This window comes from Canis lupus, chromosome 15 (genome assembly GCF_048164855.1).
Source record: "Canis lupus baileyi chromosome 15, mCanLup2.hap1, whole genome shotgun sequence".
In the NCBI taxonomy this organism is placed as follows: Eukaryota; Metazoa; Chordata; class Mammalia; order Carnivora; family Canidae; genus Canis; species Canis lupus.
Window position 1 is genome coordinate 11,054,007 of NC_132852.1, and position 72,089 is coordinate 11,126,095.

A 72,089-nucleotide genomic window follows, 5' to 3' on the forward strand; every position below is an offset into this window, starting at 1 on the left:
ACATGAATTGTTACATAAAACTACTTTTGAGCTGACAGTTTTTATGGGAATATTTTTCCATTTCAATGTGTAGAACATTGTAATCAGTAGACATTTCATGCTTTAATTTTTTTCTAGGAGTGTTTGTGTTCTCCTAATTTGATATTTATGTTATTAGCTTCTACAACATGATAAAAGCAGTACTTTTTGAGGAGGCTTTATAGTTTAATTCTTTAAAACATTCCAAGATAGGAAATATTTCCAATATACATAATGAGAGATAAAGGCTTCTCCTAAATTATAAGCACATAGAGCTTTACATTTGGTTTTACAACTTTGGCCAAGGTTTAAATGAAACAAACACACATATCATATCAGTCTAAATCTCCAAGGGCTATCTCCTTTCTAATGAGATAAAATATTGTATAAACAAACAAAAATGGCTGAAAACCAGGTCCTCTATCATGTCTTGTACAACCGAGAATAGGAGAATAGATCCCCATCTCTACATGACCGAGATCATCAATTGGCCAGTCAATAAATCCAGCTTTTCAATCATTAGTAACCACCAAAGAAAAATGATATATTGGCCATGAGGAAGCCAAACCACCCAAACTTGGTCAATATCAGAAACAGAACCACTAACAACAGAGAAAGAAGAAATGACAAAAGAGAAAAGATCATGAAGGTAAAATTTATTGTACTTAGGATTCATTGCAGGGACAAAAAAACTCACTTGAGTTCAAGAATTCCATATCTTACTCAATACATTTTAAGTGGCTTTGGCGACTGAATCATTTTGAGCATCTTAGTGGGACCTCCATCAACTGCCAAAGATGATTTTCAAAAAGTTAGTAGCATGATTCTCTTACAAATATAAACTAAGCATCTGTCAAAGATTTATTTAATTCAATAATGAGAGAACCAGCTATGTTGGAAAGCCAGTTGCTTAACGATTTTTATAAATTTGATAAATCTCATTCATAGAGATAGTGTATCTGAAGATATTTTAACTCTAATAATGAGCAACAACTTAGGCTTTATTTAAAATCATTCATCAGGGATCCCTTGGTGGCTCAGCGGTTTAGTGCCTGCCTTCAGCCCAGGGTGTGATTCTGGAGTCCTGGGATTGAGTCCCACATCAGGCTCCCTGCATGGAGCCTGCTTCTGTCTCTGCCCCCACCCCTCTCTCTCTCTGTTTTTCATGAATAAATAAATAAAATCTTTAAAAAATCATCAAATAAATTACTGAATTCTACATTTTAAATTGTGGTCACAGAACTATAGCTACATTGTTAATATAGCCCATAATTATGGATTCAAATATAAACAGTTGCTATTCCCATCCAGAATGAATGGAATCGTTAGAAATTTAGGAACAATAGACTTTTCATTTTATTAATAGAATTTTCCTATTATGAATATGCATAATTATCTTTTTAAAATTCTAACTCCAACTTTCTAATTTGATGGGATATTAAAGAACTCAAATCTATCTTTCCACAAATTTAAACAGATTTTAGATGTTTACCAAACTGTGCGTGCTCACATATTAATTCGATGTGATATCTGATATCATTTGAGGTTATAACTTGAAACTATTGTTTTTATTTTGTCTGTGATTTACTTTTAAATTTTTAAGCATAGATGATGTTGTATTGCATTGGTTAATTTAAGCCAAAAGTGCAATTAGATGCTTTAATTGAGAATTCAATTAAAGGCATGCTCTAAGGGGACTACCACTAGCAGGTCATTTCTCTTTGCCTCTGATACACCAGATGGTTTGTCTTAAACTGGAACTGTTGGTTCTGTTGTACCATGTTTTGTGTGATACCCGTGTTTGTGTAATACAAATGAGTTCATAAAATTCTTAAGTAGGGAATGACATCATTTTCATGTAAAAAATGTTTATTAATTTAGGTATAAAATTTCTCAACTTGTTGCTTTTTGCACCACCGAACCACAGTGGCTGTGCATAAAGTACACCAGGTCCATGAAATTCAACAAACTATAGAGAAATACGGTATTGAATACGATGCCTGGTCACCCTAAATTCTTGCTCTTTGCTCTGCTGGGTCAAAGGACCATTGCTAGAAATTCTCATCGGGTCTGTTTCTCTAATCTTATGTAACTTATCAGTCTCAAGCCTTTTTTTTTTTTTTTTTTTTAAGATTTTATTTGAAAGGAGGAAGTGAGAGAGCACAAGTTTGGGAGGCAGAAGCAGGCTCCCCACTGAGCAATGGGCCTATGGGTGGGCTCAATCCCATAACCCTGGGATCACAACCTGAGCTGATGGCAGACACTTAACCTACTGAGTCACCAGGTGCCCCATCGTAAAGCCTTCTTTACATATTTTTCTATGAACTAACTTCAATGCATTTTTAATGGCAGATCTAAAATTTAGCATAGTATTACATATTTAAGATTTAATACGCTTGTTTTTATCTGTAGGTTTGCTTGCTTGATTCTAAATATTCACGTGTACTGGAAAATTTGCTGTGAAACCTCTTTTCAATATAACCTAGTAGCAAGTTTAAGGTAATAATGTTCTTGCCTAATTCTGCCAATTAATTATTTCCATTATACTCCCAAATAAGTTAATATTTGTGCCTAATAACATTGATTCAGCCTCCTTTTTATTTATTTATTTATTTATTTTTTTAATATATATTTTTTAATTTATTTATGACAGTCACACAGAGAGAGAGAGAGAGAGAGGCAGAGACACAGGCAGAGGGAGAAGCAGGCTCCATGCACCGGGGGCCCGACGTGGGATTCGATCCCGGGTCTCCAGGATCGCGCCCTGGGCCAAAGGCAGGCGCCAAACTGCTGCGCCACCCAGGGATCCCCAGCCTCCTTTTTAAAATTTATAATTTTTCATAAGTAATTTTTTTAGGAACAGACTTACTCTCTTGGATTTCTGTTATTTAAGAACCTATTCTGTGTAGTCATTGGTACTATTTGTCAAATATTCCTGGCCTGTGCCTTCTGGACGCCTGGTAGTAGTGGGGGCCATATGTCTGGGTCTTATCTGTAAACTGTGAACAGCAATGATGCTTATCACTTGCAAAATAGAGACTTAATTGATGATGCAAGACTCAACTACAGAGTTTTTTTTTTTTTTTTTTTTTTTTTTTTTTTTTTTTTTTTTTTTTTTTAACTTTGGGCAAGGTGATTGACATCCTTCAACTAGTTGCTTCTCTGCCAGTTTGAGTTTGTGAGTTATGAGCAGCCTGGATCTTTGAGTTACTACCATTAGTGATGGACATAAAGCAAATGCAGGCAATTAAGCTTTGCTCAAGCATCTAGGATTTGGGGATTTTTTGTTAACTGCTGCATAAATTAGCCTATCTTAACAGATGTGAAGTAAAACTATATCTAATGACAGAGGTACTCTTTATACTCACAGGCTAAAATTCATTGGTTACCTTGTATATTTGGGTACTTTGAGTTCTTATTTTTATTTTTTAAAAGATTTTATTTATTTATTCATGAAAGACACAGAGAGAGGCAGAGACATAGGCAAAGGCAGAAGCAGGCTCCCTACAGGGAGCCTTATGTGGGATTCGATCCTACAACCTGGGGATCATGACCTGAGGTAAAAACAGATGCTCAACCTCTGAGCCACCTAGGTGCCCCAGAGTTCTTATGTTTAAAGTAGAGCCAAACTTCATGTAGAATTATGTGAATGTAAAATCAGTCTCCAAAGTCATTTATAAATCTTAGAAAAAAAACATATTACAAATATGGTACCATTAATTAATAAACCATTGTTAGAAAATTGTTGTAAATACTGTTTAGATTTTATTTAGAACTTTTATGATTAACAGATGAAGATGTTGAGATTATATACCTTTTATTAATAATCCATCTATAGGGACACCTGGGTGGCTCAGTAGTTGCGTCTGCCTTTGGCTCAGGTCATGATCCAAGGGTTCTGGGATTAAGACCCCCAATGGGCTTCCCTCATGGAGCCTGCTTCTCCCTCTGCCTATGTCTCTGCCTCCCTCTCTGTGTCTCTCATGAATAAATAAATAAAATCTTAAAAAATATATTTAAAAAATCCATCCATAAATGGCACCAGTTTTTACAAGTACAGCACGATTCAATTCCAATACATTTCCTTAAAAACTGTATATTTATAGTAGAGTTTTAATTGTGTTTTTAGCACATTCATATTCTTGGTAACTATTGTATAATAAATGTTAAACGTTTTTCCTTCTGCATTTTTAGAATACATTTTTAGTTTTACAAATTAACTAAATTCATCTCCACAAAAAAATTCCACAATATAATGCATTTTAAAATTAAGAGAAAAATGTTAAGATTTTTATTTTCATTATGAAGTGTTTTCAATCACCTTCTAAAGTGTTAAAATATTCCCAACATTAGGGCAGCCCAGGTTGCTCAGTGGTTTAGCACCGCCTTAGGCCTAGGGCCTGATCCTGGGGACCCAGGATGGAGTCCCAAGTCCGGCTCCCTGCATGGAGCCTGCTTCTCCCTCTGCCTGTGTCTCTGCCTCTCTCTCTCTCTCTCTCTCTCTCTCTCTTTGTGTGTGTGTGTGTCTGTCATGAATAAATAAATAAAATCTTTAAAAAAATATTCCCAGCATTAAAATAAATGCTCAGAAAAATGACAATTATTATTTTTTTTTATTTTTTACTTTTTCTTGAGGGGGGATTTTATGTTGAAGTAATCTCCACTCCCAGTGTGAGGCTCCATTCACAACCCCAAGATTAAGAGTTACCCATGCTCTACTGACTGAACCAGCCAGGCTCTCCAAAAATTACTTTTTAAAATATTTTATTTATGTATGTATTTATTTGACAGAGAGCACAAGCAGGGGGAGCAGCAGCGGGAGAGGAAAAAACAGATTCCTTGCTGATCAGGGAGCCTGACGCAGGGCTCCATTCCAGGACCTTGAGATCCTGACCTGAGCCACCTAGGCGCCCCTCAATAATTCCCTTTTTTATAAACAAATCAGAGGTAGTTTGTCTATCTCTATTTTGATGGCTTTTATCAAAAAGGAATATTAAATCTCTCTGCTAACTTGCTTGCATTCTCTTTCCTTCTTTTTTTCCTCCCTCTCCTTTCCTTATCTTTTCCCCTTCCCCTCTCTGCCTGCCTGCCTTCCTTCCTCCCACCCTCCATCACTCCCTCCCTGCCTTCCTCCCTTCATCATTCCTTCCTTCTCTTTCTCTCTCCCCCTTTGTCTCTCTCTCTCCCTTTTTTCACTCTTTCTTTCTCTACCTAAGGAACTTTGCTTGGAGTAATTAAGCTTTTTGTGTATTTCTTGGATCATGGCTTTTTAAAATATCATTTTAACACTTGCATTTTTCTTTAGACAATTCACAGTGGCATAGCCTAGTGTTAAATAGCACAGACTGGTCAGACAGCTTGAAACTTAGCTGCAGAACGTGTTATTTGCTTCTAGGGCAGGTTTCTTAACATTCTCACTGAGAATGTTTTACATTTAATTTGTTTAGTTACAAAGAAAAATTCAGAAGCTATATTTTTCTTGAATGTTTTGACATTTTTGTGTCTCTGTGGAATTTTTTTCATTTAAATTCATTGAAAAAGTCGTTTTTTAAAAAAAGTAGTTCCTTATATTGTCTTCTAATTTATGTAGGATCTGTAGTGATGCCCTCTCTTCAGTGTTACCAGTAATTGTGTCATTGACTTTTTAAATTATTATCGCTCTGAGTAGGAGTATTGATTTATAGACAAGCAATCAGTTTTTGGATTTATTATTTTCTCTATTTTTTTGTTCATTTTGTAGTCATTAATTTTGTGCTCTTTATTTACTTATGCTAATTTGACTTTAATTTGTTCTTCTATATTCTACTCAGTAAGGTAGAAGCTTAAATCGTTAATTTAAACTTTTATCCTTTTCTAATATCTAAACTCTTAAAACAATAAATTTCACTGTAAGCACTATTTTATCTTCATACAACAAATCATAATATATTATGATTTTAATTTCAGGAGGTTATTTTTAATTTTATTTAACATGCAGTTTCCTTAACTGTACTGTTTGATTTCCAAATCATTACTTTCATTAAAGTCAGAAAAAAACTTTTCATCATATCAAATCCTTGAAATTTGTTGAGTTTTATGGTCTATTTTGTTGAATGCTCCTTACTTGATGAGAAAGGAGTGTTGAAATTTTACAATTGTACATTTTTCTGTTTTCCTTTTAAATTGCCAGATTTTGGTTCTATTAATATCATTTTTGAGTATGTACAATTAAGGATTGATGTCTTACTGAAAAATTGACCAGTTATAATATGAAATGTTCTCCTTTATCTCTTCTAATAGTTCTTGTTCTGAAGTCTAGTTTGACATTAATTTAGCCATACCAGCTTTCTTATGATTAGTTACATATCATATATTTTTGTTGTTGTTACTGATTTTACTTTTTAAACATGGAAAATTGTATGCATCCTTGTAAATTTCCTTAAAACTGTTTTCTTTGTTTCCTTCTTAACTAGTTTGTTTTGATAAATTGAAAATGGATTTACTTCAGATAGCACACAGTTAGAATTCATGTTTTTATTTCCTTTCTAATTTTTTATTGTCTAGGTCATTTATATTTGAGGTAATTTACCATATGTTTGTGTTTAACTCTAGCACTTTTTAAAATTCCATATGTATTATGTTTTTCCATCTTCCTAAAATTTATTTTTTAGGATGGCATTTTCCCCCACTCTTGGCATGATTACTGTAACATTTATTTTTTATTCTGTGATTTTTTTTTCCAGGATTTACACTACATATATTTATAGTATTATAATCTACTTTCATAAAATATAATGTCAGCCCACATAAAAAAGCTTCAATATAGGTAGATCCTCCTACTACCATTTATTCTATTGTTGAAATATATTTTATTTCTATGCATTAGAAATCAAAAATTAAATGCCCAATTACCATACAAACAAAATACTAGAAAAGTATAATTATTTATTTATCTCTTTCACTATTCTTCTCTTATTATTTCCATCTGATATCATTTCCCTTCAGCTCAAAGAAGTTTCTTTAAAAATTTCTTGTAGCTGAAGTCTGCTGGCAGCTACATCACTCATATTTGTTCATCTTGTTCTTTATTTTTACTTTTTTTATTTGCTGGTTTTATAACTGTAGGCTGACAGCTTTTTTCTTCCAATAATTTAAAGGTTGCATAATTTTTGATGAAAAAGTTATGGGAATTTTCATTTTTGTTTCTTAGTATATAATGATTGGGTGTGCCTGTGTGTTTTCCTGACTGCTTTATTAATTGTTTTCAACAATATGATTATGATGTGACATGGTATGTTTTTGTTTTTGTATTACTTGTGGTTTGTACTGCTTCTTGAATTTCTAGGTTTATAGTTTTCATCAAATATGAAATATTTTCAGATAAAATTTCTTCAAATATATTTTCTGTCCCCTGCCCTTTTCTAAGACTTCAATTTCATATGTGTTATTGTCCTACAAGTCACTCAGACATTCTTACTATCCTTTTTTTCAGTTTTTGCTATCTCTGTGTTTTATTTTGAATATTTTATATTACTTTACTTTCAGGTTCACCTGTTATTTCATCTTTAGGGTCTATTCTATTAATCTTATTTAGGAAAATTTGATACATAAATTGTGTTTTATATCTTTTAGAATCATTGCTAATTCCATAATTCTTATCTCTTGCAATTTTTTATTGCCAGATTTTTCTATGATATAGGTCACATTAACTTATTTATTCATGTATGTGTTTTTGGGAGACAGGAATGCCATTATTCTAGGATTAGGCCTATTTTCTTCAAACCTGTTGCTAAGGTACAGCTTTGCTCTTGTATTAAGCAGATGCTCTCCATTCCAACTGTTCAAGACTCTAAAAGTTTCAGGGAGATCTGGAAGTTGTTCTTCCTACTACAGTTTTTCTTGTTTGGTCTTATGGAGTTTAATCCTAAATTTGTTCAGACTGGTATTTACCTGAAGACTTAGAGACTTTGAGATTCTGGAATTTATTTCTCTGTGCAGTTCCTGCTGCTCAGGTACTCTGACCTACAAATCTAGGTGCCTTCACTTTCTTGAACGCTAATTTTAGTTTCTTCAACTCAGAGAAAGTGCTGAATTCTGTTTGGGTTTCCTCTCCCCACACTGCTATCTGCAAATTGTTCCCAGACAGAAAGCAAAGCATTTCATAGGATTCATCTTGCATCCTTTCTTTCAGTGACTACAGCCCTGCATTTCTGGGGTCCAATGACTGAAAAGTACTGTTTCCTATATGTTGTCCACATTTCTAGTTATATGTGTGAGAAGGTAATTCTCATAAAGTTACTCCTTCATGGACTAAAGGCCAAGAATCCAAAACATCATTTTAATTCAATAATATTTGTGTGGCTTATAGAACTTCAGTCTTTTTGAAGGAAGATATAATCTTAAGTGTAAATGAAACCATATAACATACTAAGGGCAACTTTCTTATTTATTCATAGTAAAAATTTTTATCTATTCAACATGTGTTGCTGAACTAAGATTCTTTATTCTATATGCAAATAATTCTTCTATGATCTGACTTTTTGTAAGTTTAGTCTTACTCAAGAAAACCATTATTTCACTTTTACCTTTTGTAAGCTTTAAAGTATAGGAACTTAAGGGATTCTTTTTACTGAAATAAGTCTCTGTAGGCACAAGTGTTAGTTCAGTTAATATTGATTTAACAGCCTGTACCAGAATGCCATATTGCTTTTGGCAAGTTGTCTAGATGTCCATTATCTCTAATGTGGGTTCACCTAAGGATCAAGAATTCCAATGACAGTAACAAGAGGGCTAAATCTTTTATTAAGGTGATATAATCCAGAGGTTCCTGGCATCTTTGGAGGTGAAAAACCACAGGCTGTGTGAAACAATTTAAAGAATAGGTTTACTTGACACCAAGAGTAGAGAATAAGAAACACTGGCTTCTTCAGCTCCCACAAAGGTAGTAAAACTCAGAGGGAATCTCAGGGGCTAATATTTAAGGAAATAATATGGAAGAATAATTGTAAGGACCCTTCACCACTTTGAAACCTTCTCCACTTTTGACTTGAGTTTCTCGGTTCATGATCCCAATGTATAGTAGTTAATTTGTGGCAAGATTCATCTTTCTATATTTACCATACCTTCATTCTGGCTACCTTCATGTAGCCAGAATGAAAATTTAATTTTAATTTTCCATTAAAAATCTGAGGAAAGAAGTATTCAGAATCCATGAAGAGAAAGCTACAAGTTGAGGTCATTTCAGTTATTCTAAGTATGATGTTATTGACCAGGAGCATTGGTTGTTCATTTTAAAATGAGTTAGGTAGATGTTCCAATAATCCTAACATAAGGAAAATTTCATTTTTTAAGAATTTTTTCTTCAAATAAGAAACAGGGAGAGATGGTGACAGAGACACTTGACAGGTTGACAAGCAACCAAGCCCATTTTATGTTTCCTACCTGAGATAACACTGCATTTAAAATCTGATTGCTTTTTCAGGTCCTGAGTCAGACAGAGCTGTCTCTGGCAACAGAAAGGATGGAAAAGGAGATATCTAAAATAAGACAACTGTGTGATGCCGGTACTCATAATTCAGTTATGAGCTTCTGTTGTAGTAAGTGTCTATATTGCTATGAACAACCAGGACTATGCCAGAATGTTGGAGCAGTAAGGACCAAAGACCCACATTTCAGATTAAGACTGTCATTGAAAAAAAAAAAAAAAAAAAAAAAAAAAAAGACTGTCATTGACTGAAATCTGCTTATAGGAAAACACCGTTAGCTGAAAGGTGAGTGGTTTGACTTATCTTTCTTCTTAGTAGTTTGAAATTACAAATGTTCTTTTATAAGACTATAAGGAACCCTTGTATTTAAAGAATCATAACTCATTGTTACTTGATCTGCCATCCATGTTCTCCTTCTAAGAACTCTCTCTTAGCCAGCGGTCTCTTTTTATATCATAACATTGTATTCAGGGGTTTCTTGTAGCACAAAAGAACCCAGAGCATTTTTGGCAGGAGAGGTAAAAGGAAAACAGATGAAGAAAGCAAGCTAAGTCATCTCGGTTGGTATATATATACATATATATATACACACACACACACACATATATATATGTGTGTGTGCGTGCACGCACGCAGTCCATTTTTGAAACTAGCTGATATAGGTATCACCTGATTTCTGATCATATTTTCTCCCAGAATTACTTTCCATTTCCTTTGTTTCAACAGCATAGAGGGATTCTCAAAGCATGTTCTCAGGACAATTTTGCCAAAAATCCCAAACCACAGAAGGGTAGAGGAATCTGAGACTCCACAATCTGCCACTTTGACCTATTGATTATTTTGAGCTGTAGGTACTTGGAAAACAGCAAATTCAGGGATATTTCTCTGAACTCCCCTTATGTGCTTAAAGGAAGATCCTCCAAATGGAACTCCTTGTCATAAATCACCTCCCAGGACTGTCATGAACCAGGGAGTACGGACTTGTCACAGGAGAGGAGTCTAAAAGTCAACACCATACCCAGAAAAACTTCATCTCAAGCTATCACATTTCCCATTTCTTCTCCTTTCAGCCATCACCATTCCTAAAAATCATTTCATCTCCCCTAAACCATTTGCACATCCCTTCCCCTTTCTTTCTTAGAGTGATATCTAAATCTGTATTTTAAACCACCTCAGGGAATTACTCATTTTCTCGTGGGCATCTTCTTGTATACATGACAGATACCTGTTAATCAAATGTCTGTTTCTTTTATTCTTCTTAATCTGCCTTTAACTTTAGGATTCTGAGCTAAGAACTCCAGAAGGTAGAGGTGATTTTTTTTTTTTTGGCCTCCTCTACACCACAAATAATTCTTTTAATATAGTGTGATAGTACATAATTATGGCATGTCGCTTGAATCCCTTGTACCATGTTTATTTGTTATAATATATCTTATTCATAGGAACCAATATTTGTTGAGAAATAACTCAATAAGTACTGAAGTATTGTTCTAAGTCACTTAATACTCATAACATTATAAAGTACTATCAACATCCACATTTCATAGATGAGGAAAGAAATTAAATAATGTCCCCAAGTTTACACAGACTGTAAGTAGTAAGGCAAAAATTCAAACCCAGCCAATCAAATCCATGCTTTTACACACTATACTATAATGTCTTTTTATAGCCTCATAGGGTCACACACAGTATTGTACAAATAATATGAACTCAGTAAGTACGTGTAGAATAATGATTTTTGAGGTCAAATAGGCTGTTAATAAATGGCATTTTTAAATTTTATAATTAAAATGCATATTATTAAGCACTATTTTTGGACTGTTAAAGTTATTTTGTTTAGTTAGAAAATAAAAATATAAGAAATAATTTTATTTTAATATTATATTGATCTAATAAGGTATAAGTAGTTGAGTAGAACCACTCACTTGGAATTTTCTAAATTACCACGTGTAATTTTAAACAACTCTAGCAATTTACTAGGGATTCTCAAACTCCTCCTAGAATTCTATTATTGAACTGCTCTTATATTTTGGTAAAGTCGCTTAACCTTCTTTCAGTGCTCACTTCTGAAAAAGAAAGATAAATAATTCTTACATAAGTTCAGGAGGCAATTCACAGAGAAGTAAATAAAAGATTCTACACATTCATAAAATTCTAGAGCTATGCTTGACCTTAGGAGCTCATTTATCCTCCTGGGAATCAAGTTTCTTGTAGGTAGATGTTTTTTCAGCATTGTGTGTGTGTGTGTGTGTGTGTGTGTGTGTGTGTGTGCAGCTTCCAACAGTACAAAAAATTTGCTGTGAGGATTTAGAAAAAAGGAAAATCTGGATCCTAAACCATTTGCATATCCTATTTTTAAACACCATTTCAGATTCAATATTTATCTAAGATATACACTGACTTATTCTTATGTCCTATAATTCAACATTTAATCTTTACTTTTGACTTAACATCTTAGAAATTTTTTGTTACCTTCCCTTATGGAACTACCATTCTCTCCATCATGAGAATTCCCCTGTCAAGCTCTTCATTAAGATTAAGACTCCTTTCTTGATCTTTGGTACTCTTCCAGTATCTTTTAACTTTACTTTCTCTGTCCTCTATTTGCTTTGCTTCATTCAGGTGAGACTCTTAATGAGGTCTTTAGTCTCTCTCCTATTTTTTTTTTTAATGCTTAACCTCTCTTTCTAACACTTAGAATGATATCCTTTGCAATCAAAACTTAAATTCTGATGTCATGCCTATTAATGTACTCCAAGACCTATGCCACTTTTTATATATCTTGGACTTAATAATAGTAGGCTGTAGAATCTTCACCTCCTTTAGCCTATATCCTCTAAAGACAAATAATTTATTCTGAATACCATGCCATTTTTCTTTATACTTTTGAAATTTTAGTGCATATATACTGGGAATGAGAATATACAATAAAAAGAGAATACAGAGAGTTTAGAAAACTTAAAAATGTAATGAATATGATAGACTAGGAAATATAGAAGTGGAGATAAAATATTGAACATTGATAACTAGATGATTGATTGTACCATTAATACAGATTTTGAATTCTGGATGGAAACATTTAGTTGGAAAAAACTGTGGTTTTGTTGAATCTGAGTTGCTGGCAGTGCAATAAGGCATAATGGTTTTACAAGTATTTAGAAATTTATGACTCTAGAATCTTGCGAATGACTTGAGGATTGGAGGTACAGACATATATTTCACAAAGAGATGTGACTTGAAGTCATAGAAATAGATGAAATTTTAAAGAAAAAGAATGAAAAGTGAGTGAGCCATAGGTGAATTATTGAGAAATGCTGACATTTGGGGAAAAATTAGAAAATAAATTGTCACAGATAGAAAGAAAACTAGGAGAATGCAGAATTATAAAAGCAAAGTCTTTAATTAGAAGTACATACTCAATATAGTCAAGATGCCTATACATAGAATTAAAGATATTTCAGGGAGTGATATTTGCCAATCAGTCTATTTTCTTTAAATAGTATTTTTTTTAACTCCTAAGCAGAGAAGTGATATTGCTACAAACAAGGAGTATATTTATTAAACCGGGTATGTTTTATGAGAGATACCTTGGAAATAGAGTGTTTTTTTAATAAGTCATGATACATTTTAAAACTTGTGTCCAGTTCCTAGCTTGTGAAGAGTTCACAAGGTCCACAGTGCCTGACTTTCTCACAGAGGCTATTCCAAGGACTACATATTCCAGACATGCTGAGCCAGTTCATTCTCAGGTTAATACAGTGTGGTCTTCATCTGTCAAGGGTGAAATGTTGCTGGGAATCTAACTACCTTACAAGTGGAGTCACAACAACGGCCACATTTCATTAATATTAGAGTTAGATCAAGATATTGTGGGTCTTGGGATGCCTGGGTGGCTCAGCAGTTAAGCGTCTGCCTTTGGCTCAGGGCGTGATCCTGGAGACCCTGGATCGAGTCCTGCATTGGCTCCCTGCATGGAGCCTGCTTCTCCCTCTGCCTGTGTCTCTGCCTCTCTCTCTCCCTCTCTGTGTGTCTGTCATGAATAAATAAATAAAATCTTTTTTTAAAAGGTATTGTGGATCTCTAACTGGCTAGTCTTTATTTTTTGAACTTGAATTTGACCTTGCGATTATTAATTCATTATCTCTCTGCTCCAAAGTAACCTCCTCTTTTTTTCTGTTCTGTGAAAATGAATATGGACCTTTAAAATATGTTTGTGTTTTTTTTTTTTTTTCAGGCAGTACTGAAGCTTTCTCAATAGAGAATTCTAGAGAAACATAGTGGGCAGAAAGGGTTTTGCTTCCTAATCGTGGTATGCTTGATAGACTTCTGCACTGCATGTGGCTTACCCAGTTCACAGCTCCTATAATGTGAGAAGTTTGTCCAGTATTAGGCTCTTACAGTGTAGATGGCTTCTCTAGCACCGGGTGCCTGCAGTAGATGACGGTTAGCAGCACCCATATGCCAACAGCTTTCCCCAATCTTTTTTGGACAGTTTTGTATTGGAGGACCTCCAGCTTTTTCAGGCCTTACAGGATGAATAGCTTTCCCAGGCCCTAGGGGGTAGATTTCTAGCATGTTCCACGAGCCTCCACTCCAGGAAGCTTTCTGCCAAAATGTGAGTCATAGTGGTATACTCTCCAACAAAGTCTGAACCTCAGAAGGATGGGGATATATAGGGAGCTTTTTCTTGGGTGTTCATATCAATACTAGGGCTAATGACTACTCCTTATATCTAATATTTCTATGGTCTCTAGAGTTCTCTTGTTAACCCATCTCTCATTATTTTAAAATCTTGTTATATTTAATAACTCTTTATATTGATATTATTGTTCAAATTACTGCATGGTTTCCTTTTCCTGATTGAACCCATCCTGGTACATTGACCAAATGACATCCTACAATCAAATTTATGAAACTTTATGCAACTTAATAGAAAATGTATGTTTTTGTGCTACTTATCATAATTAAATATCACCACCTCTCCAAATCTATATCCTACATGGATTATAGATATAAATTTAAAAATTAAGGTTATACAGTTTTTAGAACAAAATATCAGTGAACATATTTATTGATTTAGAAAAGACAAAAATATCTTGCATAGAACCATTGCAAAACCCATTATAAAATTTTAAAAAATGAAAAATTGTACTAAGTTCAAATAAGAATTTATATTCATCAAGAGGCACCATTAAGTAATTATAAATTAAATGACTTTAATTTACAAAAACAACTCCTATAAATGATTACAAAATGCTGACAACACAATGGAAAAATAAGCAAAAGACTTGATATAAAACAAGATGTATATCCAAATGGCAAATAATTATATGAAAATGTGTTCAATTTCATCAGTCATTAGGAAAACACCAATTAAATCTAAAATATGATATGTGCTAACACTACAAATACTAGAAGGGCAAAGATGAAAAAAAAAATAAGAAAAAATGTACAAAATACTAAGTTTCCAGCAAGGGTGTGAAACACGTGGAATGCTCACAAATTGTTAGTAAGAATACAAAATGGTATAACAAGTTTTCTAAATTGTTTGCCAATATCTACTAAAATGAATATATGGATAGTGTATCACCCAAGCATGTATGTTTACCAAAAATATGTTCAAAAATGTTCATAACAGGGGATCCCTGGGTGGCTCAGTGGTTTGGCTCCTGCCTTTGGCCCAGGGCGCAATCCTGGAGTCCCAGGATTGAGTCCCGCGTTGGGCTCCCGGCATGGAGCCTGCTTCTTCCTCCTCCTGTGTCTCTGCCTCTCTCTCTCTCTCTCTTTCTCTAAAATGAATAAATAAATAAACCTTTATAAAAAAAAGTTCATAACAGGACTATATATAATAATCCAGGACTTGAAGTAACTGCTATCCAACAACAATGAATTGGAAAAAATATAGTATAATTAAGTAATTGAATACAGAAATGAGAACTGCCAAACTCTTCCACACAGAAGAAGCTAGACAAGAATCAAATAATTGGAAATCAACCTCAGTGGATAAAGTCAAGTTTGTGGAAAAAAGTATGTGGATGGACAGAGGGTGGATTTGGAGATGGCTGTTAATCTTCTGGTTCTCAGTGCTAAAATAACAAGCGTGCTGACATTTTAAAATTAATTAAGGCTCTACTGTTCTTTTGGTTTCTATTTCATTGATCTCTATTCCCATCTTCATCATTCCTCTTCTCCTGAGTTTTGGCTTATTTGCTATTTCTTCCCTAATTCCGTTAGGCATAAGGTTAGGTTGTGTATTTGAGACCTTTCTTGTTTCTTGAGAAAGGCTTGTATTGCTATATACTTCCCTCATAGGACTGCCTTAGCTGCATTCCAACGGTTTTGAACCATTGTATGTTCATTTTCATTTGTTTCCATGAATTTTTAAAATTCCTCTTTAATTTCCTGGTTGACCATTCAATCTTTAGTAGGATATTATTTACCCTCCATGTATTTGAGTTCTTTCCAAATTTCTTCTTGTGATTGAGTTCCAGTTTCTCAGCATTGTGGTCCAATCTTTTGATACCAGTTGAGACCTGATTTGTGACCCAGTATGTGATCTATTCTGGAGAATGTTCCATGTCTGGTCTATGTTACATTTGGGCTCTCTTTTCATGTAAAGGTTTCCTTTTAATATTTCTTATAGGGTTAGTTTGGTGATCACAAATTCTTATAGTTTGTTTCTGGAAGTTTTTTTATCTTTCCTTCTACTTTGAATGACATCCTAGCTAGATAAAATATTCTTGGCTGCATATTTTACTCACTTAGCATGCTGAATATATCATGCCAGTCCTTTCTGGCCTGCTAGGTCTCTGTGAATATGTCTGCTACCAGTCTAATGTTTCTACACTTGTAGGTTATGAACCTCTTCTCTGCAGCTGCTTTCAGAACAGATCAACAAAACTAAGAGCTGGTTCTTTGAAAGAATTGATAATATTAATAACCTCTGGCCAGACTTATTAAAGAGAAGAAAGAAAGGACCAAATAGATTAATTCATGAATGAAAAAGGAGAGATCACAACCAACACTGAAGAAATACAATTACAAGAACATATTATGAGCAACTATATGCCAACAAAATAAGCAATCTGGAAGAAATGAATGCCTTCCTGGAGACGTATAAATACCAAGACTGAAACAAGAAGAAGTAGGAAACCTGAACAGGCCCATAACCAGCGAGGAAATTGAAGCAGTAATCAAAAATCTCCCAACAAATAAGAGTCCAGGGCCAGAGGGCTTCCCAGGAGAATTCTACCAAACATTTAAAGAAGAATTAATACCTATTCTTCTGAAGTGGTTTCAAAAAATAGACATGGCAGAAAAACTTCTGAACTCTCTATGAAGCCAGCATTACCTTGGTTCTCAAACCAGATAAAGACCACACCAAAAGAATTACAGACAACTATCCTTGATGAACATGGATGCAAAAATTCTCACTAAGATACTAGGCAATAGGATCCAACTGTACATTAAAAGGATTATTCACCACAGCTGAGTGGGATTTATTCCTGGGCTGTAAGTGTGGTTCAATACCTGCAAATTTAATCGATGTGATACACTAAATTGATAAAAGAAATGAGAGGAACCATATGATCCTGTCAATAGATGTAGAAAAAGCATTTGACAAAGTGCAGCATGGTTTCCTGATTAAAATTCTTTACATTATAGGGATGGAGGGAACAAACCTCAGTATTATAAAAGCCATATGTAAAAAGCCCACAGAAAATATCATTCTCAGATGATGTTTGAGTTTTTTCCAAATCTCTCAGATTTTCCCCTAAGGTCAAGAATACAGCAGGGATGTCCACTATCACCACTGCTGTTCAACAAAGTACTAGTCCTAGCATCAGCAATCAGACAACAAAAGGAAATAAAAGGCATCCAAATCAGCAAAGAGGAAGCCAAACTTTCAGTCTTTGCAGATGATATGATACTCTATATGGAAAACTAAAAAGACTCCACCCCAAATTGCTAGAACTTATTCAGGAAAGTGGCAGGATATAAAATCAATGCACAGAAATCAGCTGCATTTCTATACACTAACAATGAGACAGGAGAAAGAGAAATTAAGGAGTCGATCACATTTACAATTGCACCCCGAAACATAAGATACCTAGGAATAAACCTAACCAAGAAAGCAAAGGATCTCTACTCAGAAAACTATACAACACTCATGAAAGTAACTGAGGAAGACACAAAGAATTGGGAAAAAATGTTCCATGCTTATGGATTGGAACAACAAATATTGTTAAAATATCCATGCTACCCAGAGCAATCTATACATTCAATGCAGTCCCTATCAAAATACCATTGACTTATTTCACAGAGTTGGAGCAAATAATCCTAAAATTTGTATGGAATCAGAAAAGACCTCTAATAGCCAAAGGAATATTAGAAAAAGAAAACCAAAACTGTTGGCATCACAATTCAAGACTTCAAGCTCTATTACAAAGCTGTAATCATCTAGCCAGTATGGTACTGGCACAAAAATGACACATAGATCAATGGAACAGAATAGAGAGCCCAGAAATGGACCCTCAATTCTGTGGTCAACTAATCTTCAACAAAGTAGGAAAGAATATCCAATAGAAAACACAGTCTCTTCAACAAATGGTGTGGGGAAAACTGAACAGCCACATGCAGAATTAAGCTGGATCATTTCCTCACACCATATACACAAAAATAGACTTAAAATGGATGAAAGACCTAAATGTGAAATAGGAATCCATCAAAATCATAGCGAACACAGGCAACAATCTCTGTGATCTCGGCTGCAGCAACTTCTTACTAAACATGTCTCCAAAGGCAAAGGAAACAAATGCAAAAATAAACTATTAGGACTTCATCAAGATAAAAAGCTTTTGCACAGAAAAGGAAACAGTCACAAAACCAAAAGAGAACCAAAAGAATGGAAGAAGATAGTTGCAAATGACATATCAGATAAAGGGCTATACCCAATATCTGTGAAGAACTTATCAAACTTAACACCCAAAGAACAAATAATTCAATCAAGAAATGGACAGAAGACATGAACAGAAATTTCTCCAAAGAAGACATACAAAAGGCCAACAGACACATGAGAAAAGTGCTCAACATCACTTGACATCAGGGAAATAACAAATCAGATCACAATGAGCTACCACCTAACACCTGTCAGAATGGCTAAAATTAACAAGTCAGAAAATGAAAGATATTGGCAAAGTTGCAGAGAAAGGGAAACTCTAATACACCCTTGCTGGGAATGCAAGCTGGTACAGCCAATCTAGAAAAAAGTATGGAGGTCCCTCAAAAAGTTGAGGATAGAGCTAGCCTATGGCCTAAGAATTGCACTACTGGGTATTTGCCCCAAAGATACAAATGTAGTGATCTGAAGGGGCACCTGCACCCCAATGTTTTTAGCAGCAATTTCCACAATAGCCAAACTATGGAAAGAGCCCAGATGTGCGTTGGTAGATTAATAGGTAAAGACAATGTGGTATATAAATAAAATGGAATACTACTCAGACATCAAAAAACATGAAATCTTGCCATTTGCAATGACATGGATGGAACTAGAGGATATTGTGCTAAGCAGAATAAGTGAATCAGAGAAAGACAATTATATGATCTCATTTATGTGTGGAATTTAAGAAATAAAACAGAGGATCATAGGGGAAGAGAGGAAAAATAAAACACAGAGAGACAAACCATAAGAGACTCTTAATAATAGGGGATAAACTGAGGGTCGCTTGAAGGTGGGGTATGGGGGGTTGGGGTCACTGGGTGATGGACATTAAGTAGGTCATGTGATGTGATGAACACCGTGTGTTGTATAAGACTTATGAATACCTGACTTCTAAATAATGCATTATATGTTAGTTGTATTTGTTTTTAAAGTTTTAAAAATTGAAACCAATAATACATCATATATTAGTTGAATTTAAATTTTTTAAAAGTTTTAAAAATTTAAAAAATGAATTAGAACAAAACGAAATCCATTAAGGTTCACAGAAGATTTGTACCATTTTCTGGATGTTTGTTACATTATCAGAAGAGGTTAAAAAATAATAACAATAACATGGTTCTTTAATAGAATAAGAAATTCATACATGTAATATATGATATGCCCATTCAGTTCTCTAAAGCATTGAAACTCCCTGGGGTCATATTACTCACTGAATTATTATTAATTCACAATTATCTTTATTGATGTTACTTTCTAAAAGGTCTTTTTAATTTACATTAGTTACTTCTATTCCTCTCTTTATTGGACCTATAAATTAGCCATTCAGTTACATGCTTACAGTCTGAAGCTTTCCATTTCTCACAGATTTATGTGACAAATAACAAACAGTTATACTACTTAGAGAAAATTGTATGAGTCCCATCAAAAGCACCCAGAAACTTATATATAACATTTTGTTAAATGAGACGACAACCATTCTTGCCTTAGACTTTCAATATTCAAGGTTTAAGGGTAAAGAAGTAGGCATATGAATTAAAGCACAAGTAACAACAGAAGCTGACATATTTGGCCTGTAAGAATCCTTTCAATTTGCACTACTCCATCTGTCAGAATCTTGGGGCCACTAGCAAGTTTAAGTTCTAGGATCTTGACTCCATAATGAAGTGCATTTTATGATGGGCATGATGTGGTGCTCAGTTGGTGGATTAATGTATTGTGATGGTTGCTATGCTTGCAATCAAAAGAATGACTCACTGTTCATCTATTTATTATTTATGGATTACATGGTGGGCCAGCAGAGAAAGAGAAGAAGAAAACTTGCAAACTAAAATCAATACAAATAATAGCCTCTCCCAAGAGAAATCCCAGGGGCTTAGATAGCTCTCCCCTTTCTTTGAGCTTTTTCTTTTTCACTTTTTTCTCTTCCTCTCTTTGCCCTAAAAACAATTCTCTATGAAAGAGTGTTTCGCTGTTTTGCTCTATTATATTCTTTGTAAATAATCATTAACGTTTCTGCCCTGTTTTTTCCTAAATGATCCATTCTAAATTACAGTAGTAGCAAGTAGGATATCCTTTAGTTAATTTTATACTCCCTTATGATTTGTAGAAAATATATGTTGAATGGTAGACACCTTTCAAGACCAGGAAGACAATCAACTTGAATAATCAACTATGCCAAGATTTATATTTTATTCTTCCTAATAACCTTTTGAGATATTATTCTCTCTCCTTACTAATTTGTCATTACTACATAAATAAGTACGCTAACTCTTGACACTAGGTCTATACCATATACATAGACTCTTTTATTCAGTGTCTTCAGGATTTTATTTTCCTGAATAGAACTATATTAAAATGGCTTCACATTGATATAAATAGTACCACAACATTAAATATATTATTAATAGAGTGTTAGGAAGTGAAAGAGGCAAATACAAAATGTAGTATCTGGAATATGCAAATGAAGTTTTTTAAAAAGCAATCTTTCCAATATTTTATTTCTGTTCACTAAAGTTGAGTAATAATTTAGGTAGGTGAGCAGAAAGAGTTTAGGAATCTATTTACTTGTTGAAAAAAATAAGTGCTGCTCAAAATCTTAAGAAAAAAGAAACCTCTAAGTTATATGCTTAAGTTTACTAGTATATATCTCTGTAATAATATTAACAAAAAATTACAAAAATAATTTCCTTCAGTATATAAAACAATCAATATTTTCCAAAACTGCATTTTATTTTTTTTAAAGATTGTATTTATTTATTCATGAAAGACACACAGAGAGAGGCAGAGACACAGGTAGAGGGAGAAGCAGGCTCCCTGTGGGGACACTGATGCGGGACTCAATCCCAGGACCCCAGGATCACAACCTGAACCAAAGGCATCTGCTGAGCCACCCAGGCTTCCCTTCTTATATCCCTTTATATCAAGCACTAAGTATTCTTCACTTCGTCACACTGATAACTAGATTATCTTCTTGACAGTTTATCTTCTTTTTTCTTTTTTTGACAGTTTATCTTCTTACCTTCTTGTTTTTCAGTTCACAAATGGGAACTTGATTTAATATAATCACAAAGGATAATGGTTGATGGAGTCCAGTAATGAAGGGTCTTGTGGGTCACAGAACAACACTGATTTTGATTCTGAGCAAGCTAAGAAGCCATTAGAAAAATTTCACTGATGAAAAAGATAAGATTCCATTTAAAAATTTTCACTCTAGCCACTCATTTGATAATGGAATGAAGAGGCCAAGAGAGGAGCTAGGGAAACAGCAAGGAATGATGAAGGTGGTAGCAGTAGAGATAGTGAAGGTGGCTGGGTTCTTGGCACCTTTTTGAAGGATTTAATTTCCCCAACAGGATTTCCTAATGGTTTGGACATATCGAGTGGGGGAAAAGAGTTAAGGAAGTCTAAGGTGGTAGACTTGAACATTGCAAAGATAGAACTGCTCTTGACTCTGAAAGAAAAGATAAAACAGTTTGGAGGAAAGTGTATTAACTTTGAGATGCCCATTAGATGCCTATGAGACATCCAAAGAGCCATGTGTTCAAAAAACGTGATAAAAGAATCCAGAGTACAAGGAGGGTATACATTTCCCAAAAGGTAAAATTTCCCAAAGATATATTAAACATTATACTTTGCTACTGAATGTGAGGTTGAAAGGATAATTTTTTGAAAGCTGTACTCCGCATCTTGTTTTCTGACATCAAAGCTAAGTATATGTGTAATCAGAAAGAATGAAATGAGATTTAAAGTCAGTATTGTCTGAATATTGCCATGGTTTATACATCTTCCAAAAAGTTAACAAGTCCTTAAAAATATATGATGTCACTGAGATTCCTTCCTCTTTGGAAGGGGCTATGAAAAACTACCAAGTTTTGAAATCTGTTAATCATATTTTTTTATTCCATAGCACCCTAAGGTTGTGTGAGAAATGAATGTTTTCTATTCAAAATAATTAAAATCTAGCTTTTGACCGACTTATAGTGCAAAGTATTTACGCTTTTCCTGATTAGCTTATAGTAAATTATATATCCACATTATCTACATAGAAAAAAATTGATAATATACTCAATTGTTGTCATTCATGGTACTTGTATGCTATATAGTCTCTGCAAAGACTGAATTAGCTAATACTGAACAAATGTCCCTAGAGAAAATACACAGTGGTTCCTGCAAACTCTGATCACAACGTTTTGTCAGCTGATCAACATGTAACATTGTCTTCTATATTAGTTTTGGTTCCACAGCACCTTACTCAATGTTATCATTGATTCATTAACATTGGACTCAAAGGCACTGTAACTCCTATCTGGAGGGAACTTATCGAACACATGTACTTTCATGTACTTTCTCCTTGAGGCACATCATAGCCTTCTTGCTCTTGGGAACCCTAGAGAGCACTTCAGCACTGCATCTGGATGACATTGTAAGTAATAAAATCACTAATAGCTCCAAAATGTGAATTATGTCACATGAAATAGGCTGAAAAAGCTATGTTTGTAGTATGAGAGCTGACACGGGAAGGCAGGGCATCATACTGTTTGACCTTCTCTAGGAACATACACATAAAATGACTCAGAGTTTTACTCACTCTGCACATATCTGTGAATGACCATGAATGAGCTGCAAGTATTGATTTGAGGGGTTACAAATAGACACTATGGGTAGGAAAATTTGCAAATAAAGAATCTGTGAATGAGGATCCATTGGTTCTATGTGCATATATTTTTATAGTCACATCTAAAAATCTATTTCTCCCCCACAGACAATAAAATGCCAAATACTCAGTAGGAGAGTGGGAAAAAGATAAAATAAGTGAAAAAGTAAAAAACAAACATAAGAGGGCTGCATCATAATGTCAGTGCTATACGACTGAAGAAAAATTAGAATGGGGGAAAAATGCATACTGGATACTAGCAGAAAATTATGTTAGCTTATAACCGATTAGACCTAACGTGGCTTTACAAGCTGATATTCTTCATGGTTCTATATAATTTTCCTGGTATCACATGTCTTTTACCTCTGTTAATTGCATCATTTATATTTCACTCTGAAACATGTTCCAACTAATACATATGCTATGGTAAAACGTGCCTTATTAGTTGATTTTCTACTGATGCCAGTTACCAACATTATCACCATGCCCTTCAGTCTCATATTGAACTTTAAGATTCCATCCTATCTTAAATTACTGATCATTGCCTTTCTGTATGCCAGCAAGAATAAAATCAACTTGGAATTTTTAGAATTCTACAGAATATATTTGGGCATCTGAACAAGAAGGCATAATTCTAGATATTTGTCCTATGTTTATAAGGAAACCTGAATGAGGGATTATGAAGATCTGTAAACATTTCAAATTAAGCAATATTTGATTATTAACACACTAACATAATCATTGCACAATGGCAATTTTATTTCTAAAGTTTTTCATAATTTAAAAAATTTCCAAGTAAGTCTTTCAAACTACTTTACTTACCTTTGTTCAAAATTTGCCAATGAATTATGTCTTGATTTGGGATCATATCAGTACGTTTATAATATGCTATTTTATAAGTAGATTTTAAGAGTTATTATAGTGTAGGCAGTCCCATTCCAAGGACCCAGAGGGAGGGGTTCACACAGGACCAACCAAGAGGTTCATTGGTTATGCACAGGATAGGAATCAAATGTCAGCCAGCAGGAAGTGAAAGCAGAATTTATTGAAGTTATTTGGAGAGAGTGCAAGTACAGGTAGAGTGTCTGGGAGATTCAGAAAGTAGGGGAAAGAGAGTCTCTTCTTTGCATCTTGGGTTTTTATTGAGGATTGTGGTCTGGTGTATGTGTCCTCTTAGATGTCTATCCAGGAACTGGTTAGAACAAGGAAAAGTTTCCAGGTGTCCTCTATAAATTACTTATTTCTTAGAACTAGGGGGTCTTGGTGTCAAGATGTCTGGCGCCAGTAGTCTAATATGTACTTGATGGCTTCATCCAGTCATTCTTGCCTGGTCCTTCCTTAGATGTTATCTATTGGGCTGGGAGGCTTTAAAGAAATCATTGACTCCTTGTCCCTCATAAGGAAGATATACAGTATGAGGCACATATGGGGTGGGGGGTGCGGGTCCTAGCAAGAACAGGAAAAGGAGCAAAAACAAGTTTTTTATAGAATCTCTTCAGCTCCCCTATCTCAATTATATTAACAGAAATAACATTGCAGAGCTTTTTATTTGCCCCATCTGATATTTCTAAAGCTCTCTTTGTTATCTAAAATTTACTTCCTTTCTTTGCTCTATAATTATTTTCTTTGAATTTTACTGTGCTCTAGATTTTAGATCAACTTTACAGTTGCATATAGCTATACCCCAAACCTACCAACTGGATACACAACTGCCATAGAGAGAAAAAAAAATAACTCACATAAGTAAACACTGAATCACAGAGTTTGTAGAATAATTTAGTCTCATTGCTTTTAGTGACTTTTGGACATTCAAAGTATCTACTAGATATCACACTTAACCGAGTAGTTAATTATCATGAAAACACAGAACTAACAATGCTCACTTCCATGCAGGTTAGAATTATGCTACTCACATACCAGTTGGTCATGGTGCTTAAAATCTTTTAATTAAATGTCCCTATGCAAATTTATTATTAATAAACATTTCAAATTAATACATATTTCATATCAAACAATATTTGATTATTACAGATTTGGTTCAAGATTTCTTCAGCCAGTACTTACACCAACTATCAAAAATTCATGTTCACGTATATATGAACAAATTTTGCACTACTTATTTTGAAAAACATCATTTTTTTTTTTTGGTCCTCCAATGATCATTTTGCTTTTAAATAATTTAATAATTTCTTCTGGTCATTTTGTCTTGATACTCAGTGGCACATTGAATAGTTTGTGCCCCATCAAAAAAAGTGGCAGAAAAAGTGTAAAGAAATATTGTAACTGAACTTACATGAGTTTGCTCCTTGGTGAGTCACATAGAAACCATACCAGGTAGGGTTGTCACACAAAGGAAACTTTATTTGCAGCAAATAAGGAGTTCATGGGGAATAACCTTCAAAGCTGCGACTCTCCAGATGAAAATGAATAAATCCTTTTATTTAGTGTTCGGGATGAATACTTAGAAGGGGGAGCCTTGTTCATTGTATATAAAAACAGGAATAAGGTTGCCCATAGATCTTAAGGAAACCTAGGTATCCATATATCGTATGTTATTTAAATGAGGCTTGTGCTTCTCGCTGGGCAGGGGTTTTAATATTGCAGTGAGGTGAAGGTAACTGCCGGTCCCTGCATGGGTCACTCCATGGTCCATCTGTACACATGTGCGTCAGGGTGAGGTTCAAATAGGTCTGGGTGGTCTGGGTGCCGGAAGCTCCTCGTCCAGGCAGTCATTATTGCTTCTGAGGTAGTTCCAGATGCCACGGGGGATGCTATGCCTGTAACTCTTTTACCAGAGTTAAGAGATAAACTGGAAGGAAGAGCTTAAGGGATGAAGGTGTGTGGATACAAGCAGGTAAATAAAGGTCAGGTCTTAGGGTGTAGCTGGTGACAATATTATAGCAAAAGATTATTTTAAGTGTCATTGCAAGACATGTATTCAAAGAGGCTGTGGCCTGAAAGCTCACAGAGAGAAAGAACTGAGAGGGGGTTGTGGACATTGCAACTATTCTCTATTATTTTCTTCAATCTATTGACCACTAAGTTCTTTGGACTTTGTTCCTATATATTATTTGATCCATACTTTACATTTTTGTCATAATTTGTTAAATAGTACAATTAAAACATTAATCAGTGATTTTACCTTTCTTTACATTTTAGACACATATCATTTGGGGAAGAAAAACTAATTATAGAAACTTCCTCTTGATTATATTAACCAGAAGTGTTTTAGTAAAACAATATCTTGATTAAGCCACATAAATCATAACTCTTAATGTTTTTATCAATGGAGATCATGTGTATTTTTACTGAGTCCAAATCAATAGCAGAAATAAATTAATGATGAAGTAGCAAAGACCATATGGTAAATTCAATTAAATTAATTAAGAATTTAATTAGAAACAAACATGTGCCTAGAAGTCTATTAAATATTGAAGGGCATACAAAAGCAGCACAGGGCACAGAACATGTTCTCCAGACACATACAACAGCATTTTAAAAATACATGAGATATACACCTGAAATAATTAAGACTAAGACAACTTAGAACTTTGGAAGTGGAGTGGCTTGGGTATAAAACTAAGAATCCCAGCTTCTAAATCTTTAACTTTGGGCACATTGTTTGAATTCTTTCATCCTCAGAGCCTCAATTGTACAATGGCAATGTAAACAAACACATCTGTGGGTTACTTCAGGAATAAAATGATATATGAATATAAAATAGTTTATAAAATACTTGACATATTGTAAATATTTTTTAAATGGTAAGTGAAAATAAGGCAGTTTGCATCAATTAGCATGGTAATGGCGATATGGTATCTAACCATATAGATACTACAGTAATCAAGATGTTAGGAAAGCCTACAAATGTGTACAGGATGATGCTATAGAGGGTGCTATAAAAATTAATCATGATTTTTCAGAGTGGTTGAAAGGATAAATGATATTTATGTTTTGTCTTTACACTCTCCTATATCTTCAGAATAGTTTTTTTTATAGTAGTCATTGATTACTTTTAATCAAGAAATTGAATAATGAGTGAGATATATTGCGTTTGTCAGTGTTCTCCCGCAAAAGAGAACCTGGGGTGGGGGAGAGAGACATACACACACACACCCCAATTCATTTTTATGAGGAAGTGGCTCACACAATTATAGAGGATGAAAAGGCTCATGATCTTCCATCCACAACCTGAAGATTTAGCAAAGCCAGTGGTATAATTCAGTCAGATGCCCAAATGCCTGAGAAGCAGGGGAGCTAAAGTTGTCAGTCACCCCAGGACAGGAGAAGAATGCTGACCCAGATCCACAGTCTCACTGAAAGATAAATTTTACTTTATTCCAACGTTTTTGTTTTATCAGGCACTCAACAGTTGAATGCTGTACACTCACACGGGGGAGAGTACTCTGCTTTACTCAGTCTATCAATTCAAATGCTAATCTCATCTAGAAACACCCTAATAGACATCCTCAAAAATAACGTTCAGCCAAGTCTCTTGGCATCCTGTAATCTAGTCATGTTGACATGCAAAGTTATTCCTTACATATATTTCAAAGACATTATATTTTAGGAACAATTAAGTATGGAAAATTTATTATCAGAGCATGCCATCTCTTCCCCTCTTCTGTAGTTATAAGAAATGCAGGGCATGGAGGGCATGAACTTGAACTCATTGGACATAATGACTACTCCTTCTTTGAAACATTTTGTCTTAGGGCTTTGTCTTTGTCTTTGTCTAGGGCTGCCATTATAAATATCATTGACTGGGTAGCTTAAATAACAGAATTTTTTTAACAGAAATGTTTAAATCATAGTTTTGGAAGTTAGAAGTCCAAGACCAATGTGCCAATCTGGTACATCTGGGTTGGTTTCTGGTAAGATTCTCTTCCTGACTTATACATGGCTGCCTTCTCATTGCATGATCACATGTCCTCTCTTCTGAGCAAGCATGGAAAAACAGACATGTTGTCTCTTTCTTATAAGGATACGAGCCAAAGCAAACTTGGACCCAACGGTTATTGTGTCCCTTAACCTTAACTACCTCCCAAAAGGTCCTATCTGCAAATATAGTCTCATTTGGGGTTAGAGCCTCAACATATGAATTTGGGGGAGACATAATTCAGTCCAGGACATCTTTATTTAAGCTTCTGTAAGACACAATATTCTTTGACTTCTCTTGTCCTTTCACCACAAGACTGGCTTCATGGGTGTGCAAAATGTGTCTAGCTGCACAGCGTTTCCAACTTAAAAGAGTCCCATGAGTGATTATATTCTTTAATGTTGTCATTGTAAAGTTACTAGTAGCTTTTTTTAATTAGGAAACTTTGTTTTTATAGCAACTTTTGGTTCACAGCAAAATTAGGTGGAGGTACAGATTTCCCAAAGACTCCATCCCGGCCCGTACACTGCTTCCTCTACTGTCACTTACCATCAGTAGATGATAAATCTATGACAACTGGCTCACCTAACTGGCACATCATTATCATTCAAGGCCATAGTTTATGTAAGAGTTTGCTCTTGCTTTTGTATATTCTATAGATTTTGACAAATTGTATGATGACATGTACCTACCATTTCACTATGATACAAGATAGCTTCATGACCTCTGTGCTCTCTGCCTACCCATCAATCCCTTTCTTAGCCCCTGGCAATCACTGATCTTTTCACTACCTCCATAGTTTTCGTTTTCCAGAATATCATACAGTACGTAGTCTTCTCAGATTGGCTTCTTTCACTTAGTGATTTGCATTATATTTCCTCTGTGTCTTTCCATGGCTCAATAGCTCCTTTTTAAGTGAATAAAACTCCATTGTCTGGATGTTCCCAAGTTTATTCATCCATTTATTTACTGAAAGATAATCTTGGTTGCTTTTAAGTTTTTGGTGTTTTTTTTTTCCTTTTTTAAAGATTTTAGTTATTTATTCATGAGAGAGAGAGAGAGAGTGAGAGAGAGAGAGAGAGAGAGAGAGAAGCAGACGGAGAAGCAGGCTCCTTGCAAGGAGCCTGATGTGGGACTTGATCCAGGACTCCTGGATTATGCCCTGGGCCAAAGGCAAGCGCTAAACCACTGAGCCACCCAGGGATCCCTTTTGGTGGTTTTTGTTTGTTTGTTTCTCACATTTTTAATATCCCACTCTACTCTCTTCTTGCTTGCATGGTTTCTAGGAGAAATCGTATATAATTCTCATCTTTGATGCTCTTTAAGTACCCCCCAACTTTGTTCAAGATTTTTCTTGATCTTTGATTTTCTGAAATTTAAGTATGATTTGCCTAAGTGTAGCTCTTCTTACATTTATCCTTAGTGTTCTCCCAACTTCCTACATTTGTGGTTAGGTGTCTGACATTAATTTGAGGACATTATCAGTCATTGCTTTGATTATTGCTCCTGTTCCTTTCCCTTTCTTCTGGTATTCTTATTTACATGTTATACCTTCTGTAGTTGTCTCACAGTTCTTGGATATTCTATATTTTTTCCAAATATTTCTCTCTTTTCAGTTTTTGAAGTTTCTATTGTCATATTGTCAAGCTCAGCCAAGCCCAGTCTTCTAATGTGTCATTCAAAGACATACTAAAAAAAAAAAAAAAAAAGACATTCTTCAGTTCTATTACACTGGTATTGATCTCTAGCATTTCCTTTTTATTCATTCTCAGAATGTCCATCTTCCTGCTTATGTTATCCAAATGTTGTCCATTGAAGCCCTAGCATATTAATTATAGTTTTACAGAAATTTCTTATCTGATAATCCTTACTTTCTTGCCATATCTGTCTCTGGTTCTGATAGCTGTTCATTTTCTTCAAACTCTGGGTTTTTCCTCTTAGTATGCTTTGTCATTTTGGTTGAAAGGTGTACATGATCTACTGAGTGAAAGAAACTTCTATATGTTGGTGTTCAGTAACATGTTAAAGGGTGGGGGAACAAGGGCATGTTCCATAATCCTACAATCAAGTCCCAGTCTCTAGGTGAGGCTGTGTATCTGAACTGTGAATTTCACCAGTGCTTCCAGTTTTGTGCCCCCTCAGGTGGGATAGAATGGCTGACGTTCACTGGAGTTGTGTTCTCTCTTCCCCTATACAAAAGACTTGAGAGGGCTGGAGTTGGAGATTTCCCTTCTCCCAAGTATGTTAGGATCTAATAAAAGTTTCTCCTTAGAGCATGTTTTGCTAAGAGGAACAACAAGCTTTGGTCTATTTCAGAATGACTCACTTTCCCCTTACCCTGCCAGAAACCTGAGGGGATTTTTCTACAATATTCACTGTGAGGCCTGATACAACTAGAGGTAAAACTGGGACTCCTGGGGTTTTTCTCTCTCAAACTTGTCTACACCAAGACTCCAGCAATTTCTCAATTACAGTTTAGGTTTTCCAGTCCCAATACCAGTTTCTGGGCTGGTTTCTGTTCTCATAGTTGTGACTCTGAATCTTCTTGTCTGTCTCTCTAATTCTGCTGGCAGAAATTTGCCCTGGCATCTCACTTCTATGTTACATCTATGAGGAGTTTGATATTTTTAGTTTGCTGGGTTTTTTTTCACTTGTCATTATGATGGAGTAAAGACTTCTAAGCTTTTTAAATGCTGGATTGGAAGCCAGTAATTCAAGTCTCAGCAGCTTTTTGAACAAGTGGCCCATGTTTCTGAGTCCTGCAAATTGCATAGGACAGACTGTTAAAGTGTTCAGAGGCTCAGCTTGTGCCTGCTTCCTCTCACCCTCCCTCTCTGCTTTTGCACTCACCCTCCTATAACTCCCTATGTGTTCTCATCCATGATGACTGTCTACTGACTCCTCCCAGATGTACTATACCCAACTGCCTCCTTGGTATCTGGACTCTCATATCTAGCAAAAATCTGAAATATTATTTTTCTTGAAGATTTTTCATCAGCATAATAGGATCACCATACACAAAATCACATAATCAAGAACAAAAAGCCTAAGAGTCTTTTTATGTTTAATTCTTTCATTCCCCAGATTCTACATCCAATTCAACAGAATGTCCTGCCAACTCTACCTCCAAAGTCAATCCAAAGTGGACAACCTCTCACCCTTTCTATTATCTGGCATCAACCACTACCAGTAATCAAGCCACATACAGTACGGATCCATTTATATGAGATGTCCACAAAAAGCAAACCTATAGAGACAGAAAGAAGAGAAGTGCTTGCCTGAATTTTGGGATGGGAATGGCAATGAACTACAGATGGACGTGATGGATCTTTGGTGGGGGACAAGGAAGGGTGTTCTAAAACCTATTCATAATGATGATGAAACTCTTGGGTAGTTATTAAAAATCAATGATGGTTTGAGATGGGTAAACTTTGTGATATATAAAATATACCTCAACAAAGCTATTGAACCCTTAACCTCTTCTTTTCCTAAACCTGCACCTATAGCATGCATTTTCAACTCAACTGTCAGAATAAAATTTCTATCAGTCACTCTTCCTCATGTTTCCAGTGACTTCTCATCACCTTGCCTAGATACCTGACTCATTATTCTACTACAGCTTGGAGTGCACTCCAGCTGCATTTGGTTCATTTTTGTTTCTTGAACGAGCAAACCTTGTTTCTGACTTGGGCTCTCATAGTTGTTATGATCTTGGCCATTGGCTGGTGCTTCTCCTTATTCAGGCATAATGTCAAAGCTCACAAGGGCTTCCCAGATAATCTAGATGGTACACTCTCTCCCTTTAGCCTAGTTAATTTTCTTCATACCATCCTGTCAGTCTCTGAAATTCTTATTTCTGTGTTTATGTCTTGAGATTTGCTTCTTCCAGCAGAATATAAGTTCCTTGAAGACAGGGATTCCATTCACCACTAAACTCCTAATGCTCAGACTAGTAGCTGTTAAATGTTAGGGGCTTCAACACTTTGACCGATTGATATCAGAAATGAAGTCTAAGAGTGAATTAAAAAGACACCTTTGATTGTATAAGAAAAGAATTTTAAAAGAAGTCTAAGAAACATAACTGCATATCTCTTCCTAAATAGTATGTCATTTTATAACATTCATAATATAAATGGTTCTTTAAAATGTTACCCATGCCAGATTTTTTATCTACATTCTTCATCATTATAATCTTTAATAATACTACTTAACAAGCATAGCATGTTCCAGCTTCAAACTGCTTTATAAATGATAACTGACGTTAATTAATTAGTCATTATCAATTGATTTGTTGAATTAATCTCATTTCTAAAATTTCATTTTTATTAAAGATAATTAAGAAGGTGTCCAAACAGGATCTCAGGCCATATCTAATCATATCTCCTGTGCATATATTGTGTCTCAGTAAGAAATGGAAAATTCTTTTTTTCTGTGTATTTCTAAATTAGTACAGTTAAAATGACCTTCAGCTAACACCTAATTTATTCATAGTCTCTCACTTTTCTTTCTAGATCTCAAAAATCTTTAAAAATGTCCTATGATAATACATTTTCTTATCATAGTCTAAAAAGCTCACAGGTGATCAGAATAAATTCACTATTTCACATCCTTCTTGTCTTTCAGTATATCTTAAATATTTATTTTTATTAATAATGTTTGGAAAGCATTTCTGTGTTTTATCACCGTATATTTTATCTTCAGATTTAGGATATTTACAATTAACCAAAAAATCTATCTCAATTTTAAGTTTTATATATTATGCTACACAAAGAACTTCTAACCCCCAGCAACAAAATATCAACAAAGTATGAAAGAACGGTTCTCTTCTTTTCACTGGTATTTCCATAAGTATTTAATGCTTTCACGTTCTTCATTAAGAGAGGTGAGAAGATACTTTAAACACTGTAAAACCCAGTTTAAACATCTGTTTTATATCACTTTAGTAGTATGAATTATAGAAAAATAATAACACTCCCTGAATGGCAGTTTTAAAACTCTCAGTATTTGTATTTTCTATCTTATCTCTGTCAGTAATAGCAAAACTGAATCAAATTTGAACTATTCTATGGAGATCTCTAGCCAATATACCTAAAATAACAAAATGTCATAAATGACTTGGCTTATCCAAAAACAAAAAAAAAGTATAAAAAATATTTTCCGACTTTTACTCCTTTTAAAAAATCTAGCTTTAAATTTGTTGTCTTATCATTTCTACATGTGGGTGACCATATTTACAGTACAGTTTTAAGTGACTTTGATGTAGGTACTCCCCCCATCATCTGCTTTTATAATCTTATTCACACAAAGTACAACCAAACAAAAACAAAAAAAAAATTACAGTTTCATGCTAGTGTATTAAACAATATTTCTGGTTTGAATGTAGGTTCATTAAATATAATTTTGAGGTACCTATTCAAAACAATTGAAACCGGCCTAGATGAATGATTGAATATATTTTTATCTTTACTTTGTTATGACGGGGGGAAGATGACTATAAAAAGTGTTAGGGCTTTTTCTCTGCATATGGCACATCGCATATATAAATAATATGTATTTGTATCCTTTTCCTGTTTGGTCTCCATTTAAATTAGGTATACTATGTTTATAGGATTAACCATATAATTTTGACCATATGGTAATTTGTTTTAGTGGCAATGTGAATTGATACATTAAGGGAGTTACTAGGGTAGAAAACATTATTAATTCTATTATGATAATTTACTATATAGCAGCAACAGTATATATTAGTTTCCTAGGGCTGCTATAACAAAGAGCCACGAACTGAAGCATTGGAAACAACAAAAATTTATTCTTTTACAATTCTAAAATCAAGGCAGAGGTAGGGCTGGTGCCAGCTGGAGGCCCTGAGGGAAGATCTGTTCCATACCTCTGTCCTAGTTTCTGGTGGTTGACAGAAATTTTTGGTGTTCCTTGCCTTCCTTACAGATGCATCCATCCAATCTCCACCTCCATGTTTTCATGTTCAAATTTCCCATTTCTTAAAGGAGCATCTTTCATACTGGTGTAGAGCCTGAGCTAATCCATTTTGAATTGATCACATCTGCAAAAATCCTAACTCCAGGTAAGGTTACACACTGAGGTTTGGGTGGATGTGAATTTAGGGAGGAGGGCACTATTCAACCCAGTACTGTCCATCTTCTGTCCTCCCCAACTCAAATCCTTTCCATGTGCAAAATACACTCACCCAATTCCAACATCTCCAGGTCTTTTTTAAAATTTATTTATTTATTTATTTATTTATTCATTCATTCATTCATCCATTCATTCATTCATGAGAGACAGAGAGAGAGGCCGAGACATAGGCAGAGGGAGAAGCAGGCTCCCTTCAGGGAGCTCTATGTGGGAGTCGATCCTAGGACTCTAGGATCACGACCTGAGCCAAAGGCTGACACTCAACCACTGAGCCACCCAGGCATCCCAACATCTCCAGAAGTCTTAACCCATTCAAGAATGAACTCTAAATCTGAAATCTCATCTAAATATCAATTCAAGAATATCCCAAATCTATTTTTTTAAATATTATTCATTTATTCATGAGAGATACAGAGAGAGAGAGAGGCAGAGACATAGGCAGAGGGAGAAGCAGGCTCCATGCAGGGAGCCTGATGTGGGACTCGATCCCGAGACCCTGGATCACACCCTGGGCCGAAGGCGTGCTAAACCGCTGAGCCACCCAGGGATCCCCTCTTCCAAATCTTATTATCTAAATCAGTTATGAGTCTCAGCATATTGTCCATTCTAGGACAAAATTTCTTTTTATCCAGTGATCAATAAAACAAAACAAAACAAAACAAACAAACAAAAAAAAAACAACCCAGTTATATGCTCCCAAAATACAGTGATGGAACAGAAATGGAATATATATTCCCATTCCAAAAGGGGGAAGATGAAAAAAAGGTGGGGGGATTACTGGTCTAAAGCAAGTTTAGAACCTATCACTGCAAATTCCTTAGAGTCCTCTCCTGTGGCTGAAGCTCTGTCCTGTAAGGCTTCTGGGACACTCCACTGTCTTGACCCTCCAGGGCAGCAGACTTGTCCTTTCTGTCCTCAAAATCCTTGTCTCTACTCTCAGCATAATTCTTCCTTCATTTTGTCCCATTTCTCCCCTTTTCAGTCTAGGCTAGAAGTGTCAGTATAAAATTCTCAAAAGCCTTACTATTGCCCTTCTGTGACTATCAAGGGTATCCATACCATTAAATATGAGGGTTCTCCACAGATCTCTTCTGGATAATCCCATGTCTATTCCTGGCTTCTGTTGAGATGGTTGTTGGATCCATAAATTACATCCTAATCTGTTTAGCAAAGATTGCCCAGCTACACTCTCGGGCTTGTTTCCAAGGCAGGCTACCTAGAAAGGCTGAGAAATATCCAAGTCATCAAGTGTGACTCCTTTGTGTTTAACAGCTTCTTCCTCTCACATTTCATCGTAAACAGCAAAGAGAAATCAGGTTTCAGTTTTTGCACATTGCTTGGATAGCTCCTCAGCTAAATATCCAAGTTTATTATTTACAAGATCTACTTTCCACTCAACAGACGTTAATTCAGTCATAATTTCTATCATTTTAAAACATGGATCCGGGTCCGTGGGTGGCTCAGCTGGTTAATCACCCAACTCTTGATCTCAGTAGAGGTCTTAATCTCAGGGTTGTGGGTTCAAGTCCTGTATTGGTCTCCATACTGGGCGTAGAATCTACTTACAAAATGGAAAAACAAACAAGGATCATCTTATTCCAATGTCCAATAATATGTTTCTCATTTGTGTCTGAGACTTTACCAGAAGTACTTTAACATATTTCTAGCAGTATCCTGTTCATGATAATATGTTTCCCTAAGATAATAGACATGTTCTCTCTGTTTTAACTTCTTTTTGAAACCTCACCAGAATTGCCATTAATATCCATTATTTCTATAAACAGTCTCTTCAAGGAAGCTTGGATTTTTCTATCCTGAGCATCAAAATTCTTCTAGCCTCTGCCTATTACCCAATTTCAAAGCCACTTCCACATTTTTCCGTAGTTGTTACCGTAGTGCCCAGGGCCCGGTACCAGTATCTGTATTAGTTTTCAAGAGCTGCTATAGAACAGATCCCAACAAACCAGGGGGTTTAAAACAATAGAAATATTTTCTGTCACAGTTAGGAGGGTAAAGTCTAAAATCAAGGTATCAGCAGGGTTGGTTCCATTGAAGACCCTGAAGAGGAATCTACTCTATGCCTCTTTCCTAGCTTCTGGAAGTTGCCAGAAATCCTTGGTGTTCCTTGCCTTGTAGATGCACCACTTCAATCTCCATCTTTTATCATCATATGGTGTTTGCCCTCTGCGTCTCTATGTCTGTTTTTCTCTCTTTCTATAAGGGAATCTACTTTTCATAATTTGAGAAGGGCACACTATTCAACCCAGTATAGCATATTGTTCAAAGATTTTATTTATTTATTCACGAGAGACACACACAGACAGAGACACAGGCAGAGGGAGAAGCAGGCTTCCTGCGGGGAGCCCAATGCGGGACTGGATCCCAGGACGCCGGGGTCATGCCCTGAGCCAAAGGCTGACACTCAACCACTGAGCCACCCAGGTGCTCCCCAGTACACCATATTTTAAGGAAATGAGTAAACCTGATAAGGTGGCCTATTAACTGAATAACTGAAAGGTTAATTATCATGTAAACCCAATATTTGGAACTGTAATTCCTTGAATTTGAAGAAACTCAGAAAAAAATGACATAAAATAATTTGGTACCTGCAGTTTTTATAAAATAAACAAAACTATCATTAAAATATGAATGCCACTGTTTTACTAACAGAAATGACTACTATTACTAGTGATCATACATTAAAAAATCTAATATTAAAATGTAATTATTAAATTTGAATTGATCAGTAACTTACTTTTGAATATTACAAGTTTTGTCCTATGTAAGCCTCATTCCCCCTCCCTAACCCACATAAATTTTATTTAATCCATGTTAACAGATACAGAAATTAAAGGAACAAAGATTCATTTACTTGATTCACATGGGAGTAAGGAGACAGATCTGCTTGATGGCATGCTTTAGCATGCTAAACATGTTTATTTTGCTACCATCTTCTTCAAAAAGTTTTGCTATTTGCTATTTCTTTAGTTATCAAATCTTTCTTCTAGTCCCGGATAAAGTTTATCATCATAAATTCCTTTATGATTCCTATAACTTGAAGGTAGTCTTGCCTAAGATCTACTGGAGAAAGCATAGTGAATATTGATCACATGCAAATTTATTTCATGAAATACTGATGGAGATCATATACTATCTATATGCTGATACAGAAGTTTGGATCTATGCAGGCTTACAATTATGGTTTTTATCAAAGAAATTATTTAAAAGTCAGTCAGTCTCATAGTCACTGTGTATTAAAAAAGGAACCAGGCTTTGGGCAAAGAAGAATGTTCATCAAAATTGAAAGTAAGATTCATGTCATTATTAGTGTTTTCCTTGGGGCCATGGTGCTACTTACTGCAGTGTCTTCCGCCCGTTCTTTATTGTGTTCTCGGAAAATGGGAGTAAGTGGGGGAGTTGGCCTATGGTGGGGGCTCAGTGGGAGGATAAAAATAGAATTTGTGGATTTATCTCCCAGTCAGAAATTTTCTTTAGTAGCTTAAAATGACTTATGACCGTGGTTATTACATTTATTTTCATGACACCCTTGGGCGACAGTTTGAAATATCATTGTCGCTATTTTTAGAGAGAAAAACCTAAAATTAACAGATTAAATAACTTTGCACAGGGCAAACACATCCTGAAGTGGGAACAATGTTCCCAGAACAGGACTTAAGTCTTCTATTCCGTAAAAGTACAGGAAATCTTTCACCAAAGGCAGAAATCTAGTTCCAGATAGGCCTTTGAAAGTCCTTGAGGCTTCCGATGCAATGTGGTAAGATGGTCAACACAACAGACGGTCTGAACATTTGGATTAAAATCCACTGTCTATCTGGGTTACTTCTTAACCGGTGCATGACTTTATGCAAGTTGTTTAACTTCTCTGAGCCTCAATTTCTACCTAACAATTCTGCTTCACTGTGTTTTAGCGACTGAATGAGGACGTATATACAGGAAAACACTAAGCCTAACAGTTTGGCACATAACAGGCACTGTGGAAACATTCACGTCAGTTCATTACCTCCACACATGCCTCCAGGACACAAGATTGCAAGTCACAGTTAGAAGTCTATTCCTACCTTTAATGACCCTCAGATTAAGTCTCTGGAAAACATTTATTTAACAAGCCTGTTGTTCTCAGCCTGGCATGCTTGAAGTATATTAAAAAGCACCTGTTTGGCTCCTGTAGAAAATCAGGACTGAAGAATGACTAACCTAGTAGGCCAAGCAGAGTCAAGAAATGCCATTAGTGTGTCTTTCACATGGGTGTTTACGTGTGCCCCATAAAGCACACAAGCTATGATGCGAGTCTCAAATATAACAGTCAACAATATGGGAAGGGTAAAAGAAAAGCATAATATAAACATCAGAGCACATCTGTCAGAGAAGTTATGCAGATCCAGAAATTACAACCTGCCTGGTTTTAATCATTTTATTCAACTAAGGGTTGTTTAGTATATTTATTAACCATTTGCAAAATTTCTTCATATAATACTACCATAATTAATACTCCTAAATATTTCATTATGGAAATCTAGGCTCTAGCCTAGTAATCTTAAGACTTGAATCCAGTTTTTAGGTAATGATGATCAGGGACATGTATTTTAAGTATATTTTACCTATTAAGTATATTTTAATTGATTGATCATTCAAACTGTGTTCTTGATGTAAGAGTATAACAAACATTAATTCCTCTCCTACAGAATTATGTTTAATTTTATATGATGGATTTTATAATAACAAAGTCATATTCATCTTGCAGTTTTGAATATTTGAAGCTTCTCTTTAAAATGTTTTTCTACTTGGGACACCTGGGTGGCTCAGCATCTCCCTTTGGCTCAGGTCATGATCCTGGGGTCCTGGGATTGAGTCCCTCATTGGACTCCCCTTAGGGAGCCTGCTTCTCCTTATGTCTGTGTCTCTGCCTCTCTCTGTGTATTTTTCATGAATAAATAAATAAAATATTTTAAAAAATGTTTTCCTACTCTAAAAAGCCTATCAGAATCACATGTCTATCTTGCATACAAAATCTCCTTATTTTTATGTAAACAGACTATGAAATATAACTGACTCTGCTCTGTGATGTTGTCTTAGAATTAAACAACAACAAACAAAAAGACCACACACACACACAAAAAAAAACACCTTTGTAGTTAGATCCAAAAGGAAATATTTTCAGGCAGAGCAGACAGGGAATATACCCTGCAAATTACAGTGAGTTAAAATGCTTTAGTTAAGAGAGGTGTATGCATCCACAGAGCACTCATCAAAAGCTGCCTCTTGGCTTCTTGTCAGGTTTCACCGGATCATCTAGGGATGGTTCTCACCTCAGAGCTTATTTGCAATCTAAGTGTAATATATATTGATTTAAAAACAATTTCAGAGCTGCAATTTTTTTCCAAGGAATCTTAGTTTGTAATTACCCTCTTGTTTCTGGGAATCAAAGTTTGCATATTAAAAAGTAAAAATGTAATTAGCACTAACAAAACTATTATTACAGGTTTATGCCATTCCCAATATTTTCAGAGATCAAATAGATTTAATTTGTCATAAAAAGTACTTCTCTATCCTAATAAAAACAAAAAAAATAAATGCATGTACTTGAATGGAATAAATTATTTCAAAAGAATCCAAAGTTAACTACCACTGTGTTATATTTAGTAAAACCTGTGAATTACATGTTGCTTGTATTCTTGAATTATTTACATGGGTGCCAATGACTTAAAATTTCTGGAAGGCATAATGCTGATGATGACTAGGGCAGATGTGAAGAATAAAAGACCACATCCTATGTCGATCCCATTATATACCTAAGATAGTAGTAGTCTGGCAAAGAAATTGAATGTTAATATGAAAACAGATGGTTGTCACATCTAGTGGCATATAATAAATCTTTATCCATGAATTTAAGCTTTTAGGAACCCATTTATATTTTAAGTATTTATCACCTTTTAAAATAATAAATACCATACACTTACTACCAGTGAAACCTTAATTTAAGGAGATCCGCTGTCTACATCTCAGAAAACATGATTTATGTATTGCCATTAACATGTACACACACACACACACACACACACACTACCCTAAATACCTTCAGGTGCTCTGCTGTCAATAGATGAGCCCAAAGATTTACAGTGTAAGGCAAAAGAGAGGGACAGAATGAGAAGGAGGGCAGAGGGAGAGAGAGAGGAAGGAAAAAAGAAGGAAATCTAGTCCAAATTTTAAAGAGTATCTCTACTGCAATGTGGTTTGCTGTTATAACTTAGAGAGAAAAGTCCATTGTGATAGGTTTGTGAAGTCTATTAAAAAGGGACAGAATTTTCACAGAAAAGCTAATAAAAATGGAAGATGGAGGGAAGCTAAGAAAGGAAAATGAAGATGCTACTAGTAATTTGAATAGAGTTAAAAACAATAACTAGGGTAACATTAGACACTGATGGCAAATGTCTTCCCACAAAGAGGAAAAGTGACATGAAGCAGAGTGTGTGTGTGTGTGTGTGTGTGTGTGTGTGTGTGTGTGTGTTGGGGGTTCTTCGGCCCTGAGAGCTGGAGCTTATTCACATCTCTGGGTGTGCCCTGGGGGTGTGGGAGCATTGAGGACGGGAGAACAGACAGCTGCCCATGAACTGAGACTCTCCATAAGGAGGCAGAACAAGGTTAGCCTAACTGTTCTTGAATGTGCTGTTTTGCAGAAATCCAGAAAACAGAACTTCTGATAAATGGGAATGTTATCCTCCTGGAGCATCCGCATGGGTCCCATATGTACTCATTACTGCAGAGTGTAAACCGATGTGAGTATAGACACAGTAGTTCTTGTTTGACTGACTGGCTTTTCTGTAGCAAAACATCACTTCAGAACCATGCACATGCCTAGGTGCAGAATAGGATTCCTTTGCTTGGCAATCATGGAATTAACCTAAAGAAGCAGGGTCTTTGGAAATATATTTGCTGTCCTCTTGCTCACCAATGACTTCGTTACTTCTTTGGCTTAGTTTGTGTATGAGGGTCTAATTTGGAAGTTTTAATACTACTTCAGAAAATGTTTTGGATAAACCAATTCATTGTTCATGAGTCCCACCCATTAATTCATCTTAATTAAAGATAATGTTTTGAATTTGGCTTATACTTGTATTCTGATCAAAGTAAAATATTGAGGAAAATTTGAATATTCATTCTAAAATGTTTTCTTTTGGAGCTGTCATTCCTCCTCAGTGTCACTGCCACACTCGGAGTCCAGCATTCTGGTGATTAGCGGAGCCAGCTCATGCCTCCCTCCCTAAGATAGGAACCCTTCCCAACTTGAGGGACCCTCTGAACAAACCTATGATGATGCAAACACTTATTACACTGTTTCATCACAACTATGTGTCTCTCAGAAAACCTCACTAAAAAGTGAGCTCTGTCATGCAGCCTTGCATTCTTCTTCATTATATTCCTTGTGATGAGTATAAAACTTGATGGAGCTTTCTGGGTTTTAGGGTTTTTGTTTTTCCTTCAAGTGGGTTCAAGGAGTCAGGTTTTTATTAATTTTATTATGTATTAAATATAAAAATACATCAGAAATGAGTTTACTAAACATGTTGCATCAAATTTAAATTTGAAAAAGACATTTATATGCACTGTTTTCTGAGTATTGATTAGTTTCTAAACTCTTATTAAACTCTTACAATTCTTATATAGCATCTTAAATTCTGAAAATTGAAAACCCTTCATTGGGCACAAAGTATTCAAAGGAATCAAAAAAATTACCTTTTGCCATTAAAGGCAACCTAGTAAACATTATTTTTTCATTTTCTCCTTCTACTAACCCTTTGGTAAATATTAGGACAGAAAAATCTTGTTTTCTTAATCTAGTATGTTCCAAATTAATATCAAACTGATCATCCAGAGATTGAAAGTGACTTTTTTTCTCCCAAATAGATTCTTTGCTAAGATCCTTTTTTTTTTTAATTGCTAGCTTATACCTAAATCATTTATTATTTCTGCAATAAGTGATAGCTCTCAAGAGTTAGTTCCACCAAGACATATTATAACAAAACATCTAATATTCCTGAGAACATTTATATCCACACATCTCTTTTCCACTTTACCTCCATCCTAAATTAGAAGATGAAAATAGAACTTTTGCACTACTAAGCGAAAGGCCAGGTGTGTTTATAGGGGGCTATTTTATATAAAGCAGTTTAAATTTGCATAAAGAAAATGAGGGGGGAAGGACCAAATTACTACTCTTTTTCACCTTAAAAATGTAACTGTATTGGTAGTTCTTTGGTGTCATTGGGGTTTGGTTCTTTGGTCCTTAGTTTGTTTTCTGTTGGTAGCATTTTCCTTCTTTTGGTAATTGCACTACAAACCAATTCTGATGGGAGTTTTGGTAGAGAAATCTAAATTGCACTACTGTGTCAGGCCATAAACATTTTTTTCTGGGATTCCATAATAAGATGGCCTGACTTTGTTAGAACTGCGTCCAAAAGAAAATGTGTCAGATTATGAGAAGTTGAACAAGGCAATGAAAACATGGCATAGTTGAAGAGCTAATGTGGACAATGCTAGTGATTAAGTATTTGAAGTGCACTTGGTGTTTATCTTCTCATGCTAACTTCATATGCAGGAACTGTAATAGGGCCATTTAGTGCCATCATGACATTTCTGCTTATCCAGATTTCATATAAGTTCAATTAATTTCAACAGTATCTAGGTCTTCAAAGACCATATGCTATCTCTAGGGAATGTCTGTGCAATCTACTTGCCAGATGTGAAACCCGGGCTATGAACCAGCAATGTTCTGATTCACAGTTACAGCATTTATGGCCTGATACCACCATCCACATGAAGGAAGAGTGCAGGCCCGCTTCACTCAATGTATGGCGTAAGGGTGTAAGTAGTGCAATCATTTGAATGATCTTATATTATGCTTGCTTAACTATGCCCCACCATCCCCAATGTGCTCTGCCCCACTGTATTTTGTGTGAGAAATCACAAATATCTATTGCAAAGTAGGTACATTTCTCCTTTAAAATGATTTACTGCATTTCTGTAATAACTTCTCCCTACAATGCATATCCCTTACTAGAAAATACAAATAACTTTCATATTGCAAAATACCCAGTTGATATCTATAATGATTCATTTTATGTGTCAACTCTATTGGGTTAAGAGATGCTTGGATAGCTGGTAAGACATTACTTCTAGACGTGTCTGTGAGGGCATTTCTGAAAGGGATTAGCATGTACTTTAGTAGAATAAAGAGACCCGTTCTCTCCCCGGGTGTGTATCCTCCAATCTGCTGATGGCCCAATAGAACAAAAAGGTAAAAAAGGACTGATTCCCTCTTTCTTCTTGAACTAGGGCATCCATCTTCTCCTGTCCTCCAGCATTAGAGTGTGTGGTTCTCAGGCTTCCTGACTCAGACCGAATTATACCACTGGTTTCCTGGTTGTTGTTCTTCACCTTGCTGACCACAGACTGTGGGACTTGTCTGCCTCCACAGCCAGGTGAGCCGACTTCTATTATAAATGTTTTCATATACGTATATACATCCTATTGGTTCTGCATCCCTAATACAATAGTATCTAAAGTTGAAGATATCATAGAGCATTCACACTAGATGGGTTTGTTGTCAAGGAGGAAGTGGCTGGAGAGGACTGTATGTGTGTACTTGTGTTAAAGCAAGAGGCATAGTATACTCAGATCATAATATGAATACAATGTAAGAGGAAACAAAGGTGAAGAAAGGGCTGGCCCAGACATTACCCAGTGCATCCTGTTTAGCACTGCCATTTTCTTGTGCATTTTACTTTTTCATTTCTTTTTCCTATAGACTGTGCCATATATGATGGAAAATCAAATTTTCACCTTCTCTCATCTTAGAAAGACTACAGCAAACTCACTTTACTCCAGTCTTGGATGGAATCAGTTCCCCAATCTAAATCTAGCAATTGTCAAAGGTACACTAAACCATCAGGTAGATTTCATAAGGATTTTTTTTTAAGATTTTATTTATTCATGATAGACATAGATAGAGCGAGAGAGAGTCAGAGACACAGGCAGAGGGAGAAGCAGGCTCCATACTGGGAGCCCGACGTGGGACTTGATTCCAGGACTCCAGGACCGTGCCCTGGGCCGAAGGCAGGAACTAAACCGCTGAGCCACCCAGGGATCCCCTCATAAGGATTTTTAAGCAAAAGAAATCTTGGAATTTCAAATAAAGAGAGCATCCACCTGAATAACCCATAGATGATGGTGTCAATGGCAGTTCTTGGTGGTTTGCTGGTGGTAGGATTTAGAGTAAGTTGTGTTTTTACTACTTGTGGTCTGTTATATATTTTTTAGTTTTATATATGTAAATATTCAATTCAAAAAATCCGACTGATACAGTGATGTCTTTCTTATCGGCCTCAGATTGTTCTTCTTTAAAAAATAATTAGATAAAATGTCATGTAAGACAAATTCTTTGTGAAAACTAAAGATTTCAAGTGCAGAGTGTAGTGAGTGTGGTAAGCCCCTGTCAAGGAATACATCATTTCTAGTTAGCTCTTCCTGGATAAAATGAGTGTAGTGAGGCTTCAGAGAACTCCCTCGTTCTGGAGTACATAGAAATGACTCAGAGGAAATATGTGAAGGGCGACGTGAAAAGAGGGACGGTAACCACAACTTATCAAACCCGTGCCTCTTACAATATTCTCCTCTAGCTAGTATTCTGTTTTATATTCAAATTCAGTCTAAGGTGATTAGTAACACTTAAATTAGAAACTCTTCCTGTGATGACACTGTTAGCTTTGAGAGAAAATTAAGTTTGGAAAAAAGAAGTTTGGTTTGATAAAGCACAGTTGCAAAATATATGTCAGAGTCTGTATGGGTTGATTGCTGGCAGGAAGCAGTATCATAATAATATTTTCATTCAAGTTTTTCATACTGGAAATGCTAATTCATTTATTAAAAAACTAGAGACTTAAAACTCCTACAAATCTTGATTTCAGTTCAGGCTCCCCTCAAATAGAAAATCGGCCAGGGTGCCTATTTGTGATCCAAATGCAGAAAAACACAGTGCCATTTCTCAAAGGTAACAACCTCACCATTGCTCTGCCCGAGGACTTTATTAGATTTAATACTGAGAGCTCACAGTCAGCTACTGCCAGTGAATCCCTTGAAAGCTGGAAACTTGGATTATCTTTTGTCTACATTTCTATTACACAGACTGTTGTTAACCTTCCATTCCCAACTTGAACCTACTTAATGGCGTTGCCAACCGGCAGCTGCACCTCTGAGAGCCTCCAGCAAAATAAAAGCTGTATTTCACATCTTAGGTGTAGTGTAGATTTCCAAGAAGAAAGGTAACCTGATCTTTTAACATTCTGTTTGTACTTGCAAAGTATAGCACATTTGCAATATGATATTCCTTCTGGGAGATCAGGATGTGGATTATTCTGCAACTTTCAGAGGTGATTGAAATATTTCAAATTAGAGTCTTGAAATAAAGAAGCTCATGGCCAGGAGCATTATCACTTCACAGAGTGGAAAATGAGGTTTACTAGTTACTAAATCAATAGAAATAATAGGATTTGTATGAATAAGTTAGGTACTCTTTATTGAATCTTTTGCTTTCTTTTGCTTTCTTTTCTTCTTTTATTTGCTTGCTGCTGATTTTAAAAGACACCAAGTATGGCCAAAGCTTCACTCTTCAGTACAACTTCTACATTCTTGGTTTTATATATATATATATATATATATATATATATATATATATATATATATATACTGCAAATTCATGCACATATCAAAATGCTCCAGATTTACAGGAGACATCATAATTGTAATATATTAAACTAAAATATACACTCATTAATTTTCCCATTTAGACACATGAAAATTATGAGGCGAACAGTTCTTTTCAAGAGAAAATCAGAATTTTATCTCTGGATAAAGGGCATTAATAGTTCTTTATTGTGTATCCCAGGGTTACATGCTTTTATTCTGTAAGCCAATACTTCATTATTAATAATTTTCTAATTAGTTACCACAAAATATGGTGTTTAAGCAAGAATTTTGTTACATATAATTCAATATTCTTATTCGACACTTAGAGATCATGGTTAAGGAAGTATTCTATTCAGGATATGTACTTAACATGAAAAAAAAAAGTGTTAAACAGAAAAGCAACAACACTATTATTCCGCCTAAGTTACTTTCCCCTAACCACTGAAATATTTTTTATAGTGGCATTCCAGGTTCCAAATATCTTTTCCAATGAATAGGATAATTCTCTGCTTTACTGTCATAGTATCCAAAATCAAAAGTTAGGGAAGGCTGCACATCCATAAGATAATCTGGCCTGTCATGCACAGCCTTGACACTTAAGTCCAGAAGCAAACTCGGTATTGACCCAAGGCTTACCAACCAAAATTCTTGTAGAATATATGAAATGATGACTGATGCTTTACAAAATAAAGAAATACTAAACCTCCCTGTTTTTTTCCAGTACACTTAACACATAGTGTTAGTTTTAGGTCTACAATGTAGTGATTCAACACCATAAATTCAATTCTATGCATCAGTCAGTGCTCATCACCATAAATGTACTCTTAATCCCCATCACCTATTTCACCCATCCCCCACCTACTTCCCCTCCTGTTAACTATCAGTTTGTTCTCTATAGTTAAGAGCCTACTTCCTGGTTTCTCTTTTTCTTTGTTCATCTGTTTTGTTTCTTAAATACTACATGTGAGTAAAATCATATGGTATTTTTCTCTTACATCACTTGGCATTATACCTTCTAGATCCATCCATATTGTGGCAAAATCTCATTCTTTTTTATGGTTGAGTAATATTCCATTGTATTCAGACGCCCCACTTTCTTCATTCATTTATGAAAGGGCAATTGGGTTGCTTCTGCAGTTTGGCTATTGTAAATAATACTGCAATAAACACAGAGGTGCATGCATCTTCTTGAATTAGTGTTTTCAATTTCTTTGGTTAAATATCCAGTAGTGGAATTCCTGGATAATTTATTTTTAATTTCTTGAGAAACATCCATACAGTTTTCCACAGTGGCTGCACCTGTTTGCATCCCACCAACAGTGCATGAGGGTTCCTTCTTCTCCACATCCTCACCAGCACTTATTTCCTGTGTTTTTTATTTTAGCCATTCTGACCTGTATGAGGTAGTATCTCCTTGTGGTTTTGATAGGCATTTACCTGATGGTGAATAATATTTAGCATCTTTTCATCTATTTGTTGGCCATGCGTATGTCTTCTTTGAAGAAATGCCTGTTTGTATCTTCTATCCATTTTTTAAATTGTATTATTTGGGGTTTTGGTGTTGAGTTATATAAACTCTTAATGCATTTTGCATATTAATCATTTATTAGCTATGTCATTTGCAAATATGTTCTCAATTCAGTAGGTTGTGTTTCAGTTTGTAGACTCCTACCTTTGCTGTGCAAAAGCTTTCTATTTTTATGTAATCCCAATAGTTTTTGCTTTTGTTTTCCTTGTCTCAAGACACATATATAAAAAATGTCATTACATCTGATGCCAGAGACATTATTGCCTATACACTCTTCTAGGATTTTAATGGATTCAGATCTCCTATTTAGGTCTTTAATCCATTTTGAGTTTATTTTTCTGTATGGTGTGAGAATTTTGTCTAGTTACATTCTTTTGCATGTAGCTGCCCAGTTTTCCAATACTATTTATTGAAGAGATTATCATTTTTCCCATTGTGTTATTCTTGCCTGCTTTGTCCAAGATTGACCAGACAATTGTGTATTTCTTTCTGGGCTCTCTCTTCTGCTCCACTGATCTGTTTTTGTGCCAGTACCATACTGTTTTGATTACTATAGTTTTGTCACATATCTTGATATCTGACCTTATGATACCTCCAGTTTTAGTCATCTTTTTTCAAGATTGCTTTGATTATTCAGGGTCTTCCGTGGTTCCATACAAATTTTGAGATTATTTGTTCTAGTTCTATGAAAAATGCTCTTGGTAATTTGATAAGTATTGTATTAAATCTGTAGATTCTTTTGGGCAATAGGGACATTTTAACGATATTTGTTCTCTCAGGCCATGAGCATGGACTATCTTCCCATTCATGTCATCTTCAATTTCTTTCACCATTGTTTTATAGTTTTCAGAGTACAAGTTTTTGGCTAAGTTCTTGTTATTTTTAGTACAATTGTAAATGGGATTGTTTTCTTAGTTTCTCTTTCTGCTACTTCATTATTAGTGTATAGAAATGCAATTGATTTCTCTATATTGGGTTTGTATCCTGAGACCTTACTGAATTCATTCATCCATTCTAGTAGATACTACTAAAATTATGAAGAGAAAAATCATAAACATTTAAAGCTAGAAGGAAGAAAAATCAGTTCATCAAACGTCCATACATTTTAAAGAAAGAGGCTGGAGTTGGGAGTGGTCAGGTGACTTACAGACTTAATATATAGCCATTGTGCTATATGATTTAAAATACAAAATTACTATATTGGATTTTACCTTAAGATATCCGAAGCTGATTAGTAGGGGTGAACTTTGCTATTTATTTGGCTAAGGCCATATTTGACACGTCATGTGCCTGCACAGCAGGGTCACTGCCAGAGAGAGTGCAGATTTCTCCCACAATTTCCAGTCAGTTTTTTGTCCTTTTATTATTAGCTCTTCACATACCTCAAGCATTACAATATGCCTCAAGCAGTTAACTTTGTTGAATCTTCTGGTCTACATCATGGACTTGAAGCCTTTCCTTTTAGCCAGTAGAAACTCTCTACAAAATGTCTGCAATTTAACTGTTTTGTGATAACTATGAGAGTAGTATCTAGGCTTACAAGCAGGTTATTGGGTCAATGAACTTTTTCATATAATTTATTAAATATTTATTGAATAGTTACTATGTTTGAAGTGGGTATCAACCTATTATTCAAGGTTGAGAAAGTACACCATTTTCTCTCAACAATCTTATGAATTATGTGAGTATATATAATATACTTTATGGCAGGACATTTGATTTGTCTTAAGAGGAATAACAGAGTGTTTCAAAATTCAAGTCAACTATATTTGTTTGAGGAAGATCTGGAAAGACTTGAGAGATGAGATTATATTTGGCTTTGTATCTAGGTAGTTGTTTTTCTTTTATTGTAAAGAGTGTTTTTATGTTATTTTATGAAAAAGACATTCATTATAAGAAAAAAATATGGGCAGAAACAAAAAAATATAAAACATCTAAAATTCCATCATTCATAGAAATGGATATCAGTGATATTTGGTGCATATTATTCCATACATTCACAGGCATGACAGTTGTTTTAGGTTTTAAATTAAAAAATAGGTATTCTCACATAATTCAAATATCCATGTGGAATATGACTGTATAAATTTTATTTAATGTAAGAAAATATCTTTCAACATATTGGAAACAGAAAAATGGATCCTTTTAGCTATAGCAGAGACTCTTCTCAATCTAATTGAGTGGTAGCTCAGTGCTCCTGAATGCCAAAATTGTGTTTTTGTTTGTTTTACAGTATGTAGTAATATTCAAAGTGCATTTTGGAATTCTATACATCCCTAGTACCAAAGAAAGAAGAGAGAGCTCTTAATTAGTAATATTGGAGGTATAGAGATTATTCATTTTAGTTCTTAATACAACAGTGAGTATACAGCAATTTATTCTTTTACTGATATTCAGTGCCTAGCATTGGGTTGTTATAGTCTCATTCATTATCTGGGGATTTTACATTCAATTTTTTCTTTAATGTTAGTATTCTGCATTAGCAGGTAATAAAATGAATTCCTTTATTAGAACTTCAATAAGGATAGACTACATCTTCATTTCCATATATGTAAACCTAAGAAAAAGATTTTATGTTTTTCTCTGCTTATCTCCAAGAAGTGTTAAGTGTAAATAAAGATGTTTTAAATATTTAAGTGCCAATTTACCCAAAGAAAATTTCCTACAATATGAAGGCTTGGAGTTTTGTAAATATATTTAGTTAAGTCAGTCATGATAATAATTCAAATGTATTTATTCCTCTCGTGTTTAAGTGGTTTTACTCAGTGCCAGAAACTTTCAAAATTCACAACCTTATGAGTAAGGTATTAATATTATTCCCATTTCATAGTTTAAGTGGTTAAAGCACAGAGATAATGTTACGCACAAGGTTACCTAGCTGAGGAGGGTGGGAGCTGAAAGAGTAATCCAAGCCATTACCCACAATGCAATACTCTCTCTTATGATGAAATAAAACTACATTTATTCTTTTAACAAAGGAACATTTTCAGTGAGGGATTTTGTTCTTGATTGAAAATCTTTTACATATATCAGTAGCTTGTACAAGGAAGACATTCTTACTCTTACATTTATGATGGCACAACTTTTAATGTTTAGATCAGCACTTTTAAAAATATGTTCTCCACAACACTAGTTTCATGAAATTTTAAAATGTATGACTTGAAAGCTATCCATAATAAAGTAATTTGATAAATTTGGTATTAAACACAATTAAACAGGCTTCTATAGTATGATAATTAATTTTAGACTTTAACATGTGAATATACACTATGTCTCCTCATGTATAATAGAGTATGTCCAGTTTACCCTATGAAATGGAATGCATTTATTTAAATATTTATGCAATTTTATTACTTACCTTAAATATGTTACATGATAATGGGTTCTGGGTACAGTATAGTATAAGTCTACTGATCTATTTGGTGGAGAGTTGGTTTGGGGGAATAACTTAATACTTCCATTTGTACTGGATTAGAGAGGTACCTCACTTTTTTCTGGGTTAGAGATATGTAAAAATCATATCTAATAACGCTTTGGATACTCAAAACTGCATGCCAACTCTGCTTTTCAAAATTTGCACATGCCATCTTGTCATTTTTTTTCTAATTGGAGACACAGTATGCTACATATCATTTATCTTAAAACATGTTGAAACTCAAATTCCAAACCTCTACTTGAGAATAATTAGCAGTGTGAAAAATTTTCATCACCTATGAACATTTTCCTTTACAAGTCATTTACCTTATTTTAAAAATTAATTCCAAACAGTGGTTCCCAAACTTGAGGGTGCACTGGAATCACTAAGAGCACTTGTTACAACACAAATTGCTTATTATTAGGTATGTGTTGGAGCCAGAGAATTAGCATTTCTAGGAAGTTCTCAAATGATATTGATACTGCTGGTCTCCAAAGGACTTTTGAATCACTAGAAAGTTCATCTTTGACAGGAATGTATGGGGTAGTAAATATTTGTGATCATAATATTATTTTTGAAATATCATTCAAGATGAAATATTCTGATTTTTGGTTTCCCAGCTTGTATAAATAACACCAGTTATTCAATTAAATACTGATATGGTATTTTTTTAAGATTTTATTTATTTATTCATGAGAAACAGACAGAAGTAGAGACAGAGACAGAGGGAGAAGCAGGCTCCATGCAGGGAGCCTGATGTGGGACTCAATACTACCAGGACCCCAGGATCACGCCCTGGGCTAAAGGCAGGCACTAAACCACTGAGCCACCCAGGTGTCCCTGACATGGTACTTAAAACATATTTTAGATCACCTCACACCATTTGCTACTTTTCATGCCAATGAATCAATGAGATTTGAATTACTTGGAAAATATCACACCCAGAATCCATTTTGTGTTTAGTGTGGAATACATTATTAATAAACCAGGAGCTACAAAGCATGAAATACAACTCAAGTCTCACCTGGATTCATTAGTGATGACACAGTAGACAGTCCACTCATCTCTTCACTACCATGCATATTATGGAAAAGAAAAAGAGAAATGGTAAATTATTAACTATATAGACAAACTCCCTGAATCAAATAGTATTTCTAGATATATGGTCAAGAAGACCAGACTGCAGTGGAAAGGATTAGATGTGCTAGATTCTGTTGCTCATTGTTGCATTATTAGACTACAGACAAATCATATAAACTTTCAACACTTCAATCTATTTGTTAAGTGAAAGGATACCACTGGATGAGGTCTAAAGTCTCTTGTATTTCTGAAATATACTGATTCTTTGCTTGCTCCTATAAATATTTTTCAACTCACTTGCTCAGAACACTGTGATATTCTGACACTGGTAATGCTCGGTTTTGCTTATTTAGTAAAGTAAATTAATTAGGTGCTCTCTGATTGTAGTAGCCATAACAAAAATCAATTGGAAGTCATTAAGAGATCATAATTACATTTAAGTGAACTCTACTATAATTCAAAATTCATGTTGCTTAATAGGAACTTCTAATAAACTCATTAATTTTAGAAAGATTTAGAAATTATAATTATCATAGTTGTATCCACATTTGCCCACAAGAATATAGAAAGATAACAAGTACAGTGATTAAGCAGACAAGAATAGAATATAAATTTCTGAATACTTTCACTAAAGTCATATATTGTATGTACATATATACATGTGTAACTTTTTAGATTACAAAATATAACACTCACATGAAGCAATCCTACAAAGAATATTGTCCTCTCAGATATCAGTTAATGTTTCATCAAGTGTAAAGTTCATCTATATGTGAGGGTCATTAGAGACCTAGCAGGAAACCAAATCATAAGCATATTCAGGTGACTGACCATTTAGGATGTTTTAGATTAGAGTCAGAATCTCAAGTCCAAATTAAATGCTTAAAGAAATTCTCATAAATTTGCAGTTAGCATGAATATGACCTACAATTCAGAGTAAAAAAAAAAAAAAGCTGTTGATACATGTGTGTACCATAAGTCTAAAAATGATGTTTTCTAAAAGAGCAAAATGACAGCACAAGATAAAGTAGCAAAAAATGGGATTTTTTTAACTCAAGCAATTCTACTTAAAGCAATAATTTCTACTTAGAGCAATAACTCCACAACAAAAATAATTTATAAATAGGAAGACCTGAGAGTAACATTTTGATTTTGTAGCACATGGTATTTTTAAAGCTGAAATGAGGTGTCTTGCAGAAAATATTTATTATTTTGATCCAGTCTTCCAGCTTTGTGCTTTGAGATACTCTGTTAATATAATATTCTGGTAGTATAGTATTATTCTCTTGTCATCGGTGTTTCAGTTTACCTGGTTCTATTCTGATTAGTGATTCCTTTTAATCCTTTAATTTAAAAAAAAAACAACAGATTTAAAGCTTTGTTATTATTATAAGCCTCCAAATTTGGTAAAAATTATATATGACTATGTAATGTGAGATATCTCCAGTGTGTGTTAGCCATAGGAAAGAAATAACCGGCAGTTTCAAAATACTAAAATCTGTAAGAACAGGAAGATAAATCTGACTCTACTAACTTATTTTAGAAGAGAAATTTGATTAGTATCCATGTAAATGTACACAAACAACATGGTGCTTTACTAAAATAGATAATTAAGAAATGAATACAATTTAAAACAATGAGAATACAGAACATTTTATACACAAGACATAGTCTTATTGATAGAGAACTTTTACAATCAGCATAGGTAATGAAAACAAATGGCACAGGAATTGAAATCAATATATTTGTAAAGCAAATATGAAGACAGAAGATACTGGAGATAAATGAGAGAGGAATAAATGTAAGCTCATAAGTACACCCCCACTCCTATAAGGAAACAACTCAGGTACATGCATGGCTTTATAGAACTATATTTCAAATGATCCATAATAAAGAGTAAATAAAGGAGGTTATTAGGGACTCAGATGAACAAATGCAGAATGCAAAATCTTGCCAGGAAAATAGACTCAGAAATACATACAATTATGGGATAATGAAATAATTATTCAAACTCGTCCTGATACGGATTAATGACACACTTTTGATGGAGACTAATGGATGGGGATACTGAGTTGAATTTAGAGAAAACCAAAAATCTAGGTCAGGTTGTCATATGAAGGAAGGACCTTAGATTTTCTAGAGGACAGAACTGTACAAATGTTCCCTAAAATGTCAGTAAATAAAATATATGCATCTTTCTTTTGCTTAATTAAAATAATTATTAAGTGAACCATGATTCGTAGGTGGTTTTTGAGTCTCTATAATTGAACTTAAAGTCTAACACTAACATTTTATACATAGCAGTGGATGGGTAATATGCTTTTGGGCCAGTACAAAATGACTCCTACTTTCCAGGAAATTTCATGCCAGGCAGAGTCCCACCAGCCAAGTTTGTCCTGATGGCTCTGTTCTAGTTAAGGCTAGAGTTTTGTATACATATACCCCATACAAATATGGTTAGAATGACTCAAGCCACATCAATCATAATTTTGGTATTTTTCAAACTGGAACAGGATAAAGTTACTTTCGGTTAGTGAGCAGGAACAGGACAATGCAAATACCTAGACAACTAATAGGCTTATTTCCTGATGGATTCCCTAAGATTATGTAATGAAGCTAACCGAGACAGAAAGAGAAATTTAGAGGTGAATATAAGAAGAAAGAGATCACTTCAAAAGTTTGGTGGTTTCACAAAGACTGTGCTAATTTCATTTACAATTTGGTTTAAGGGAGAACAGGCTTATACCAACAAGGTGTGTTGAATAACACACCATGGAGCACTGAATCCCTTTTATCATAAGATTATAATATGTGAATAAATGCTTTCAAAACTGTATCAGAAATTTTACTTCTAAACAGTATGTAGGAAACCGCAAGTATTTGGAAATTAAATAACACATTCTAAATAATCTATCAAATTAGAAATCATACACACAAATTTAATTTTTTTTCACTGAATGATAATGAATAGCCAACATGAAAACTTTCAGAGTACATATAGTACTTAGAGGAAAATCTATAACTTGGAGTTTATATTTAAAAGGAAATAAAAAGGCTAAAATATAAATCTGTATTTTGTCCAATACAGACAAATAGGAGCAAATTAAAGTCAAAAGTAGGGAAGGAAATAATTTAAGAACAGAAAACAATGAAATAAAAATAGACAAATATTAGAGAAAATACATAAAACTAAAAGCTGTTTGGAAAATATGAGTAAACTGATAAACAACTAGTAAGAATGATCAAGTAAAGAGGAGAAACAAAATTGCCCATTTCAGAACAAAATAAGGATTATTACTACACAATGTATAGAAACTAAAGTAATAAAAAATGAAGTTTAAAAAACGCAATTTGAATAAATTTGACAACACAGACCATTAAAAGGTAATTTTTAATTAAAAGCATTTCGACAAAGAATTCCCCAGGCACAGATGGTTTCATTGATAAATGTTTCAAATTTTTAAAGAAGGAAAAGTACTAATTCTACTCAAACTTTTTTAAGAATAAAGGAGATTGAAATGTTTTTCAACTCATATTCTGAAGCCTAGCATCACACTGACTGCAAAAGTAGAAGTGATTATTAAAAAACAGAGTAATATACCTCATGGACACAGAAACAAAAATCCTTAACAAAATGTGAGGAAACACAATTTAAAATCATACAGAGGACAAGCATCCATAAACAAAGTGGGTTTGTTACAGGAATGCAAGGTTGCTTTAACATTAAAAAGTATCAAATCTTGTAATTTACCATATAAGAGTCTGAAAAAAACAAAAGACATTTAACAGGTGCAGAAAAAGCATTTGCTAAATTCAACATCTAATCATGATAGAATTTATTAGCAAAGTAGGTATAGAAGAGAATTTCCACATCTGATAAAGGGTATTGACAAAATGCCTAGTTAACATCTTATTTATAGAAAAATACAGAACATGCTTTCTATCTATACATTAACACAAGGACACAACTCTCAATTATGTCATTGTGGAAAACGAAAATGCAGGAACTACAAACATAAAATGTCCATTTCTTCTCTTATCAAATGTTTAAAAAGAGATTCAATTAGGTCTCACAATTTAGTGATTTGTCCTCTACATCCTTTTCCTTTCCTGAATTTGTATAAAGGAAAAGTAAATATGTGGGGAGATAACCATTCCTTTAATTATCTCAAAGGCAAGAGCAGTTTGATGGAGATTTCGGGAAATGTAAGAGGATAGATGTTTTTTCTGATATCAAAATGTATTTATTGAATAAGATTTATTCTTAAAAAACAGGCAGTGTAGCTTTGCAAATACACATATATTGTAAATACACTTAAAGTTGTGTTCATGTTTTTATATAGAAGACAAAATAAAGATGAATTCTGCTTTAAGTCTTCTATTGAAATATTTTGATATTTTACAGATCACATAATCCTACTGATATTGATATTATTCCCAGTATAATTAAATGGCTCGGTAATCACTTTTAGAGCTACTCACATTAGCATTCTTAGATGAAATAGAAGAACCACCAATATATGACAAACTTAGTAAAATTTATTATCACATACTTTGTCTGAAAAATATATTTTTTAAAACCATGGTAAGCTAATAAAATTGGGGAAAGATTTCCATATAAAGAGAATGGCAAGTAGCAAGTCACAGTATTTCAATAATAGGAAATAATAAAACCATCCATTATGTTTTCATTAAATTTCTATTCAATGTACAGGAATGTAGTAATCACTACAAAGAACATGAATAAAGATGAAACAGAGCCTCTGTGCTACACTGTTTTTTTCTTAGTCAATGAAAAAAGTGAAAGACATGCGAACATCAATCATAGAGTCCAACTGATTAGGACAAGTTGCCAACAAAAACGACAATTACAGTAATATCACATTTTATAACTATTATAACACACAGATTTCACAGGGGGATTATGGAAGAGGAGGAGGTGAAAGTCATAAAGATACAATATAAATATTAATGAATTTATGTAAAATAAAATACCAGGTAAAATTTTGTTTTTACAAGCTGCTGAGTTTATTGAAGTCAGGAGTAACATATTCTATAACTCATCAAAAGAACTATGGAAGAATCCTTAATTACAAAGCTGAAAGAACAACACCTTGTTTGTATTGCTTTCACATAGCTTCTCTGAAACATGATTTTTTAAGATAACTTTAAAGTGCTTAAACAATGGTTTGCTGACCTCCTGATTACTTTCCTCCTTTACTTTTATAGACTATATGGATTCAAATACTGGAAGACTATAATTGTAAACACACACACACATAAAATCCATTAAATTAGTAATACTGATATTCAAGTGATATATATTATTAAAATAATTTCATTAGATATTATTTCATCAAAATAATTAAATTTCTCAATACTTAAAATATATGTATGACACATTTATGTGTATATATGTATTATATAAGTTTGTAAGTAGATAAAAACTTGGGCAACATTTTATCACAGACATAATAGACAAGGGAAGTTTTATTTTTTTGAGGAAGGGCAATGTTCTTTTATATATTGACACAGCACTCAATTCATTTGACAAATATTTTTTTATATATCTGTGTATTAAGAATTGTATTATATATTGGTTACACACTGTCCAAATATAACACTTCCTGCTGTCAAGAGGCTAATATTCTAGTCCCCGACAGCCTCAGAACTGGGCTGGCAGCAGACATCCAATAAGACTCAGACCCCACCACCAACACAAGCTTCTCAGAAGACAATTTAGGAAAAGCACCCTGAAGTTTGGTGCTGCTACATCTCTGACAAACACCTATCTGATAACTCAAGGTCAATGTGGTCTCAGATGGGTCACTAACAATGTGGGAATACCTGCTCCTAATAAGCAAAGAGAGCCATTGTAGACTTCTGGACTCAAGGCAAAAGTGGCTCAGCGACCACTCTAGGTTGCACATAACATGCATAGGAGACATTCCTGGAGTGCCAGATTCTGGTGAACAGGGCACACTGCACTGCAAGGCACCACAGGACCTCTTGTTCATAAGGCCAATATTTTCAAGAACAGGACACTTGGCTAACTTTCCTAACCCACAGAGACAGATACAGAGGGTTAGTCAAAATGATGAGAGACAGGACTATGTCCCAAATGAAAGAACAGGACAAAATCACATCAAGAGAGAAAAAAAAAATGGAGCTAAGGAATATGCCCAATAGAGACTTTAAAATAATGATCATAAAGATACTTACTGGATTTGAGAAGAGTGGGGGACCTCAGTGAGACTCTCAACAAAGAGATACAAAACATGAAAAAGAACCTATCAGAGATGAAAAACTCAATAATGGCAATTAAAAGTACACTAGAGGGAATACATAGCAGACTAGAGGAACAGAAGAACAGATCAGTGACCTGGAGGACAGAGTAATGTAAAGCAATCAAGCTGAAAAGGAAACAAAAAATAAAGGATCAAAAAATCCAAATAGAGTGAGAGAACAGGGGCACTATAAAGTATAATAACATTTGCACTGATGGGATACCAAAAGGAGAAAAAGAGGCAGAAATCCATTTGAAGAAATGATAGCTATAAACTTCCAGAATCTGGGAAAAGAAACAGAATTCCAGATCTAGGAGGCATAGAGATCTTCCAACAAAATCACACAAAGGAGGTCCACACCAGAACACATAGTGATAAAGAGAATTTCAAAAACAGCAAGGGGAAATAGTTTCATATAAGGGAAACCCCGTAGGGCTGTCAACTGATTTTTCAGTAGAGACTTTGAAGGCCAGAAGGGGGTGGCATGATAAATTCAGAGGGCTGAAAGAAACCCTGCAAACCAAGTCTACTTTATCTACCAATGCTATCATTCAGAATAGAGAGAAATAATTTTCCAGACAAATAAAAGTTAAAGGAATTCATCAGCACTAAACCATCCTTAGAAGATATGTTAAAGGGGAATCCTTGAGTAGAAACGTAAGACCATGAGCAAAAGAAGTAAAATAGGAACCATAAAAGCAATAAAATTAAGTATATTTATAAAAATCAGTCAAGGGACTCACAAAAGGATATAAATTATGACACCATATGCCTAGAATGTGGAGAGGAGTAAAGAAAGGGTTAAAAAGTAAGCGACCATCAATTTAATATAAACGGCTATATGCATAAGATGCTATACGTAAGCATAATGGTAACCATTAATCAAAAGCTGGCAAAAGATATGCAAAAAACAGAGAGAAAGAAATCCATATAACTAAAGAAAGCCAGCAAACCATGAGAGAAAAAAGCAAGAGAAGAAAGGAACAGAGGACTAAAAAACCCCATAAAACAATTAACAAAATGGCAGTAAGTACATATCTATCACTAATTACTTTGAATTTAAATGGACTAAACATTCTATCAAAAGACACAGGTGATGGAATGGATAAACAAGCAAGATCCATCTATCTGCTGCCTCCAAGAGACTCATTTCAGACTCAAAGACACAGGCAGATTTAGAGTAAAAGGATAGAAAAGCATTTATCATGCAAATGGAAAGTAAAGTAGCCAGAGAAGCAATACTTATATCAGACAAAATCGACTTTAAAACAAAGACTGTTACAAGAGACAAAGAGGGACACTATATAATCATAAAGAGGAACAATCCAACAAGAAGATATAATAATCATAAATATTTATGCACCCAATGTGAGAGCACTCAAATACATGAAGCAGCTAATAACAAATACAAAGGAAGTAATCAATAGTAATACAATAATGGTAGTGGACTACAGCAGCCCCACTGACATCAATGGATAGTTCATCCAAAAAGAAAATCAACAAGGAAACATTGGCTTCGAATTAACACTGGACCAGATGTCATTCCTAGCCCATAACAGATATAAGTTCATAATATTCAAACCTTAAACAGCAAAATCCACACTCTTTTATTTAAAAAGAGTAAGGTTTTATTTATTTATTTATTTATTTATTTATTTATTTATTTATGAGAGACACAGAGAGAGGCAGAGACATAGGCAGAGGGAGAAGCAGGTTCCCTGCAGGGAGCCTGATGTGGGACTCGATCACGCAACCCTGGGATCACAACCTGAGCCAAAGGGAGATGCTCAACCGCTGAGTTATCCAGGTGTTCCCACACTCTTTTCAAGTACACATGGAAACATCCTCCAGAATAGATCACATGTTAGGGGGGAAAAAAAAAAGCCTCAACAAATTAAAAAAATAGTGAAGTCATACCATGACTTCTCTGACAACATTATGAAACTAGAAATCAACCACAATAAAAAATCTAGAAAGAACACAAATACATAGAGCTAAAACCAGATGTTATGAACAATGAATGGGTCAACCAAAAAGTCAAAGATAAAATTTAAAAGTATGTGGAAACAAAAGGAAATGAAACACAATGGTCCAAAGACTTTGGGATGCAACAAAAGCAGTTCTAAGAAGGAAGAATATAGCAATACAGGCCTAGCTCAAGAAGCAAGAAAAATCACAAATAAACAACCCAACCTTGTATCTAAAGAAGCTGGAAAAGAAACAACAAATGAAACCTAAAGCTAGCAGAAAGAAGGAAATAGTAAAGGTTAGAGCAGAAATAAATGATATAAAAACTAAAAAAGAAAAACAAACAAACAAACAAAAAAACAACAAACAATAGAACAAATCAGAGACACCAGAAGTTAATAAAATTGATAAAGACACCTTGGTGGCTCAGCAGTTTAGTGCCTGCCTTCAGCCCAGGGCATGATCTTGGAGACCTGGGATCGAGTCCCACGTCGGGCCCCCTGCATGGAGCCTGCTTCTCCCTCTGCCTGTGTCTCTGCCTCTCTCTCTGGGTCTCTCATGAATAAGTAAATTAAATATTTTTTTAAAAAATTGACAAATCCTTAGCTAGACTTATCAAAAAGAAAAAAGACCCAAATAAATAACAGATGAAAGAAGAAAACAATCACCACAGAAATATAATTATGAGAAAATATTACGGAAAACTATTGTCAACAAGTTGGACAACCTAGAAAAAATGGATAAATTCCTAGAAACATATAAATTATCAAAACTGAAACAAGAAATGGACAATTTGAACAGATGAATCACCAGCAAATAAACTGAATCAGTAATTAAAAGCTTTCCAATGAACAAAAATCCAGGGCCAGATGGCTTCACAGGTGAATTCTACCAAATATTTAAAGATTACGTAGTACCACTCTTCTCAAACTATTCCAGAAAATAGAAAAGGAAGAAAAATGCCCAAACACACTTTATGAGGCCAGCATTATCCTGATACCAAAATCAGAGAAAGACTCCAGTAAAAAAAAAAAAAAGGCAACTTCTAGGCCAATATCCCTGATGAACATGAATGCCAACATTCTCAGTAAAATACTATCCCATCAAATCTAACAATACATAAAAAAAAATTTCACCATGATCCAGTGGGATATATTCCTGGGGTGCAAGGATGGTTCTATATTTGCCAACCAATAAATGTAATACCCCACATTAATAAAGGGAACAATTAGAAACATATGATTATTTCACTAGATGCAGAAAACCTCATTTGATGATTTATGTCTATTCATGATTGAAATAAAGTAGGTTTAGAGGGAACATACCTCAACATAGTAAAGGTCATATATGAAAAACCCACAGCTAATATCATTCTCAGTAGGGAAAAACTGAGAGAGTCCTCTACACTTTGAAACAGGACAGGAATATCTACTGTCACCACTATAACAGTACTAGAAGTTCTATCCAGCAAAAAAGAAATAAAAGGCATGAAAGTTGGCAAAGAAGAAGTAAAACTCTATTTTAGATGATGTGATACTGTACATAGGAAACCCAAAAAACTCCATTGAAAAATTGCTAGAACTGATACATGAATTCAGTAAAGTTGCAGGATACAAAACCGGAATAGAAAACTCAGAAATGAACTCACAACTACATGGCCACTTAATGTTCAACAAAGCAGGAAAGAATATCTAATGGAAAAAGATATTTTCTTCAACAAATGGTGCTGGTAAAACTGGATAGCAACATGCAAAAGAATGAATCCAGACCACTTCCTTATACTATGCACAAAAAAAAAAAAAAAACCACAGAAACAAAAACACAAAATGGATTAAAGACTTAAATGTGAGACATGACGCCATAAAATTCCTAGAGAACACAGGTAATAACCTCTTTGACACTGGCCATAGCAATTTCTTTCTAGATATGTCTCCTAAGGCAAAGGAAACAAAGGCAAAAAATTTGCTGTTGTCAACTTCAACCAAATAAAAAGTTTCTGCACAGCACTGTAAACAACAAACAAAAAGTAAAAGGCAACTTGCGGAATAGGAGAAGATCTTTGCAAATGACATATGTGATAAAGGATAAGTATTTTAATTATAGGAAGAACTAATAAATCGCAACACCCAAAAAACAAATAATCCAAATAAAACTTAGGCAGAAGACATAAATATTTTTCCAACAAAGATGGCCAACAGACACATGAAAAGATGATCAGCATCACTGATGATCAGGGAAATATATTCAAAACTACAATGAGATATCACCTTATACCTATTCAAATCAGTAACACAAAAAACAAGTTCTGGTGAGGATGTGGAGAAAGGGAAACCCTCTTGCAGTGTTGGTGGAAATACAAACAGGTACAGCCACTCTGGAACACAGTAGGTGAGGTTCTTGAAAAGTTAAAAATGGGGACGCCTGGGTGGCTCAGTGGTTGAGCATCTACCTTCAGCTCAGGGCATGATTCTGGAGTCCCAGGATCGAGTCCCGCATTGGGACTCGCATAGTACCCAGCCATAAAAAAGAATGAAATCTTACCATTTGCAATGACATAGATGGAGGAACGGAGTATTATGCTAAGGGAAATAAGTTAGAGACAAATGCCATATGATTTCTCTCGTATATGGAATTTAAGAAACAAAACAAGCATGGGGCAAAAGAGAGAGAGAAGCAAACTCAGAAAGAGACACTTACCTATAGATAACTTTTGGATACCAGAGGGGATGCAGGAAGGTGATAGGTTAAATAGGTGATGGGGATTAAGGACTGAACTTGTGATGAGTACTGAGAATTGTATGTAAGTGTTGAATCACTATACTGTACACCTGATGCTAATATTTCACTGTATGTTAACTAACTAGAACTTGAATAAAAACTTTAAAAGAACCCTATAGAAGAGCTTAAAGAAACCAGGGGCTATTTCTTTGAAAAGATCAACAAAACTGATAAACCTTTAGCCACACTCATAAAAAGGGAGATATGAGAGAGAGAGAACTCAAACAAAATCACAAATGAAAAAGGAGAAACAACCAACACAGACATACAAAAGATGAAAATCTTATGAAAACTTATATACCAACAAACTGAACAACCTAGAAGACATGGGTAAATCCTAAAAATATAACCTTCCAAAACTGAACTAGGAAGAAATAGAAAATTTGAACATACCAACTGCTAGCAATTTGTAACTGAAAAACTCCTAACACACAAAGTCCACTACTGGACAGATTCACAGGTAAATTCTGCCAAACATTTTTTTTCAAATATTTTATTTATTTACTCATGAGAGACACAGAGAGAGAGAGGCAGAGGGAGAAGCAGGTTCCATGCAAGGAGCCTGACGTAGGACTCGATCCCAGGTCTCCAGGATCATGTCTTGGGCTGTAGGCGGTGAGCCACCTAGGTTACCTCTCTTCAAAACATTTAAAGAAGTCTTAATAGCTATTCTCAAAGTATTCCAAAAAATGAAAGAGGAAGACAACTTCCAAATTCATTCTACAAGGCATATCAAAACCAGATAAAGACATTACAAAAAAAAAAAAAAAAAGAATCAGGCCAATATCTTCTATAAATATTGTGCAAAAATCCTCAAAGAAATACTAGCAAACTGAATTCAATAATACATTAAAAATAATCATTCATCACATTAAATGATGAATAACTATTACTAGAATGAAAATATGGTTCAATACTTGCAAATTAATGTGATACAATAACATCAATAAGAGAAAGGGGAAAAAAAACATATGATCTTTTCAATAGATGTACAAATAACATTTGACTATGTACAACATCCGTTCTGAAAAAACAAACAAACAAACCAAAACAAAACCCCAGGAATGTAGGTTTAGAGGAAACATACTTCAACATGATAGAACCACACATGAAAAACTCTCAGCTAACATCATACTCAATGGAGAACACCTGAGAGATTTTCCCCTAAGATCAGGAACAAAACAATGATAACCACTCACTTTTACTCAACATAGTACTAAGATGTTCCAGCCATAACAACCAAAGGAAAATAAATAAAAGCCATCCAAATTGGTAAAGAAGAGGTTAAACTTTAACAACTTGCAGATGACATGGTACTATATATATAGAAAACCTGAAAGACTTTACCAAAAAAGACTACTAGAATTAATAAATGATTTTCATAAGGTTGAAGGATACAAAATCAATATGTGAAAGCCTGTTGTATTTCTAGACTTTAATAATGAAGTAGCAGAAAAAGAAATTAAGAGAACAATCTCATCTACAATTGCACCAAAAAGAATAAAATACCTAGGAATAAACATAATCACAGAGGCAAAAGCACCTTACTCTGAAAATTATAAAACACTGATGAAAGAAACTGAAGAGGACTTAAACAGATGGAAAGATATTCCATGTTCATGGACTGGGAGAATAAATATTGTTAAAATATCCTGATTGCCCAAAAGCATCTACAGATAGGCAATTCCTATAAAAATACCAACAGCATTTTTCACAGAACTAGATTAAATAATCTTAAAATTTTTATGAAACCACAAAAGACTCCATAAAGCCAAAGTAATCTTGAGAAAGAAGACTGAAATTGGTGGTACTACAATCTCTGATTTCAAGATATACTACAAAGCTGTAGTAATGCTAACAGTATGGTATGGGCACAGAAATAGGCACAGATCAGTGGCACAGACAAGAGATGCCCAGAGGAAATCCATGATTATTAAATATCAATTACTCTTTGACAAAGGAGGCGAGAATAGGGGGTGGGAACACATGGTGTTGGGAAAACTGGACAGCTACATACAAATGAATCAGCTGGACCACTTTCTCATATCATACATAACAATAAACTCAAAGGTTGAGTTTTAAATCTGAGTTTGAATCTGAGACCTAAATGTGAGTTACACATTTAGAATTAAAGACCTAAATGTGAGACCTTAAAATCTTAAAAGAGAGTATAGGCATAGGCAGTAACTTCTTTGACATCAGCCATTGCAGCATTTTTCTAGATACGTCTCCTGAGGGAAGAGAAACAAAAACAAAAGTAAACTATCGGGACTACACCAAAATAAAAAACTTCTTAGGAAACAACAAATGTTGGAGAGGATGTGGAGAAAGGGGAACCCTCTTGCACTGTTGGTGGGAATGTGAACTGATACAGCCACTCTGGAAAACCATGTGGAGGTTCCTCAAGAACTTAAAAATAGAGCTGTAACCTAGCGATTGCACTACTGGGTATTTTTCCCAAAGTTACTGATGTAGTGAAATGCTGGGGCAGCTGAACCCCAATGTTTCTAGCAGCAAGGTCCACAATAGCCAAACTGTGGAAGGAGCCACGATGTCCTTCAACAGATGAATGGATAAAGATGATGTGGTCTATATATACAATGGAATATTACTTGGCCATCAGAAAGGATGAACACCCACCATCTACTTCGAAATAGATGGAGCTGAAGGGTATTATATTGAGTGAAATACATCAATCAGAGAAGGACAGTCATCATATGGTTTCACTTATACATGGAATGTAAGAAATAGTAAACAGAATTATAAGGGAAAGGAGGAGAACTGAGTGGGAAAAAATTAGATAAGGAGACAAACCATGAGAGACTCCTCCTAACTCTGGGAAACAAACAAAGGGTTGCAGAAGGGGAGTTGGGTGCAGGGATGGGGTAACTGGGTGATGAGCAGGCACTAAGGAGGGCACTAGATGGGATGAGCACTGGCTGTTATACTATATGTTGGTGAATTGGATTTAAATAAAAATTAATTTAAAAAATAAAATAGCTTCTGTACAGCAAAGAAGAAAACCAACAAAACTAGGCGACAACCTACTGAATGAGAGAAAATGTTTGGAAATGACTCATCTGATAGAAGGTTAGTATCCAAACTGTATAAAGAACTAATAAGGGGATCCCTGGGTGGTGCAGCGGTTTAGCTCCTGCCTTTGGCCCGAAGCGCGATCCTGGAGACCCGGTATCGAATCCCACATCGGGCTTCCTGCATGGAGCCTGCTTCTCCCTCTGCCTATGTCTCTGCCTCTCTCTCTCTCTCTGTGACTATCATGAATAAATAAAAATTTTTTTAAAAAATTAAAAAAATAAAAAATTTTAAAAAAGAACTAATAAAACTCAACACCCCAAAACCCTCAAATATTTCCAATAAAAAATGAGAAGGCATGAACAGACATTTTTCCAAAAAAGACATATAGATGTCCAACAGACACATGAAAAAGATGTCCAACATCAGTAATAATCAGGGAAATGGGAATCAACCACAATGAGATATCTGTCAGAATGATTAAAATGAAAAACACCAGGAGCAAGTATTGGTGAAGATGTAAAGAAAAAAGAGCCCTTGTGCAGTGTTGGTGAGAATGCAAACCACTAGCTATTATGGAAAAAAAAAAAAAAAAAGTACAGAGGCTCCCAAAAAACTTACAAATAGAATTACCATACAATCCGGTCATTCTACTACTGTGCATTTTTACCAAAAGAATGTAAAAACCTTAATTTGAAAAGATATACGCTCCCCTATGTTTATTGCCCTATTATTTACAATAGCCATATAATGGAAGCATCCCAAGTGTCCATCAGTAGATGAATGGGTAACGATGTGTTATATATTTACATTGGAATATTACTGCGCCACAGGAAAAAATGAAATCTTGCCATTCCCAAAAGCGTGAATGGATCTAAAGGGTTAAAGCTAAGTGAAATAAGAGAAAGACAAATACCACATGGTTTCACTCACATGTGGAATTTAAGAAACAAAAACACAGACTCTTAACTATATAGAGAACAAACTGATGATTATGAGAAGGGAGGTGGGTGGAGAGATGGGCAAAATAGGTCAAGGGGATTACAAGTACACTTACTGTGATGAGCACTAAAAATTGTTGAAACACTATATAAGCTTCTTTTATTTTGCCTCTTACATTTACTCAGTGTTTTATAGTTTAGGGTTACTTCCTAGCACACAGAATCGTTCATCTGTGTCAGGAAGTTGCTCTGAGATTATATCTAAGATAGGTATAGATCACAATTGATGTCTATGTAAGGAGAAGAGTTGGACAGGAAATGACAATAGATCTACCAGAAAGATGCAAAACAGGCCATGACACAACAGCACAAACCTTAGCAAAGAGAACATGGAACAGGTGAAGGACTCCACTCCATTGGACATCTCAGCTACCCTCAGGGGCACAAGGTCTCTCACTGTCACCATCTTTGAAAATAAAAGGCAAGGTTGATTGTCGCTTTTCACTTCACCCAGATTGGTGGGGGATGCTGCTTTTCTTAGATATTACAGGATTCTGAGCCAATTGTTTCTCAAAAGCAAACTAAAGGATGCTGTAGTTGAAAACTATAATACACTATAATATTGGTCTTACATACCAGCTTTTATATTTCTAAAAATGATCTTTGAAGGCACTGTTTTAATGTACACACACCAACTATACTATCAAGTGTAACATTCTGAAGATTATGCTCTAAAATATTCTATGTGAAAGACAGGAAATTTCACAGTCTTTCATGCTACGTTGAAAGATTTACTCTGAGTTAACTGGTGTATGGAAACATTTTTCCCTGCACAGGAAAAGAAAGCAAGCCACTATCCTACTATACAGTTGATAATCCTTTTTAGTTCCCGGATTATTGAAAATTCCAATATACCAAGGTTCAGAAAAGTGACATTATAGACATATAATTATGATTAATAGATTTTTAATATTTAATATGTTTATATTTTTCTTTTTTATTTATATTTTTTTCATTTGTTGAATGAAATTCTGCTTAGAGAAATATAATAAGTACTGCAAAGATAGCTCTGATGACAGTCTTCATGATGATTAATGTGTCAACCTGGCTAGGTTATGGCACCCGGTTGTTTTGTCAGCCATCAGTTTAGGTGTTCCTCTGAAGGTATTTTTTTTTCTTTTTAGATGTGATAAACATTTAGATTAGTAGACTTTGAGTAAAGGAGATTATGTTCCAAAATGTGGGTGGGCCTCATCTAAGCAGTTGAAGGCCTTCAGAGAAAAGACTTTGAGTAAGATTATACTCCATAATGTGGGTGGGCCTCGTCTAAGCAGTTGAAGGCCTTCAGAGAAAAGACTTGAGGCTCTCTAAGGGAATAAGGAATTCTGCTTCCAGGGTACCATCTTACACTGTAGATTTTGGACTCTTGCTCTCATAATCACAGGAAACAATTCCCTAAAGTAAATCTCTCTGTGTACATATACATGGTGGGGGTGGGGTGTGTGTTAGTTCGGCTTCTTTTGTAGAGCCCTGACTAATGCTATCTCTCATATAATTCATGTTTATTATTTGATTCATTCGACAGGTATTTATTGTATACCTATTTTATGCTTTGCTCTGTACTTAGAGTTGCAAGTACAATAATTTAAAAAAGGCTACCACAGACTCCACCCTCATGGAGTTATAATATGATGGGTAGTCAGAACCTCATCAACTGGTCATTACAAAAAAAAATTGAATTAAAACATGGCTCTCAACAGCCTGACTTCGGACAGACTAATCTTGGTTTTCCACATGTATATCAAATCCTCACATTTGTTTCTACCTAATTAGGAAGAGGTTGTTGTTAATATTTACCAGGAGCCTCTGTGTCAGAGAGCAGTAGTCCACATTCCCTGGGAGTGCGCACTTTGGCACTCGGTACAGATTACTCTCCCCAGGCTGGCACTCTTCTCTCCAAGCTGCTGCAGAGAATTACCCTGAGCCCAAAGGGAATCACCACCCACCCAGGATATGTTCTTTGAAAGTCAGCAGCCAAAGAATTACATGAGGAGAGAGAGAAAGAGAGAGAGAGAGAGAGAGAGAGAAAAGAAAAAGAAAGAAGAAAGAAAGAAAGAAAGAAAGAAAGAAAGAAAGAAAGAAAGAAAGAAAAAGAGAGAAAGAGAGGGGGAAGGGAGGAAAGAAGGAAGGAAGGAAGGAAGGAAGGAAGGAAGGAAGGAAGGAAGGAAGGAAGGAAGGAAGGAAGGAAGGAAGGAAGGAATCAAGCAAGCAAGCATGCGAGTGAGCTCTTTTTCCTTGGTAGCCCCAATGTTTCCTATGCAGAGCCCCCCACGAAAGGAGGCTGGAAACTACATCTCTATGAGACATCCCTCCTCTTTCCTGGTTTGCATCTCTCACTCCCCTTCTCCCAAAAGCACCCTCTGGGGAAGTCACTTCCATAAGAATTTGTACTTCAGGTTCTGTTTATAGGGATCATAACCTGAGATACCCCTTCTTGAGGACAATCTTCCCTCCCATGGAAGGGAACCTTTCTCCCATGGAGAAAGGGGAACACTCTTGCACTGTTGGTGGGAATGGGAACTGGTGCAGCCACTCTGGAAAACTGTGTGGAGGTTCCTCAAACAGTTAAAAATAGACCTGCCCTACGACCCAGCAATTGCACTGTTGGGGATTTACCCCAAAGATACAGATGCAGTGAAACGCCAGGACACCTGCACCCCAATGTTTCTAGCAGCAATGACCACAATAGCCACACTGTGGAAGGAGCCTCGGTGTCCATCGAAAGATGATGGATAAAGAAGAAGTGGTCTATGTATACAGTGGAATATTCCTCAGCCATTAAAAATGACAAATACCCACCATTTGCTTCAACGGGGATGGAACTGGAGGGTATTATGCTGAGTGAAATAAGTCAATCTAAGGGCAAACATTATATGTTCTCATTCATTTGGGGAATATAAACAATAGTGAAAGGGAATATAAGGGAAGGGAGAAGAAATGAGTGGGAAATATCAGAAAGGAAGACAGAACATGAAGACTCCTAACTCTGGGAAACGAACTAGGGGTGGTGGAAGGGGAGGAGGGCGGGGGGTGGGGGTGACTGGGTGACGGACACTGAGGGGGGCACTTGGCAGGATGAGCACTGGGTGTTACGCTATATGTTGACAAATTGAATTCCAATAAATTTTTTTTTTTAAAAAAGAATTTCTACTGTATCCCCATATAGCTTTTCCTCCAAAACACCCCCATGTGGCTAGGGGACTAGGGACATAGTAACACTCCTTTGCAGTGATCTAGACTTTGGATCTGAGTCCCTAAATGTCCTTCTAAATGTCCCCGTGTGCTGTCCCTTCCTGTTACCTCTGTTACCAGCTCTCTACTAGTTCCGTTCGTTGTCATCTCCCGTTTTGATCACTTTGAATCAGAGAGAGAAGCAATGATGAGGCTGACATTCATGTATCCACACATCTAATTTATATTTTGTTTTGAACACAAGAGAATTTCTAAAGAACTTATTCAACTCAACAGCAAAGAAACAAACAATCCAATCATGAAATGGGCAAAAGACATGATAACATGCCCTAATCGATACATAACAGAGATACACCATCATATTCCACTCAGTAGAGCAAAGATCTAAATATCTATCTTATGTTGAATATCGATGATAAGACACAGTCTTGAGGGGAAAAAAAGTTATATTGCATTTTAATCAAAAACCTTAAATTCAGGTCTAATTTTACAACTCTTATTCAACACGACCTAGCTCTGCTGATGATAAAACCGAAATATCAGGGTCTATTATAAACATATTAGCGAGTTTAGAAAATGACTCCAAGGAGACTGTAGCATTTATATAAAAATGTATGAATTAAAACAGTTCCAAATTTTCAAAAGATAAACCTACCAAAACAGAAACGGTAAGTTGAATAACTAGTTAGAAAATGTATTTGTAGAATGTTTGGGTGTTTTTAGTGTCAAGGTAATAATATCGTATGTCTTTGTATTTCAGTGCAGTGATGTGGGTTGGGTGTTTTTAGTGTCAAGGTAATAATATCGTATGTCTTTGTATTTCAGTGCAGTGATGTGGGTGAAAAAGAAGATTGTATTGCAAGTTATAAGGTCATAGAGTTTATTATACAAATAAATCAACCAATCAAAAAGTATTGAGTTCTAAGAGGAGAGAAGGAAAGCATATAAAAGATGACCTTTTAGTAAATTTCTTAATTATTCTAGTTACAAGTTGATAAAATGACTTATTTTTTTATGGACATGAAGCTTATTGCCTCTAGTAATCGAGTATCATAAATTATATTCTGAGTTACTCTGATAGGCTTGAGAAATGACCGGCAGTCAAATTAATTTATTAACTAAATCTGAAAGGGAACATCACGTGCAAAAAAAAAAAAAAAGGATGTATAACAGGACAAATCTCCTTAAGAACAGAGAAATCTTTGGATGTGATTGCAACAGGAGACCTAGGCAAGGTCACGAGACGAGAGGAGGCACACAGATGACCTGCTATAAAAGGGGTACATGCCTCATGAGCTGATTTATTGATTTTTATGAATGTTTCTTAAAAGTGGCATCAGAATTATTGTGGGGCACACTTTGAAAGTGCAGATTGTCCCAACGGGGATTTTATTATCACTAAAGATTTAGAATCATTCTGTCAGTAATGGAGAACCCTAAAGGGGTTTCAGAAACAAGTGTGCCAGAGAAGAGAGGGAAGAAATAAAAGAAGTAAGAAAGAAGGAGAAAGAGCTATTACTGAATCCAAAGAAATATAGAATATGTAGAAAAAAAAATCTCATTTAGAGGCTATAGATCATTACTGGAACTATAAATACAAAGCCAGGAAAGCATGTTTTAGACAAATTCAAGAATTACCATAACAAATGCTTCCAAATAAAGCAGACAATTAAATGGAGAATTACATCACTACTTTTTCTCCTTTCAAGTCACCTCAGGAGACATATTGTCTTCTAACCAATTTTGATTTGGTATAATTTCAGCTTGATTGGAATTAATTTGCACTTCCCTTTACTAAGCAGAGGATATAGTTATACTTTCAAATGTTTTTTTTTTTTTTGGTGCGTGGGATCAGAAATGGGGAAGTGAGTTCTGATGATTCAATAGCTAATGCTCTGAGCATAGAAAACAAAATTAAATTCTGGAGCATTTATCTTT

At 35.0% G+C, this 72,089-nt stretch overlaps 1 long non-coding RNA gene across 1 annotated transcript; it reads left to right on the plus strand.

The window, feature by feature from the left end:
• Positions 1 to 9,715: 9,715 nt before the first annotated feature.
• Positions 9,716 to 44,419, plus strand: LOC140605465 (uncharacterized). The gene is made up of 6 exons (XR_012008114.1): positions 9,716 to 9,767; positions 31,041 to 31,163; positions 33,903 to 34,038; positions 40,805 to 40,903; positions 43,461 to 43,606; positions 43,933 to 44,419. It is a non-coding gene; the product is annotated as an uncharacterized lncRNA (long non-coding RNA).
• The last annotated feature ends 27,670 nt before the right edge of the window (positions 44,420 to 72,089 follow it).